General features: G+C 34.5%; 1 protein-coding gene and 1 pseudogene across 2 annotated transcripts; one reads left to right on the top strand and one right to left on the bottom strand.

The window, feature by feature from the left end:
* The first annotated feature begins 49281 nt into the window (after nucleotides 1-49281).
* LOC143573743 (quinolinate phosphoribosyltransferase [decarboxylating] 1a-like) lies at nucleotides 49282-51860 on the top strand. The gene is made up of 10 exons (XM_077058541.1): nucleotides 49282-49367; nucleotides 50130-50290; nucleotides 50377-50510; nucleotides 50607-50670; nucleotides 50774-50856; nucleotides 50928-51011; nucleotides 51118-51270; nucleotides 51339-51515; nucleotides 51586-51653; nucleotides 51764-51860. The coding sequence occupies exons 1-10, from the start codon at nucleotides 49306-49308 to the stop codon at nucleotides 51858-51860; spliced, it is 1083 nt and encodes a 360-aa protein (XP_076914656.1). The 5' UTR covers nucleotides 49282-49305.
* Nucleotides 51861-53468: 1608 nt separating this feature from the next.
* On the bottom strand, nucleotides 53469-56352 carry LOC143573742 (U-box domain-containing protein 11-like; annotated as a pseudogene). The gene is made up of 4 exons (XR_013142486.1): nucleotides 56016-56352; nucleotides 55262-55378; nucleotides 54793-55161; nucleotides 53469-54719 (listed from the first exon to the last, which is right to left on the bottom strand). The product of XR_013142486.1 is annotated as a U-box domain-containing protein 11-like (transcript).
* Between the last annotated feature and the right edge of the window lie 15737 nt (nucleotides 56353-72089).

Raw genomic sequence — 72089 nt, forward strand, 5'->3', positions numbered from 1 at the left:
GTAGAACGTACCAAGCTCCGAAGTTCCGGCAATTTAAACTTTAGTACGCGATAGAAAATAGAAGTTCTACTCGATCAGTCTTAGGCGTCTAAATCCGAATACCCGTGTGAGGTAGGGATTCTGCTTAAGTATTATTTGATTTTTATTATAATGTCTTAGACCATTGTCGGAGGTATAGCCCAAACGTTGATCACAATTAAGCATAATATAACTTTTCATAAGCATTAGTTATGGTTAAAATATTGTTTATTCATGATTTAGAAACATAAGCTTTTACGTACAAATGGTATAGTCAAAATAGTATTTCTTTATGATTAAGAAATATAACATTATATACAAAGGTTATAGTTAAATTAATGCTTCTTCTTGAAGAAGAACCCAGTATAGATGTTTCTTTCTAAAGAAGAAACATAGCATATAATTAATAAATAAACAGAGGGACTAAAGGTCCAAATGTTTTATATAAACAAATGATTTGTCAAGGTTAAAGCTATACAAAACAAACTACATGTCTGAAGCTAGATCATTGATCTAGATATTTATACAAAAGTTATTCTCGTACTATAGGTCTGAGGTAACAATCAAAAGCAAAATTAGTAACAGAAATCAGTATCAAAAACTGATCATAAACAGAAAAAGGTGAATACGCCCTAAATTTTTAGAAAATATTTTAGAGCCAGAATGTTTACATAGGATCTATGAATCCTTAAAACCTTGTGTTACAATAATAAGAAATGGGCACTCTGATTAAAAGTATACATGTGTCTGGATCCATTCATACACGGTGACTCAGCATGTTCCTGAGGCCATGCAAATCATCAACATGTCTCCAAAAGCTTTATGAGAAACGATTTGTATATGTGTTTTAATTGTGCAGGTACTTACGGTAATTTTATCCCAATTGAGTTGGGTGCCTAATAAGTAGTCACAAAGGTATTATTGTTGATTTCGCAATGATATTGAAAAGATTTTATAGCAGAGTCAGCGTCATTCACCGGCTGTGTGCTGACGTATTTTCCCCCCACCTTTCAGGGAAACAATAAAGGTTAGATCAGACAATCAAGACATATTAGAAAATTGGAGATATAGTCATTAGACGTTATCTGGTAGCTCAGATATTTTATCTCAAAATATTATAAAGAATCATATTTTCAAAATACATGTATTTGAATTATCAAATGGGTATATAGATCTCCTAGTTTTCAAAATTTTATTCAAAGACTTCCGCTAAAAAAATGTAACTCTGATATATTTACAAAACAGATACCATATAACCGGTGTCATGCCTAGGCCCTAAGTCGGGGTGTGACATAAGTTCTTGAGAGCATCTTCGGAAACACCTAAAATGGCTCAAATTACCCATCGGTCCGGTCGCTCGGCAATCCAGCGAATCATGCCGGCCGTAACTTCGACAAATCCGAGCACACCTGTCTCTGGCTCCGATGCTCGTAACTTCGACATCGTTGACGAAAACGAGGAAGACAAGGTTAATTCAAGAGACAACGGCGTACAAGAGTTGCCCAACCCCATGGAGATGAAGTAAAAACAGGAGGAAATATGGAGGGTTCGTCGCCGACGCGAGCCAAGGAGGGGACCTACGAAGATGTGGAGCGACTACAAGATATGTTCGGCCATTTTGAGACTGGGAGTCTGGACCGTCACGCTACCATCCGTGCTACCACCGAAGCCAGTGCACGGTTAGCCGATTTATATGCATTGCGGAAAATGGAACGAGATATCCAGTTCCTTCGCTCAATCAGCCAAACCGAACGACTGTAGAATTGAAAGAAAAAGAAACACAAAAAATATACGACGTATACGGCCTACAACATTAGTTTTAGTTTTAGTGTTTATTTTTCTAATTTTTCTTATGTATTTTCTTATTCAAATATTGGTTTTTTAATTTTAATGTATTTTTATTTATTTAATTTAATGAGATTTTATTTGTTTATTTTAATTATAAAAAAAGAAAAAAATACATAAAATGACGTCACAATATGATGGGGCGATTTTGGGCTACAAACCACTATATTCTAAAATAAAAATCATTTTTTTGTATTAACGTGACGTCACGTGTCAAAAATCAACACCCAATGTAGCTTCTCCAATACAGATCGCCTTATTACACACCACTTTCACATTTTTCTTGCAAGTCATATCACGAAATGACCCTTCCAACCATTTTGTTTGTTGTTTTATATATACATTTATTCAACAAAACACCACTACTTTCCCATTTTATATCTTCCATTCTATTACATAAAAAATATTTAAAAAATGTAGCCATGCTCAACACATTCGAATTTTATAATGAATATTTTTAATGTCTTGCCCGCTAAATTGGACCAATAATTTAGAAAACAAAAAAACTAATAATACAATAAATAGAGAAAATACTTTAATTTTCATGGAGGTCAATTTTGAATTTAGACTTTCAGTCATTAATCCTACATGAACATTATGATCAAGAACAATAATATAAAGTAAAAAAATCAATTTATATACAAAGAAAAAAGGATCGGATTTTAGATAGCAAAGGAAAATTAACCCGAATTATGAGTACTTGATCGAATCACCATGAAATTAATATTTGTAATATCAGAAGTTGTACAAACCCTAAATATTAAAATAAGCCATTGTTATGGACAATAGCTTTGACCTTGAGCAGATGCAAACTCTGATTGTCTGTAGAGATTAAGAGCGTTGTGACATAGAGATGGAGCCGAAGGTGGAACTGGGCCTCTTGGTAGTCGATTTTTCAACAATCGTTCGTATTTTTCTAACCAGTCATCTTGTTTGAGTACCCGAGTGGCATCCGTCTTCGTTAAAGATGTACCAAAGATTGATACTAGAATGATCATAAGAGTTAGAAAAAGCTTTAGATGCCTCAAAACCTGCATCCTTGTACTTCTTCTTCTTGTTCGGATGATATCGATCGATTGAAGATCTTGATCATCCCCGCATGTCTATCTCTTGTGAATTATATAGAAACAAAATTTAAGTGGTAGTTGATTGGAGAGCTTCTGTTTCTGTTTATGTGTGTCTCTCCATGGATCCAAATGTGAGAGTGGTTGAACTTAAGTTTTATATATACACACACATAAATATATATAGATAATATTGTGTATATGTATGTGTTGTGTGTACACAATAGTTGAATTTGAACGGCGGCCTAATTTGCATGTGAAAAATATCGTAGTAAGACTGATTTCTTTTTTGAGTTTTAATTAACTTTGAAAATGGCAATTCGCCCTCAGGCATGGGGCTAATAGGTGATGATTAATGTTTGAGATTTTATAATTTTAAGTATGAAATCTGACTTAAGGATGTTTTTCTACAGTGAGGGTTTCCTTCTTGATCAATGGCTTTTTTATGTGAATCAAACCTAAAACGTCAAAACCAATATAAATGGTGATATCCCATTTCAAAATCTAGGCTCGCTCATGTATTGGAGTGTTCTAAAAACTACTAAAAAAATTAACTTTGAAAATGAATTGACAAAAATTTGTTGTGGCAGGCCAAATTGGACAAATAAAATGACGAGATTTAAAACTGATTACGTATTTTAGACAATAAAAAACCTATGGATAAACAACTAGTGTAAAGTTTGATCGCGTACATTCGTTATAATTGTTAGTTAGTAATGAACATTGGAATTAATAGTTTTAGATCACTTGACATTGGGGTTAAACCCATTTAATTTGGTATGCCATCATAGACTTTTTATACCTAAGGAGAAAGGGGTATTTATGGATACTACATATCTACCATTTAATCATTTACTGCCACCTTATTTCTATCTTTAAGTACTCACAAACCACAAAATTACTGTCAACACCTACTTATAAGTACCCTATAACTTTTTGTTTGTTTTTTAATTCTTCAAAGACAATAAATGTAAAAAATAAATCAATATTATGTGACAAACATTTGCCATGAAATGAAGCAATGCACTTTACCCATATTGGTGTCACGTCCTCTTTAAGAAGGAAATTTTCAAAGTATTCAAGAACTTATGGAAAATCAAGCTATTTGAATCAGCGTTTCGAGATAAGTTTTACATAAGTCGACTCGTATTCTTCTTCCGATCAAAAACCCAAAAACATTTGTTTAAAATTTGGAAAAAAAAAACCTAATGACGTTAAGTGTTTTTAAACTGAGGTCCATTGAGACAAAAATAGTTGAACCGTTAGTAGTGATTTTTAAATGTGGAATTATCATCGGCCAAAACACAAAAGATGTGATTATTTATTTCCAAATTGCCTTATATATATGAATCATAAGTTCACAAATGAGTAAATAAACTAATTAGATATATATGCAATAACCAATCTAAAAACTTTGCATATGTGTAAAAACTTATTTCCATAATTTTAATCGTAAATATGAAAAACTACACTTAAATAATACTAGATTATTAATATATATATATATATAATAGTTGGTTGTTAATAGTTCTAAAAGTTCTTCAGTTATTTAAGAGTTCTAAAATGAAACACATCCTATAATATATATATATATATATAGGGGATAGATCATGCAAGAAGTGATATTATAGCGAGAAGTGCGAGAAATGAATCTAAACCATTGATTGTGTTTAATCAATGGTCAATAATATAAATGACATTATCGTAAATAAAGACACATATTTATGGCATATTTTTAATTAAAAAGGGAATACATGTCTTTTGTGGTGTTGGCCTAATTAAACCAGACATTAATTTATCCGCCGGTTATTTTTTCTAGCATAATCAATGCTCATAAGATGATTAATACTAGTTTAATATATATACATGGTACATAAAAACATACACCAACTTGTCTCAAGTGACTACACGACATTAGTTTTACCTACACTACATTAGATATTTCTACACTACATTAGTTATGACAACGCAGCATTTGAAAGTGTCCCTACACTACATTAAATATGTCCAAAAATACATTAGTTATGACTACATAACATTTGAAAAAGTGCCTACACTACACTACATTATTTTTGCCTACACAACACTAGATATATCTACACTACATTAGTTATGACTATACGACACTTGAAAGTGTGCTTACACTACATTAATTTTGTCTACACTACATTTGAAAGTGAGCCTACGTTACATCAGTTTTGCCTACACTGCATATGATATGTCTACACCACATTAGTTATGACTATATAACACTTGAAAAGGTACCTACCCTATATTAGTTTTGCCTACAGTACATTTGATATATCTACACAACAGTAGTTATGACTATACAACATTTGAAAGTAAGTCTATATTACATTAGTTTTTTCAAGACTATATATGACATGTCTACACTACATTAGTTATGACTATACAAAAGTTGAAAGTATGCACACACTAGATTACGTAACTTTATCTACATTACATAAGATAAGCCTACACTACATTAGGTTGATTAAAATCAAACAAAAAAAAAACACTTCACATTAGAGATCAAATAAAAAAATTAATTAGCCATGTGTTAGAATAAAATGATTTTAGATCAAATGGATTTTAATTGTTCAAATAGATGAAATTGATAATAATAATAATAATAATAATAACAACAACAACAACTTATCATTTGGTAGTAACTTAATATTAAGTAAACCATTAAAGAGTATGAGTTACAAAACAAAACATTTTATATTTTACTAATATACCCTTTTATTTAAATAATAAGAAATTAAAAAAGAAATCATGTGATTGGTTATAATCTTTTCTCGCACTTCTCGCACTAAAAACACTTCTGAAATGAACCAAATCCTATATATATATATATATATATATATATATATATATATATATATATATATATATAATTCTCGCCTCAAATGTCATCAAATGTGTTGGGTTTTAGATGAGTTGAGAACTCTACAATTAAATGTATTTGAGTGACAACAATCCAAGATAAGTAAAAAATATATATATGAGATCTTTTTTATATAGCAAAAAATATTGATTGTTGTAAAAAATAGTTACATATTCAATCATGGATATTTATTAACTAACATGATAAGCAGGGTGGTTTGTTAAAGACTAACTAACATGTACACCCTTTAATTACACTATTAAATCCAATCATTGTCCATTACGAGATTTGAATCATCAACCTTATAAGAAATAACACAATATTACATAAATTGATAGCGCTAGGCGTCGTAAGGCCTTTTAATATCAAAGTGATTACACATTGCTTTTCCTAAAGGTGAAAAAAAATGTTAATTTTACTAAATTACTATTTTAAATTAGTTTTGTTCAATAATATAGCCAAAATGAGAGACATGTCAGGGAGATTAGAACTAGAAAGGACACTCTTGTTAAGATAAACTAATTTGAATTCATGCAAGGACAGTTCGCTATAGAGGCGATAGAGTTTTTATAAAGTTAAAACTAGTATCAGTCAACGATTTGTAAATTGATATTTCGAAATAAAGTTTTAAAAAAAACGATGGTAAATTTGGATAGTTTTCTCTGTAATATTTTGATAATTTTGTTAGAGAGACATGATGGAAGATAGTTGTGGCGGTTGCATACGACAAGGGAGATAGAGATTAGATATTAGGCAGCATTTTCAGGATTAATCCACGTGAATCGATCTATGTAAGATTTAATCGAGTACAAAATGTTAACAAAGAGGGGCAAAAAGAAAGAAAGAAGATAAAACCAGTGCTAAAGACTTTAAATATATTATATTTTATTAATAAATTAGTTACTGATAATCAAACATTCAAAATACTTATCAAGGAAAAAAAACTCATTCGTTATTACAGTTGTCGTATAAGAGTATATTAAAAACTCAAAAAAAAATATATATACCTTACTAGTTAAAATTTAAAACAAAAAGGTAACTTAGTTCTCTATCACTATGTCATCATTTGTCGGATTGTTAGAATTTATCTATAAAATTGTACTTGTTTATAGTGAGGGTAATATTTAATAAAGAATGACATATTTTTGTTATATATGATTTCATGTGGGTTTCACGGGACAATATATTAGTCAAGCTTCTAGCAAACCAGGCGTCCGTGCTATTATTCAATTCTGACTTCTGCCTTCGTGCATGTTTTTATGTCTCAACAATGAATTTTATTTTTGCCCAGCATTTCAATCACATATTCAAATTATATATCTATATATATATTAAAGAAATACGGTTTCTCCTATTTATATTGGTTCAAATACTCATTTTCATATAAGGGCATTTGCATATTTCTCTTTCCTAAACTTTGAAATTACATATTTTTCCAAATCATGTTTAAAGAGAATTGTACATTTTGCATTAAAAACTTGTATTTTGGGAAAATATGTAATTTTAAATGTTAGAAAGGAAAAATATGTAAAAATCATTTTCATATATAACAATCATTCTCATAATTTTCTTGTAATTTAATAAATAAAAAATAAAATTAAATATTTATGACCCTTTCTATATGATTCTTTTAACCTTTAATAGTTTCATTATGTGCATTTAATAATACAAGTTAATTGGTTATTTAAGGAAAATTTTGAACTTTCAATCATATTACATATTATAAATTTATACCATTCCTCAATTATATTAAAAAGGTAAAATAAAAATGTTAAATCATTAGTATAAATCTTCTTCTTATAAGTTTCTGTAACTTATTAAAATTCTTAACACGTAATTCTGTCGTTCACACCGTTAATATCAACACATAATTTCAAATTTCATCAAATATACAACATATATATCTTAAATTGACGTCTGATTTCTATAATTATTGAAAGAGTTCATGTTATTTCTCATTCTTTCAATGAAGCCTATTGTTTAAAATTTCTTTTAAACAAGGTGAAAGACACTATATGCTTTGAAAATATTCGTACGATTGATGGTGATGTTTGTGTCACGTTTCAAGATGCATGTTATAAAAGAAGTATCTTCTCTTCTCTTAATCTTGTTGCCGTCTCAAAAAACACATTCAAAAATATCTTATTGTTTAAAGTTGTATATGTATGTACTTGACAATCTCTATGTTTCTGCCCGTGTCGTACACGGGTCAATAACCTAGCTTTTAATATATATAAAAATAAACTTTGGCATTATCAATTTTATTTAATATAATTATTAACCCGTAAATAGATAATTAAGATTAAATTTTAATACTAAAAGATGGATATATATGTGTTTTGAGTATTCAAATTTCATAAATTATAAATTTTCATATATATATTTGCTTAAATGCTTCAAAAAGAGTTATAATTTAGAATGACGAAGAAGAAATAGGAATTGTTGTGTGAAGCCAGGGCCGACCATAAGGTGTCACGACCATATGCTCAACAACCCGGTAGGTCCGAATTTTATTTTTTTAATTATATGTATTTTTATTAAAACAATATGTATATTTAGTGTTTAAACTAAATAAACCACTGCATGGTCTAGTGACAAAGGGGTATTAACTCCAATCAAAAGGTTATGGGTTCTAGTCTCATTTAAGACATGTTTAATCCTATTTTTATATAATAAGACATGTTTAATCCTATTTTTATATAATAATTTTTTACACAACATAAATTATAACCAAGGTCATATCCAAATTAAATTGTTTAAACCTAACAACATACTCTTTTTACTTAAGACCCAAAAAAATTTCGCCTTTGACCCAAAATTTTTTTTGCTTTCTTAGAACCGGCCCTGTGTGAAGCGTAGAGAGAAAACAACACAGTGGTCAGTTGGTAAAGACACAAACAATGTAATTATGCTACCACACACTATATAACTAGCATAAGAAGTTACGTATAGTATTTACGATTAGCATAATCTTGTTAAGCTAATGTTTTAGAAGAATCGTAATTTTTATTACGTTACTTGTAATAGTCTAGCATAATAAATAGTTGTAAATACTAATTACGCTGTATATTGTGTTCTAGCATAATTATGTTTTTTATTAAATTGCCACCGTACCTTTTCTCTTCATTCGTACGGTTAAATGTTAATTCGATACGTAAGTACATTAACTCGAGCTTATATTTGTAATATCATATTCTTTTATGCATTAAAATCTTACAATCCATATCAGAAAGAAAAACATATAGGAATATAAATTTGTGCTTAATTAATATAAAATAAAATACTTCTTCTAGAAGATATAAACATTCTGTTGTCACATCTTCTGAATCCGTTCAACTAGTTAGGCTGAGGGGTGTGGGGGGCTCTAACGGGGGCGCGAGCACCTGGGGGCGCGAGCGGAGGGGCTCTCGCGCCCCCGCTGAAGCCCCACACCCCTCGGCCTTATTCCAATCCAACTTTACAAAACGACACCTTCAATTTTTCACTGTAACTTTGTGGTGCCAAGACCCCTATATCCATCATAAAACTGATGTAAAGCATTTTGTTGCTTCTTGATGTATAAGTCCCCACAAAAGGAAATTTCTTTTTGCCAGTTGTTTAAAGTTATTTTTTATGTTGAAAATACATATACCCTTAAATGGTTATTAGTTTTACTTGTTTTGCATATTAATTGAGCTAAAAAGATATGGTGAAACTCTAATTACTCTTCATCAAATCGATTTAAGGATTATTCGGTCATATATTTTAAAATTTTAAAAGTGACTTCAAATTCAAACTAACTCGAATTACAATTAGAAAAACCAATTCGAATTTGAAAACATGAATTGGGTTGGAAGTTTGGTTGATTGAAATATAAACGAAATATGAAAGTGAAACAATTACAAAATAGGCAAATGATCTCAAGCATACCACTAAAGGTGAATCAAGATCAATTGATACTATACTTTTTTTTTCGAAATTTGTATGTATAGTATTAAAATTTGGCCCCATACTTTTTCAAACATTAAACCCATCTAACCCATCTGTGAAGGTTTTTTTTCCGGACATACAAGATTTGGTTACTGGTTAAATTTACCATATCGGGATACACTTATCTTTTGATTCGGGAAAAACCCTCGCCTAGGCCAACGCCCGTGAACACTCACCCAAAAGCTCGACGGTGAGGTGAGATAAAACTCGTTCACTTCAAAAATCCAAATCCAACTAGTGAAAACCACATACTCGTCTAGTCTCTCATCATCAGCCTAGTTCCTCTTAACAGTGCCAGCCTCGGGAGGGCACGGACCAAGGCCCTGTCTCCCATGGGGCCCTTGTCAGGTTAATTCAGATCCGGGTCAAAAGTCAAACGGGCCAGCAGGTTAAAAGTCAAACGGGTCATGAGTTAGTGGGTCAGCCAAAACAGTTATAATGATTCGTGAAGGGTGGCAACTGGAAGTAGGATTTGCTTATCTTTAGGAGAAACTAATGGCACGTTCATTTTCAATCAATCAATCAATCATTCCCAGTAAAATCCCACCGACAGCAAAGCTATAAGTAGGGTCTGGGGAGGGTGGGATGTAGGCACACCGTACCTCTATCCAAAGGAATAAAGAGATGGCTTCCAGAGAGACCCTCGGCTCTAAGTACATGTGTATGAAGCAAAATAAAGGGAATCAAAGTTTAACAGTTATATAAAAACTACTACTAATTATAATAATATTAATAATAGGATCACAGTTTAACAGCTATATAAAAGCTAATAATAATTATAATAATAATAATAATATATGTAAGGGAAATACCATTATGGTATGTGACCTAAATAAGTTAAGTCTAAGCCCTAAGGTATTCAATTCTCTCTAAAAATCCTTAACTTTAATTCTACTTCTCCACGAATTCCTATCCTCGACCATGTCCTCGGAGAGGTTTAGGTCTATTTTATGCATGTTTATTTCAAGCTTAAATAGTTAGGGTTATTTTCTGTAAGGCCCCGTTCCCGGGAACCCTACATTAGCGTTGGATTTACTCATAAACTTAGTTTGTACAGCGGAAGTCAATACAAATTGCAGCGGAAACTAAAACTTTTACATAACAATCTTATTCTTTAACTAATCTTCAATATGGATAGCCTCGTATGCACCTCAAGCTTGCCACGTCACCAATAATACCTGCATGCATACTAAAAGTCAGCTACACGCTGAGTGAGTTCTAACATTTCTTTCTTTTAATTAAATTTTGATTTATAATTAAATCACATTCTTTATTTATACGCGACGTAACACTCGTCTATAACTAGTCCTGTACGTACTTGCTCATAATTGAGCCTTCTATTCTTACTCGTAATCGACCGTATCAAATTAAAGGGATTTGTCATCCTAACTTGCTGCACGTGCATGAGGCCCGAAGACTCTACGCACGAACATGCAATCATTCATTCACATCAATATACATATTGTCATTCTACGCGGGTATTTGATAGGACTTGTCCCCTACCTTCTTTCTATTCTATCCACCGACTTTTACATGTACAAATAGTATCCATAGCTGGACCATACATTCACACAACGTATATCTATGCATTTAGAATTATCATGCCATTCAATCGTACTACATATGCATACATAATTAATAGCTACTGTACTTAGTATCCATAATTGGACCACCTATTCATTGTATCCATAATTGGACCACCTATTCATTGTATCCATAACTGGACCAGTCATTCATTGTATCCATAACTGGACCACCTATTCGTTGTATCCATAACTGGACCATCTGTTCGTTGTATCCATAACTGGACCACCTGTTCGTTGTATCCATAACTAGACCACCTATTCATTGTATCCATAACTGGATCACCTCACCCTAGTATCCATAACTGGACCATGTTATACATATTATTCTAATCAATCAATTCATTGTATCTATAATTAGACCACATTGCTATCACAACACGTGCCCGAACACAGTATAGGCTTTTAGTCTTTTATTGTGTTCGTGCATGTTCTTTTCCGTCTATACACTCTACACAAGTATTAGTAGGGCTTGCTCCCTAACTCTTTCTATTCTATAAACTACCATTCAAACATTTAAATGCATAATGAATTAATACGTAATCACGTCCTTATAAGATATATATAATTAATTACAATTACATATATCTATTTTTTCACATATGAGTATGCATACAGCCCCAAAAACGTTTAAAGGAAAAAGGGGGCTAGAACTCACCTGGATCCTGTTATGTTCTCCGTTAATAGTAATTCACTTCCTGAGTTGTGCACGGCTAACTGTTTAATAAGGTACACGAATTAATCCTCTATAATCCTTTGTCATTCATTTTTAAGTTAACGGGTGTGAGCACTTAAACGAAACCCGAACCCGAGACCCAACTCATCTAACGACCCGTGAACCGCCACAAATAAAGGGATGTGAGTTGAAGGTGAACCAAACACAAGAGCCACTCGTTGAAGAAATGAAATTATTGATGGAGTTAAGTATAGACCCGACACAACCCGAACCCGCTTAAGGACGTTAACTTAGAAACGCGTGAAGAATATGAATTAATAATGGAACAAGAATAATATATATGTAAATATATAAATGAATATAAAATAATAATAAGAACGTGAATTGAGAATAAGGAAACAAGTATAATAAATGCAAGAATAATATAAATAATAAATTTAGTTAATTATAATAAATTAATAAGATCGGTTTAAGAAGGTTACATGTCGGTTCAGTTAACTCGAAAGTTAACCCCGCTAACTTTATAAGATAAGTAAAGAAGCAAATATAGAGATTAATACGTGTGTATTATTAACAGTTAGTCGGGCCCAGTTGAAGAAAGGAATTACTATTAATTCAGGGAGGAATCGACTTCAAGTGAGTTCTAGCCCCTTTTATGTGTTATGTTTTTCGGGGCTGTGTGCATACTACGATGTGTTTAGATTTATACACTTAACTTAAATGGTAAGTGTATATTAGATATATGTTTGCGTATGAATGTGAATGATACGGATTGTTTAACTATTATGCACGTAAAGTTATATTAGTTATGATTGAAGGAACTAGAAAGGAAATGTAGCGAAGTTAGAATGGTATGGTGTGATAGAGGGCACCGAGCCCTTATAATAACTGAGGTATGTAGGGCACTGGACCCTTATAATATCCAAGGTAAGTAGGGACTGGACTCTGAGGAGATCCAAGGTACGTAGGACACCGGATCCTTATAATTCCGAGGTATGTAGGGTCTGGACCCTTATAATATCCAAGGTAAGTGAGGACCGAATCTTTATAGTATCCGAGGTATGTGATTAATAAGAAGTATGAATGTATGAACGTATGTATGTATGATTGATTAATAAAGGAACAGGTAAGTATTAATACGTATCTTCGGACGCGTATTAGTAAGTAAGTGAATGCAATGTATGTTAATTAACTAGAACTCACTCAGCATAGCTGACTTTTAGTATGCACGCAGGCAAGTAGAATGAGGCAAGTTGCTTGATGAGGACATGTGGCAATAAGAGGAAGACTGGCATCACTATAAAGAAGACACCCGTGTCATTTATGTTTTATGTTTAAGACTCATGTTATGTTATTTTAAGACGAGATGTTTATGTTATGTATGAATGAATGACTTTTATTTCCGCGAAATGTTTTAATTAACTCTGATTTTACGAATTATGTGAATGAGTAAATCCAACCAGCGAGAAAGTAGGGTTCCCAAGTCGGGGGCCTTACATTTTCATAGTTTGTATTCAGAAATTTCAATTTCACTTTCATTCCCTGTAATCGTTTGTTATTTTGCTTAAGAAAATCTGAAGCTTTTGCTCCAAAATTCTTGTGTTGTTCGAGTAATATACAATTGATTATCCATCAATTGGTATCAGAGCAAGGTCTATTGTATGCCCAAATAACCCAAATTCAAGACTATGTCAGTTGTTACCACCGGAGCTCAAAGTGAAGGCAGCAGCGGTATGCCGTTTCAATATCTGATCCTAACGTTCACAAACTACAATTCGTGGGAAATCAAGATGGAAGCTATTATGGATGCCCAAGGTGTTTGGGAGGCTATCAATCCACCAACCGGAGGGGCTGTGGATGATTAGAAGAACAAGATGGCCAGAGCTTTTATCTTTCAGGCGATACCGGAGTTGGTATTGCTACAAGTTGCGAAGAACAAGACTGCGAAGGAGGTTTGGGACTCTCTAAAGAATCGTTATCTGGATGCTGATCAAGTTCAACAGGCTCGAGTCGCTACCCTAAAACGATAAATTGATTCATTACATATGAAGGAAGGAGAGACGGTGGATGAGTTTACTGGGAAACTGAGCGAACTGGTGTCAAAGCTTAACAGCTTAGGAACCATTATGGAAGAATTTGTATTGGTGAGAAAGTTGTTGGATTCGATGCCCGACAATTATCTTAAACTTGTGGCGTCTATCGAGCAACGTATGAACCTCGATACGATGCCATTTGATGAAGCAATTGGGCGTATGAAGGTGTATGAGGAACGCATTCGGCGGAAGAACACAGCTAGAGATACTAAAAGCAAGTTATTGCTCACTCAATCAGAGCCAAAGGGAAAACAGAAGTCCGTAAGCCATGACAGTCACAAAGAAGGGCATGGACGAGGCCGGGGTTGGTCTGGTTCTGATAGTCGTGGGCGGGGCAGAGGAAGAGGCCGTGGGTTCGTCCGTGGTAGAGGTGGTCGAGAAGGGTCCAACCAAAACCAAAAGGGAAGAACCTAGAATATAGACAAGAGCCACATAAAGTGTTTCGAGTGTAGTGAGTTTGGACACTATGCTAGTGAGTGTCCAAAAGAAAAACGGAATGAAATTCAAGCAGCACAAGCTAACCTTGTTCAAGCCCAAGAGGAGGACCCTGCACTCCTCATGGTCAATGGTACCAAACACAAAACAGAAGTGGTTTTGTTAAATGAAGAAAGAGTAATGACAGGCCAATACGAACCAACTAAGGGTGAAAGTGAGTGGTATCTCAACAACGGGGCGAGCAACCATATGACCGGAAGTCGGGATTATTTCTCAGAACTTAATGAGAAGATCACTGGAAAAGTTCATTTTGGGGATGGCTCAACTATTGAAATTAAAGTAAAGGGCTCTATACTGCTTGAGTGCCAAAATGGTGAACAAAGGTTGCTTACTGGTGTGTACTACATCCCAAAACTGTGTAGTAACATCGTAAGTCTTGGCCAAATGACAGAAGTGGGATGCAAAGTAATTATGCACCAGCAACACTTGTGGTTGTATGAAGGAGGAGGGAGCCTTCTCATGAAAGTTGAACGATCAAAAAACCGGCTCTACAAGATAAATGCTAATATAGGTTCACCAAAATGCTTTCTTGCATCATTGAAAGATGAGCCTTGGCTTTGGCATGCTCGCATAGGCCACCTCAACTTTCAATCCTTGAAGGAGAGGTCATGCAAAAGTATGGTAAGGGGTATACCTAAGATCAAGCATCTAAATCAAATTTGTGAAGCATGTCTTATGGGAAAGCAAAGCAGGTCACCATTCCCTACCCACAGTGAGTACAGAGCCACTAAACCATTAGAACTCATACATGTAGATTTGTGTGGCCATATTACACCCCCAACCAAAATAGGTAACCGTTATTTCATGTTATTGGTTGATGATTACAGCAAGTTTATGTGGGTGTATGTGATAAAAACGAAAGATGAAGCTTTATCAGTGGTCAAGAAGTTTGTAGAGGCAATTGAGACTGAAAGTCCACATCGGGTTTGAAACTTGAAGACAGACCGTGGAGGGGAGTTTACTGGTCAAGATTTTGTGAAGTATTGTGAAGAACGAGGCATTAAGAGACTTCTTACGGCTCCCTATAGCCTTCAACAAAATGGGGTAGTAGAGAGACGTAATCGGTCCATACTGAACACAACACGAAGCATAATGAAAGCAATGAAAATGCCTCGTGATTTGTGGGGAGAAGCAGTGAGGCATTCAGTGTACATTCTGAACAGGGTTTCAACTAAGTCACTTGTAGAAAGAACTCCCTATGAAGCTTAGAAGGGGAAGAAGCCAAGCATAGAGCATCTAAATGTATTTGGTTGCCTAGCACACATGAAAATACCATCAACTCAAATTGGGAAGTTGGATGATAAAAGCAAAGTGTTGATCTATTTGGGAACGGAACCGGGAACAAAAGGGTATAGGCTATATGATCCATGTGGAAACAAAGTTTATGTCAGTAGGGATGTGGTTTTTGAAGAAAACAAGGGTTGGAATTGGGATGAATAGTCAGGGGTAGAATCGTCCAATAGCAAAAAGGAATGGGCGAGTTTAATTGTCTACATGGAAGAAAATAAGTATCAACAGCAGAACTCTACATCAACCTCTACATCAAACGAAACTGAACCCATACTCGAAGCCAGTGGGCCCGTATCAGAACCATCAGAACTGATGTCACCAATTGTAAACCTTCAGCAAGATAACACATCCCAAAGGTATGATTGCTCACCAGATTCTGTTCATTATGATCACACTCCAATTTAGGGCTTCAGGTCTCTAGAAGAAATTTACACTAGAACTCCAGCAATTGAAGCTGATGAAGAGAACATGTTGATATTTGATGAGGAACCAACATCCCACAATGAGGCTCTTAAAGATGAAAAATGGCATGAGGCCATGAAGTCAGAAATTGAGTTTATTGAAAAAAATGGAACTTGGGAGTTAACTGATCTCCCTAGTGGCCATAAACCAATAGGACTCAAATGGATATACAAGTTGAAGAGAGACACGGATGGTATAATTACAAAGCACAAGGCCTGCTTGGTGGCAAAGGGCTATGTGCAAAGGCAGGGGTTGATTTTGAAGAGATATTTGCACTGGTAACAAGGCTTGAAACCGTGAGGCTTTTGGTGGCACTAGCAGCTCGAGAGGGATGGCTTATACATCACCTTGATGTGAAGTCAACTTTCTTGAATGGAGAGTTAAAGGAAGAGGTATATGTGGTGCAACCAGAGGGATTTGTGATACCTAGGAAAGAAGAAAAGGTATACCGACTGTCAAAGGCTTTGTATAGCCTTCGACAAGCTCCAAGGGCATGGAACACTAAATTGGATAACACACTCAAAACAGTTAGGATTTCAAATATGTAGCAAGAACCGGCAGTATAAAGGTGAAAGGGGGATTCTTTACTTATTGTGGGAGTGTATGTAGATGATCTGCATGTTACAGGTAACAGCAAAGATGAAGTTGCAAGTTTCAAGTCACCGATGAAAAAACAGTTTGAAATGAGTGACCTTGGGTCACTATCTTACTACCTTGGGATTGAGGTATCTCAAGATGAAATTGCATAACCATGAAACAATCATGATATGCAAGGAAGATACTTAAAACAGCCGGGATGGCAGATTGTAATTCAGCAAAATACCCGATGGAAGCAAAACTGAAGTTAACAAAAGATGAAGATGGTGTGCATGTTGATGCTACAAATTACCGAAAACTAATTGGAAGTTTGAGATACTTGGTCCATACTAGGCCGGATCTCAGTTTTGCAGTGGGTGTAGCCAGCAGATACATGGAAAGTCCAAGTGAAAGTCACCTACAAGCAGTCAAGCACATACTAAGGTATGTAAAGAAGACGATTAATTATGGTATTAAGTATCACAGGAATGGGGAAAAGGCTATAATTGGGTATAGTGATAGCAGCCACATAGGAGACTCAGAAAACGGGAGGATTACAACAAGTATTGTGTTTTATTTTTGTGGGTCACCAATCACATGGAGCTCACAGAAGCAGAAAATTGTGGCCTTATCGTCGTGCGAGGCAGAGTTTATGGCAGCTACAGTGGCGGCTTGCCAAGCTCTGTGGCTCAGGAGTTTGCTACATGAAGTAGCTGGATGGAAAGAGCAAACTGTACGCATTTGGGTTGATAACCGATCTGCCATAGCACTAATGAGAAACCCTGTGTTCCATGGCAGGAGCAAACACATTCACACGAGGTACCATTTCATCCGTGAGTGTATTGAGAGAGGTCAAGTGGATGTAGAACATGTAAGCGGTGAAGAACAAAAGGCTGACATATTGACAAAGGCTCTTCCAAGATTGAAGTTCGCCGAAATGAGGGAAGTACTAGGAGTGGAAGATTTGGGAAGTCCGGATCAGAATCAAAGAGGAGAATGTCAGGTTAATTCAGATCCGGGTCAAAAGTCAAACGGGCCAGTAAATCAAAAGTCAAACGGGTCATGAGTCAGTGGGTCAGCCAAAACAGTTAGAATGATTCGTGAAGAGTGGGGCAACTGGAAGTAGGATTTGCTTATCTCTAGGAGAAAGTAATGGCACGTTAGTTTTATGCACGTTTATTTCAAGCTTAGATAGTTAGAGTTATTTTCATATTTTGTATTCAGAAATTTCAATTTCACTTTCATTCCCTGTAATCATTTGTTATTTTGCTTAAGAAAATCTAAAGCTTTTGCTCCAAAATTCCTGTGTTGTTCGAGTAATATACCATTGATTATCCATCAGCCCTAGATGTTTAAAAAATTTATATATATATACATCAGCCAGGGGTCCTTAAGCAAATAGCAGCCACTATATAATAAGAAAAGCAAAAAAAAATTGTCACCGGAATCAATACTTTTGGAGCTGTGTTGAATTTACAGAAATGGAAATGGTTGTATGAAGTAGACGATGCGAAATAATAGGATGAGTTCTTTTAATTAAGTCTATATACTAGGTAACAAAAGTCTACTATGGTTAAATTAATAATATAACATTTGAATTTTTTTATTTTACTGTCGTCAAAGAGTTTTATTTATTTTAGTAAAAAAACTATTTTACGAGCATCTAATATTTTTTTCATATATAAAATTCTTCCCACTTAATTACGTGTTAATTACCAGACACAACTTATTTTGTATATTTTTCAAACTCTTTCAATATTTGTTCAAATTGATAACGTAAGTAAATAAATTTCACTCTTAAATTTTTTTTTTGAGTAATTTATTATTATTAGTTTATGCCTTTGTTGTTATTTTTTCAAAGATACATTATTGATACTGAATAATTATGCGGAGTTGAAGTTGTTTGAGACGGTTTTACCCAATGATTTAATCAATTCTTTAGATTCTTTAAACAATCTAATACATACTGAATGCATTATTTTTTATAGTAATCATAATTATCTAAATTACATGAGTTATTAGGGTTATATTTTAGGGCCTTTTTTTACATGCCCCAGGCCCAGTTTTTTTTTCACTCTTAGGGACAGCCCTGTCAACAAGAATCAAATCTAGGTCATATGAAACACTAAATCTCTTTCTTATCACTTCATCACCAACTCATTGGCACATCAATAAATATGGAAACATTCACTTTTTCATACATCGGCACATTAATAAACCATCACTAGTCTTTCAAATTAGGTTAGATCAATGGTAGCACTACCAAACTGAAAAAATTGCCATCCGAAAGTGACAGAAGGTGATCAAGTGACAAAAACCTAACATTTTTGTCACAAATGTAAGAAAGCATTAAACACATATTAGCTAAGTATTTGTTTAGAGAAAAACTGATAACCACATTAAAAAAGAGAGATGTATCAAAAGAAAAAATAAAAATTGAAATACTCTATACTATAGAGTATATTGTATTGTACAATTATATGACATGTATGAATAGTCCTCTAAACATATCGACATTATTTGAAAGTTGTTTGAACGTTTTGCACACAGAAAGATGACTAGGGTTAGAAGTGTCGTTTAGGGCCTGTACATCCGCACATTGAGAGACAAACTTATGAAATGGCGTTTAGAGTAAGAGATTTGTTGTTTGGTAGCCTCTTAGTGGTTATTAAGAGGCTACCTCTTAATGGGTCATAACCTCTTAATGGGTAAGAGGTAGCCTTAAGTTTGAGTGGTTAAGTGATAACCATTACGTATCAAATGATAATACGATCGATTATGAGAAGAAGAAGAAGAAGAAGAAGAAGAAGTTTTACTCAAATCATTCTTACTCATCTGATTGTTTAAGTACAATCAGGTTAACCTAATGTCACATAATAGATCCTCGACTATTCAACTATTACAATTCCAATCCCTCTACTATTTAGTATATATAAATAAAGTTATACATAAGCATTTATAATAACGGAAAAATTATTTGAGGCTCTAAGATAGTTCGGTTTAATAAGCATCGTATAAGTATATATATATGTATATAATTATAATTATATATATATATATATATATATAATTACAATTAAAGAGATAAATTACGAAGCAAGGGTCAAAATGAGGGGAAAATAATAAATCCCGGGGTTCGGTTTCGTTAAACTAATATTCCTTGAGAATTATACCATTATTAAGGGTTTTAAAAAAATAAAAGGAATAAAAAAAAGAGACAAAACCGGATTCAGGAGGGATCTTGAAGGTTCGGTTTATCAAAGTAATGTTTATCTAATGTTGCACATATGTAATAATAACAAATTTTGATTAAAAAGAATTAAAAAAAATAAAACTCAAAAACCGGGCCTGGGGGATTTGAACCTGCGCCCCAGGCCGGTTCTCAAAACTTAACGAAATGTGCGTTGGCCATTAGGCCAGCGCTCAGCTTGTTTATAAGATGAAAACGGAAATATATATGTACACTGTTTGTTCATCCCAATTACAAATCAAACCTTTGATTCCCAATTCTGTTTAATTGTTTGTTGTTGATTAAAATTGATACGGGGCTATTGTTAATCGATTAAAAACGACCTGAATGCATAAATTAATTACCAATTAAGGGGTCGTCAAGGTGGAGAACGAAGAACAAGCAAGTACGGCTCAATTCGGTAATCAAAACGGACCTTGATGGCTTCGTATGATACAATTGAGTTAGGTCTTAAATTCGTGAGGTTGTAAGGATGATGTGGTGTGGTTTAACTGTATTATGGGACGTATTAAGGATGATTAGGCCACGGATTTCTTAAAACGAATATTCGAATCATTTAACTGTAAATCGGTATAATTTTCCATGTTTAAGGTGTCGGTATGACGCGTTTATGATCAATTAACATGTAGACGAGATCAATTTCGCGATATTCGGCTTGATTAGTGGATCAAGAAGCAAAGGGGGGGGGGGGTATTATGGCCGACGGTCAAGAGGGAAACAAGAAGAAAAAAAATAATTAAAATAATTTTTTAAAACTTTGCAATTTAGCTCTTGGAGTTAACTTGGTTATTCAAGTTAGGGGCCGTTTGGGATTCCTTATTTTCACCACCTTATAACTTATAAGGAGAAGTCATAAGTTACAAATGTGTAACTTATCAACATTTCCTTTCACATAATAAGAAAACCCAAACACTTTTTTTAACTTATTATAAGTCATAAGTTATAAAGAGGTAAAAATAAGGAATCACAAACACCCCCTTAGTTCAAAACATGGTTAAGAGTTCAGAATTACACCTGCTTAATAGTTATAATGCTTTATAAAATAAACAAACTAGAACCGAGTGACGCGTAATAAAGTGAACAATAATTAACCACATAAAATATTAACTCATCGATCTTATTTAATAACCAATGTTCGAACAATTAATGACACGAAAAAAAATAAATGGGTCAAGTTTCGGGTTTGAAAAATAACGAATGCTACAAAACCTTAACAACAAGCTAATGAAAACTGAGCAAGAGCAGAAAGACAGTTATTATAGTAATCTTAATAGCACCCTAATACTCATTCCTAGAGACTCCCCTTTTCTTTTTTATTACAATCAAGCCAAAGTTCAATATTTCTATCCATGTAATAGCAACCCATTATTAATATGATCATAATGAGAAACATCGTTTCAGCTTTCCGTCTATGCCATGTGTACCCACTTGCTTTCCTTTTCGAACAACCCCCCTCCATGAACATAATGGAAAACAACAGCTTGGATTCCGTTTGTGCCAATAATACACCAGCGACTTCTTTTTTGAAACCACATTTCCCACAGCAAATAATTCTGGTGATAACCCAACATGGTAAGCACTACCAGCAACCTTAATATCTTTTATAAAATCTTCTAATACAATTCCATGGTCTTTGTTCAAACATAGCTGTTGACTTTTTAGGTCTTGCTTTGGAGCCTGTTGTTGTAACTCCAATGAATTTCATGTAACATTCCGGGTTTTTCTTTCATTGTGCATGTAGCCGTTACCTGACCCGTTTCGTACTCGGTTATTTTTGTACAACAAAATCTCGCATTTGTAAGTCTATTTGTATTTCTTTTATTTATTTATTTTTGGAAAATACTATGAGAAATGTGAAAAACACCCCTAAACTAACTCAAACCCACTTTTGCACCCACCACCAAATCCTAGGGACCAAGTTGCAAAATTTAATCAAAAACGCTTTCCCTCCTCTCCCTTCTTCCCGCCACCTACGCAAACCCCACCCCCTTATCTTTCTTGTTACTTAATTCACGTCGAAATCAACATAATTGACATTTCCAAATCAATCCTTGATCATAAGAGTGTCACACCGACACCTTAATCATAGAATGTATTAAACTGACAACTAGTTCCTCAAAATTCAAACCGTAGCTAAAATAGGCTTTGTTTCGCTATATAAACTCGATTAAAACTTAATTAAACGATACCACTCACTCATCTTAACCTCACAACTCTTAAGCCTTAAGCCAATTGATTCAAACGAAGCTGACTAGACCCGTTTTGATTCCGAGTTCAGGATCATGAACCCTAAAATGCCGTTCACTCTCAATTCATCATCTAATCTGGTAATTAAATCATGCAGTTAGTTTGTTTTTACCTAATAATTGATAACCCTAAATCAATTCTGATCAAACATCAATCAATTGGAATATTCTGATTCTAGGTTTATAGTTGAAATTGGGACTGAAGTTCTAACTCTGTATAAGTATTTTTAAATATTATTTCATTCACAGGTTAAAGCACCAGCCTGATGGCTGGTGCGTGTTGTTTAAAACACTTAGAGCCGGCCAGGCGCGGGTTCGAACCCCCTAGAGCCGGTTTTGAGTTTTTGTTTTTTTTTTAATTTATTTTTAATCATTTTCTTGTTAATATAACAATAAATAAACATTATTTTGATGAATCGAACCCCAGGGTTTTGTGTATTTTTATTTTTGTTTTAATTATTTTCACCCTAATTTGTCAATAACTTTTTACTACATTAAAAGTTTATATTTCTACCACCCTTAATGAACCAAACCATATTAAAGGTCCAAAATAAGTTTTTCATTTAACTTTTCCGTTAATACACACACACGCACACGCGCGCGCGCACACACACACACATATATATATATATATTTAGTTAAATAGATTAGATTATGTGGTTAAGATTAAATATAATTAAAAAATTAACTAGGAGAGAGAATAAAAATATGCAGTGATTACACTAATTTACACGTCCGTTACACCTATGTAATAAGTTGACTCGGTGCGTAAAAAATTCGATAATTTTTCTACATACATGTAACCTACATATATTACATATATGTAAAAAAAGTTCAAAAAAAATTGTTACGTTGAGTTCTTAAAACTCAAAGTGGTTCTCAAAAAGAAATCTCTTATATATATATATATATATATATATATATATATATATATATATATATATATATATATATATATATATATATATATATAGTAATAACAATAATAATAATAACAACATTAAAATAATAGTTATCATAATTCCTAAGTACAATTTCTTACTTAAAACCCTACCGAATCCCAACTCGTCATAGTCTTGATTATAATTATTTCATTTATAATAAACAATTCATTAACAATTAGGAACTTTTGTCGGCGTATCCTGAGGAGCTCTACCGTTGCTATCTTAACTTTTACTATCGTCTCATCACTATATCCACTCATTAAGGTGAGTAATTACAACCTCCATTTTTACCGTTTTTACATTTTTGAGGTCATTATGCGTTCACAGATTAAATAGATTATGATTTCCACTACAATTCTACTATATGCGTAGATATGTAATTGCTCGATCAGTTTATATGTGCGAATGTGACTATGTGTTTATTTTGAATTATGGTTGTTGATATCTCATCCTCATTAGTATGATCATACGCCATCGGAGTAACTTGACCCGTTGGGACGAGGGAAATGTAACATTCGTTAAATTTCGGACCCTAAAACCAGACCCATTTTTTTTTCTCGGTCTACTGTTACTAAATCAAATTAATAAATTTATTATCGCTCATTTATCTTATTTCATGATGCCCGAATTAGTTTCGGTTGTTTTTATAAAATATTCTAACTATCAAGATATGCAAAACACCATCCTTAATCATCTTTAAATCCAATTGTGCATCCAACTCTAAAGACCAGAGACTAAACTGCAAATAATTTTCAAAAATTGTTCTTCTTCCTTTTCCTTCTCTTCTCACGGCCGATAACCCTTCCCCCTCCTATGGTAACTCATTTTTCTCACCATGAATCGTGGAATTGACTTAACAAAGACGATTCTCCACCCAATTACGATCACACTGGCACACTAAATTTGGAAAACGATTAAAAATGACAGCTAGTCCGCTAAAACTAAGCCCACGGCTAACCTAGGACTTATACGCTATAAATACTCAATTAAATCATACCACATAATCTCCTCATCACCTCGACAATAACCCCTAACCTAATTTCAGCTTACAAAGCCGTCAGACCCATATCAATCTCCAGTTGAAGTCGTGAAGCGTAATCAAGCTTTTTCCTTTAATCCGTCATCATCATCATCATAACTTGGCTCTAATACCAACTTGTAAGGCCCCCGACCCGGGTGCCCTACTTTCAAGCTGGTTGGATTTACTCATCCACATAATTCATAAAATCAGAGTTAATTAAAACATTTCGCGGAAATAAAATTCATTCATTCATACATAACATAAACATCTTGTCTTAAAATATCATAACATAAGTCTTAAACATAAAACATAAATGACACGGGTGTCTTCTTCATGGCGATGCCAGTCTTCCTTTTATTGCCACGTGTCCTCATCAAGCAACTTGTCTCATTCTACTTGCCTGCGTGCATACTAAAAGTCAGCTACACTGAGTGAGTTCTAGTTAATTAACATATATTACATTCACTTTCTTACCAATACGCGTCTGAAGATACGTATTAATACTTACCTGTCCGTCTATCATTCAATCATACATACATACATTCATGAATTCATACTTCTTACTAACCACATACCTCGGATACTATAAAGATCATGTCCTCACTTACCTTGAATATTATAAGGGTCCAGACCCTACATACCTCGGAATTAATATGCAACGCCCGTAAATTTCGTTAATCGGCTTGATTGTTTATAAATGTTTGTTTAAAAGCCGGGGTGTCATCTTTCTAATTTAGAGTCTTGTAATACGTTTTAAAAGTTCCATCCTTTTCCCAAAACATCACATCTTATAACTTAAAGTGTTATATTAGTATGTAGCACCCGACATTTTCGTTTAGCGGCATGCACGTTGTAGAGTTTGTATTTATATCAGGTTTGATCCGGCATTCCTCGGGGACCTCATTGTCATTCTCGTAAGTTAAATTATTTAAACTTTCATCCAAGTTATCACGTTTTACAAGTTAAAGGGGCCTAAGTGTAACATTATTATAATAAACCCTAATCTCCTTCCTTCTCCCTCCTCACTACCGATCGACAGCAGCTCCAAGCCCCCATCTCGAATTTCGTGCAGCTCTGGCCACTCTCCAGCCCTCCCGATTCCAATTCAAGGTTGGTTCTATCATAATATAACTCTTTTCACCATTAAACCCTTTGTTGAACACATTAGGGTTGAGTTTTGATTATGACAGATTCATAATCGTTTATTATTCGTTCTGTAACTCGGTGAAAATTTATATTTTTTTTGATCGAATATTGTTTCCATGATGTTCTACTTTGAGTCTAGTTTCCAGAAAGGTATAATATGTAATTTTTGGACGAGATTTGAATGGTTTTTATGATTTTATAAGATCGTGTGTCAAAGCTGATGCAGGGTGACGCATTCTGGTCTGTCTTCCCGACATCATAACTCTTTTTTGACAAGTCCAAATTGGTTGATTCTACTTCTGAAAGTTCAAATTTTGAGTTAAGATTACAACCCAATTGGAATCGTTTAATTTTGTTTGGTAATGATTTTTAAACAAATAAAAAACTTTTGCTGCGCACCGAAATAGCTGCAAGTACCTTTCTGTGCTTGAGAAATTTTTATGATTTTTGTATGAACTGGAAAAATATAATAAAAATATTTTAAGATACCCAAGACATTTATACAATTCTTGTAAAAATTTCAAAATTTATTCCTATGATTTTCCAATGTAATAAAATACATCTTCGCATGCTAAAATCTGCATGGTATACTCGTTATTGATCGATAAGTTCGTTTTAGGCTTAACCGGTGGCTGTCCGTTCAAGCATCTTTCGGGGGCTGTTTTGATTGAGGTTCTTGCTCCATAATCTTCCTAGGTATTTCCAATATAACATACTTTAAAATCATGCGCATTGGTGTTCGTTTGATTAGTTAACTAGTGGTAGATTTAAAGCTAGTATTCAGTTGTCTAGAATAGTGAATTGTTGCGTTTAACGCGAGGGTTGAAGTAATTAACGACCAATTCAGTTCGGATAGCTTTGGTTTGATGTATTGGCGGTTGGAAAATTATTTTTTTAAATATTGGGGTTGAATTGGTTGTCGGTTACTCAAACAGGTCGGTACTACGCAAATTCGCGTTTATTGGTAGTTTGTGCGTCGTGCTTACGAATTACCGACCCGTCCAGCTTGTGTAGTGTCGTGTGGATTTGTTGGCTGTGATTTTATTTAATTTGGTCCGCACGAGGCTGAGTTGGTTGCTCGGTGTGTAAACAACTCGCAAACGCGCATATTCGTCTCATCTAGCAACTTCCGGGGGTAATTTGGGAATTCCTTATTTCTGGGTTTATCTAAGGGTGGTTTTGTAAATATAAGGCCCCAGGGGCTGTTGTAATTGAAATTGGTGAGAAAGAGGCTTTGGTAACTCAAAACATGTTAGAACATCTCGTAGGATAAAGGTTTAAGGGAAACCCATAGCTCATGGACCTTAATTAGGCCCATTAGTCCACTAAGTTCATGGTTATTGTTAGGTCCATACCCATTTAAGCCTACCATCCCTCATATTAATTTATGACTTTCAACGGAAATTAAATAACAAAGTTTATTTAAATATTACTTTATTTATTATTTCTAAAAGTCGGACATTACAGTTATATGTTTTTAATTCATTTTTAATCGACAAACAATAACCCTAAATCAATTTAACTAAACAGGGAACGAATCAACTAATTTGAATATCTAGGGTTAATCTTTGAAATTGGGTTTTTATTTTGTTGTCTTTATGTATTTCACAAATCAGTAGCATTCACAATTTAAAGCACCAGCCTGATGGGTGGTGCGTGATGGTTAAAACCTTGGAACGGGCTAGGTCGAGGGTTCGAACCCCCTAGACCCAGTTTTTCTTATTTTTTTAAAGCATTTTAAAACACTTTTGCAATCAATATACATATATAACTCCAAATAAATGATTTTTCTTATAAATCCAAACCCCGGAACTATTATATTTCCCTCATTTCTACCCTTGTTTCAAAAATATTTTTATTTGTAAGTATATATATATATATATATATATATATATATATATATATATATATATATATATATATATGGATGTACCTATATTTATATATTTACACACATATACATTTACGTATATAAATAATATGAAGCAAATATTTTCCTCTGATCCAATCTAGCTTAAAGGGTCAAATAATTCTTCCCATTAATATATATTCATGTGCTAACAAGTATGCTTTTCATTAAATATGTATATGTATATAGATAATATATATATATATATATATAAAGATAATTAATATTGATTGTTTATTTCTAACATTCTTTTACTTGAAAAATAAAAATTAAATAAAATAGTTGGGATTATCAAATAACAGTAGTAATAATAATAATAATAACAACAACAGCAACAATAATAATAATAATAATAACTTAAATCCATAAAGTCTCCAATCTCCTTTTAAACCTATTAGTAATCATTTTATCACGTTGCATTATTTTTTTTATTTGTTTATACTCTCTAGTTATATCCTTATAAATAGTAAATGTAATAATATTATTAAGTAAATAACTAATAAATAAAATAATCTAAACCCTAAAAGGTCCAACTCTTTCAACCTGATTATAAACCGCAATATTGAAAACTAAACTAATAAATTTTCTAATAACAAACTTGTGCTTATAGCCCTATCGAATCCCAAAGTCATTACAAGTCTTGTTAATATTTCATTTCAATTAATCAATATTATGTGTAAACATCTAGGAACTTTTGTCGACATACCCCGAGGAGCTCGACTGTTTATATCTTAATTTTTATCGCCATCTCGTCTCCGTTAATCCATTCATTAAGGTGAGGTTACAAACCCCCTTTTTCCATTTTTTTTGGGGTAGCATGTATACCTTATTAACTTCACTCATGTTAATTTTATTTACTCATCTATTTAAAACGCAATTCAATTTATGTTTATGTGTGATTATTGCATTCCTTATGATTGTGCTCTATGTGCTTAAGTGTTTATTTTATTATTTTATGTTTGGCGGTTGGTATCTCATCCTCATCTATTCCCATCTAGTATGATCATACATTTACCCAAGTACATTGATTTTATATCAATTGGAACGGGTCCACATCTATTTGGTTGTTTACATTTTCATAAGTTTTGTAATGCTCACCATTTACATATGAATTGTGATTTACATATATATATATACAACTAAAACTTATGTATTCTCACCAACATTCGTGTTGACAAACTCTATTTTTATACATGTTATAGGTTCAAGTATTTGATATATTCAAGATCGAAGATAGTTAGTTGACCTTAGGATATTTATTCAAATTACAAGTTATGATATACTTACTTAATGAATTTGTGTACTTGTTTAATGTTAATGAAGTTAAATAATTACTGTCGCTTTATTTAGTGTCTTTTGAGCTACTGTCCAATCAATACGTTACGCCCCAATGTTCCGCCTTTGGTCGGGATGTGACAGATTGGTATCAGAGCCGAAGGCTATAAGATAGATGGTTAGATTTAACGACCTTGTAGCATGCTTAGGGTCTCTATACGTGATATGCTTTTACGTGTTTGCACCCTAATTTATATGATTGATTACGGTAGCTTAAATACTATTTAATGATTTGATATTACTCTTGTACCCAAAGCACACACAATTCCGAGACTATGCTTCACTCTCAAAAATTTTTTCAAAACCCTAGTTATTATTTTAAAATTGGGAAATTCCTTAAGAATTCCCACCATTTTTCCTCCCCTCTCGTTGAGGATGATTCGTGTAACGGATACGTAGTAACTGTAAGGGGGACACACCTGTACACCAATCCCTTGACACCAAGGCTTGGGAGCCTAAGGAAGTGCAATGCGCACAAATCTCGATCAGCCATGTGACCTGGTTATCTTCCTGGAGGGTGAGATGTGAGTTGGAAACTTGTTAAGACAAAGCGTATCACACCAAATGTTCACGAATCTACTACCCTCATTGTATCAATCGTGGTCATGTGATGATCACATCCTTAAATCATAACCGAATTCACGGTGATACGTAGCTAAACTCGGTTCTTCCTTATTATGTTTTAGTTGAAAGAATTGGTGGGAAAAGCCACGGTGATACATGGATACTCCAATCATTCATCTCAACGTCCTTATCTCGATTTCAATCAATTTTAAATAAGTTGTTGGAAAATTAAGCCATGGTGATGATACATGGACATTTCAACAATGAATTTTTTTTTTGTTTTGGTTTAAACTTTTTTTTATTTTGTTATGAATGATTATTTTCATGTACATATCAACTCACTGCTCAAATTTTAACATTTCATTTAATTATCAATTTTATCTGTACTCCAAGTTAAGGCTAATAAAAAAAATTATTTTGTACCCTCACGAATTTTCACAAAAAAGAAAAATAAAAGTAAAAAAAATAAAAATAAAAATTGCATAGTTATAAAAATTTATCCCAAAATCTAATAAATTTTTCAAAATTTCGTCCTTGTAGCATGTCTTCTTCCCGCCCCATCAACCGTAATCGTCGCACTGGCAACTCTGGTCGTAGCATGTCGTCCCGCATTACGAAGGGTGATGTGCTAAAAGTAGTTATTAATTTCTTAACTAAATAAACGCTAATCTAGACACAAAGTAATAATTCTAGACTCTTAACTTAACTAAAACTACTAACCGGCAAGTGAACCGGTCGACTTTAGTACAGTTAAGTAAGTCCGGATATCGAACCCACGAGACTCTTTTAATTACGTTAACTAGCTAAATTAGACTTAACTACAAACACGACTATCTATTTATTATTATTTTGTTTTACTAAAATAAACTAATTTAAACTAATTAATAAAACTAAAGACGACTAAACTTAGAACTTAATTCAAACAATGACAAGCAACCACCTAGGCTAGAATCCCTAATGTATCAATTATCAAATAGTTGAAAATGCTATGCTATGAAACCGGTATCATAAAATAGTCACATAAAGAAAACCCGAACAGGGCCCCTGACCCTTCTAAAGAAGACATCTATGGATTTCTATTAAGTTCTTAAAAACACCAGTTTAATTAGACTCGCTTACGGTCGCTAATTATTTTATGACAAGTACCTTTATAATGAAATCCTACCTTACAGTGCGGGAATCAAAGGTAGTTTAAAGTATTCACTCGACTAGATAAACAAAGCTGAAAAATCAAATCTAGACGGACTCCTTACGAAGAACTAAATCTAGCAGTCTTAATCAACCAACACTTATCATATAATCTATCACCTTACAACTATTTAGATTAGCAACACACTTAGGTCTATTTGATTTATTAATATTGTTCCTATGGTTTTAATGCATATCAACCATAAACTAGTCAAAAACACACAGTTGATGACCTAACAGAATCCTATTATATGAAACAATCATCAAGGAAACTGTAAAACAATAAATTCACCAAACAATCCTAAGCACACATATGCATCGAATGAATAACAATAAACCTTTTACTTAATCATAAACCATAACAAAAATAAAATCCAAACTAAAATCCAACGTCAACAAAAGTTCATCATAACCTAGGCAGTTTGAGGGTTTAGCCAACGACCATACTCAAGAACAAACCAAATAAATAAGGTTCAAATAATGAGTTCATGACGAAAATAAGGATGTTTGTAATAAATTATGACACCCCTTTTTGATATATTGGAAATTGGTAAAAAGCGTTATTCAAAAATAATATAGAAGGCTCCTCTTTATATAACTAAGAGCCAATAATCAAGCCTTTGATAGAGGTGATATGTTTGGAAAGTCATAACTAGAATAACAAAGAATATGGAGAGAATATGCTAAAATAATAATTCCTTCTTTACTCCCCCTTAAGTTGGAGCATGAAGTTCTTGCATGCCCAACTTGTTAAGTAAGCTACGAAGCTGAATCGTTCCCAAGGGTTTTGTTAGGAGGTCGGCAATCTGTGTTTTAGTATCAATCTTCATTGGTCGTATTTCTTTGGATTCTACACGTTCACGGACGAAATAGCAATCCATCTCAACATGCTTGGTCCTTTCGTGAAAAACAGGGTTGTTGGCTATGTGGCGGGCTGTCTGATTATCACAGAATAGAGGTGTCGGACCTTTTGGTGGTATTCCAAGAAACTATAACAACCACCTCATCCATAAAACTTCACTAACCAAATTTGCCATTGCCTGGTACTCGGCCTCGAACGAAGATCGTAAAATAACGGACTTCTTTTTCGATTTCCATGAGACGGGAGCTCCTCCTAAAAGCAGTATGTATCCGATTCTGAACCTTCTTGTGAATGGACACTCGAGCCAGTCAGCGTCACAATAAGTGGTGAGCTCGGTTCCACCTCCTTTAGGTAAAAGGATCCCTTGTCCCGGGGTGGCCTTAAGATACCTTAGTACACGGTTGACGGCCTCCATGTGGCTTTCTCTTGGGTCACTAACAAATTGACTCAAAACGTTTATAGCATAAGTGATGTCGGGTCGTGTGGCTTGCAAATAAAGAAGCTTGCCGACTAGTCTTCTATATTGATGAGGGTTGGTTTAAGGCTCTTCATCAAACTTATCAAGTTTTAAGTTTTGTTCCATTAGGAACAAACTCGGTTTGCAACCCAACATTCCTTTTTCTTCTAGAATATCGAGTGTGTACTTGCGTTGACTTAGTACCATACCTTCTTTTGTTCTAGCCACTTCGATTCCAAGAAAAAACTTCAAGGGACTAAGATCTTTAATGCTAAATTTATTATCGAGAAAGTTCTTGACCTCCTTTATCTTGGTTAAATCATTTCTAACAACGATAACATCATCAACATAAATTAGCGCAGCAATGTAAATATCTTTATCTTTGAGCACACATAAGGAGTGATCAGCCCCTGTTTGTTTGAACCCGATTCCCACCAAGGAGTTGGTAAATTTTTATACCAATTTCTTCACGCTTGTTTTAGACCATATAGGATTTCTTTAGTTTGCATACCCTAACATCTTCTGGTTTGCCAAAGCCTTGGGGTATCTTCATATAAATGTCCTCGTCTAAGTCGCCATGGAGGAAAGCATTATTTATGTCTAGTTGGTGAATATGCCATCCTCGTTTTGTAAGACCCCGAATCCCGGGAATCCTACAGTTGGTAATCATACAAGAAACTTATAAAAATTTAAAACCAAGAAAATTTTTGTTTTATTTAAAACCGATTCAAAGTAAATAACAGCAGAATAATAAGTGCCAAGATTCACAAAACTTAACAAAATTTTCTTTTAAACTCAAGGCAACCCATTTCATTTTAAAAACTAGTTCAGAGTATAAAAGCAGCGAAAATTCACAAGCACTAAAACAAGATCCCAAAAACCGGGAAATATGCCCAAAACAAAATTTAAATGCGTTAAGTAATAACTTAAAAATAAACAGTCTTCATTATTAAATTTTTCCCAACTAGCTATGCCTTCAACCGAATGAGTAGTCTCGAGCACGTCCAAGCGGTAAGCATCCTCCTCTTAACCTGAAACTCACACTAACATACACACAAAGTCAGCTTGAGCTGAGTGAGTTCAAGTTTTAAATATTGACATCTATATAAATCATTCCAAGTGTTTAAAATATTGACATCTATATAAATCATTCCAAGTGTTTAAAATATTGATATCTATATAAATCATTCCAAGTGTTTAAAATATTGACATCTATATAAATCATTCCAAGTGTTTAAAATACTGACATCTATATAAATCATTACAAGTGTTTAAAATATTGTCATCTTTATAAATCATTCCAAGTGTTTAAAATATTGACATCTATATAAATCATTCCAAGTGTTTAAAATATTGACATCTATATAAATCATTCCAAGTGTTTAAAATATTGACATCTATATAAATAATTCCAAGTGTTTAAAATATAATATGGGATATGAACAGTTAGGCCATAATGAACCATAATGAGTCATACTTATATATCTATATAATTATATCCCTATGCTTACCATCCAAGTAATAACATCAAGGTCGAGCACACGTACAACCCAAACATGTAACATCCGAGTAATAACATCAGAGTTGAGCACACGTACAACCCAAACACGTAACATCCGAGTAATAACATCAGGGTCGAGCACACGTACAACCTAAACACGTAACATCCGAGTAATAACATCAGGGTCGAGCACACGTACAACCCAAACAAGTAACATCCGAGTAATAACATCAGGGTCGAGCACACGTACAACCCAAACACGTAACATTCCATCCAACGTATGCTAACACAAAGTGGGCATACACAAACATCCTTAGTCGATAACGACTAATTAACATCGCCAATAACTGGCCATAAAATAACGCATGTATAAACATACGTGTGTATATATATATATATACATACATCATTCCAAAATATACCATACTAAAAGTAATCCTATGGTCATAAAGTAACACATGCGTATACATACATAAATATCATCTCAAGACATGCTATGATACGAGTAAGCCTATATCCTTGAGCCTAGGCCTTAAGTAATATATATAACCTTAAGGAATATATGACCATAAACGAGTCTCAAATATCCTAAGGCATGGAATATAATTCACACATAGTTTCATAAGTCCACAAATACAAATAACCCAAAGAGTTTAAACGAGTAAAATCGGGTAAGATTGCAATACGGTGTGTATGCTAGCCCAAAACTTGAAAAGAGTAAAAAGGGGCATCATGAACTCACCTGACACGAGGCACACAATCACAACGGGCTAGAGGACCCTTAAGTACTTCCACAACTCAAAAGCCTGTCGGATTACGAACAATAATTACTAACGGTACCGAATCGACTCGTTTATCCTACGAGGCGTTCTAATATGGTTTGATGGACCTAAAGCCCCCAACCATACTAATATCGTTTACATCAGCCCCCGAGGCCATGTATTTACCAAACCCACCCTTAGTTAATTCCGGGGACAAAGGATTTCCAACCTACACCCGAAAGTTGTTAATTTTATCGAACACGCGCGTTAACGGGTTGTTTATGCACTTAGCAACCAACTCAGCCCCGTGTGGACCAAATTTAGTAAAATCACATCCAACAAGTCCACACGACGCTACACGAGTTGGATGGGTCGGTAATTCGCAAGCAAGATGCACAAACTACCAATAAACGCGAATTGGCGTTGTACCGACCCGTTTGAGTAACCGACAACCAATTCAAGCCCATTAACATAAAAATTTAGTTTTTCACAGCCCGTATAACATATCGAGGCTACACAATCTGAATTGGTTGTTAATTCCCTCAAACAACGCGCTAAACGCGACAATCAACAAACTAGACAAACGAAATCCTAGTTTTTCAATCTATTGACAATTGATCAATCAAACGAGCTTCGTAGCCCACGATACTAAGGTAAAACACATATGACATACCTAGGAAGATGACGGAGCAACACCTCACTTTAAACATCCTCGACAAGAACACAATTGAACATCCACTGGTTAAGCCTAAAACGAACGTATCGATCAATAACGAGTAAAACATGCAGATTTTAGCATGCGAAGATGCATTTAATTACATAGGATAACCTTTGAAATAAATTATTAAATTTTTACCAGACTTTAATAAATGTCTTAGGTTTATAAAAATATTTTTCTAGTGGACACAAAAATCATAAAAATTCCTCCAACACAGAAAGGTATGAGCAGCTATTTCAGTGCGCAACAAAATGGTTTTATTTTTATAAAAATCATTACCCAACAAAGTTAAACAATTCCAATTGGGTTTGATTCCTAACTCAAAATATTAAGTTCCAGAAGCGGAACCAACCAATTTGGACTTGTCGAAAAAGAGTTATGATGTCGGGAAGACATACCAGAATCCGTCATCCCGCATCAGCTTTGGCACTCGATCTTATAAAATCATAAAAACCATTCAAATCTCGTCCAAAAATTACATATTATACCAACTAGACTCAAAGTAGAACATTATAGAAACAAGAATCGATCAAAAACAATCAATTTTCATCGAGTTACAAACCAAACAATAAACGAGTACGAATCTGTCAAAAACTGTTTTAATCAAAACTCAAACCCTAACATGTTTATGACATCTTTAGGGTTCAATAAAAGGTTTTAATGATGAAAAAAACTTTCAATTACATAATACTAACCTTGAATTGGATAAATATCACTTGAGAACGGTTGGATAGGTGAAAAAAACATGAAGGGGAGGGGGGCTGCAACTACTTATCGGTCATAGGGAGGAAGTGAGTTAGGGTTTTGATATTGTTATAATAAATTAACATTCTAGCCCATCAAGAATTCAAATGGGGTGTTTTGTTCCCAAATTATGAAAATTAGGACTTACATGAATGACAAAGAGGTCCCCCGAAGAATACCGGATCAATCCCGAAAATTTACACGAACTCTACAAATGTCTCATGCCGATAAACGAAAATGTCGGGTGCTACATACAAATCTAACACCTTAAGTTATAAGAGGCGATGTTTTGAGCAAAAGGATGGATAAACGGACTTTTTAAAACGTATTACAAGGCTCTAAATTAGGAAGATGAAACCCCGGCTTTTAAACAAACATTTATAAACGATTGAGCCGATTAACGAAATTTACGGGCGTTACACGTTTTGTGGCAACAGTTAGAAGGGTTCGGACCGTTACTAACTTTGCAACGGCTGCAAAAGTTTCATGAAAGTCTATACCCTCCATTTGAGTATAACCTTTTGCCACAAGACAATCTTTATATCTTTCGATGTCTCCATTCGGTTTGTATTTAATCTTATAAACCCATTTTGAGTCTATTGCTCGTTTTCCTTCCGGAAATTTCCCCAAAGTCCAAGCTTCATTAGCATCAAGAGCTTGGATTTCTTTCTTCATGGCTTCACTCCAGTTTGAGTCTCGTGCGGCCTGTTTAAAGTGTTTTGGCTCACTACGTGAAGTAATGGCCGCCAAAAACGCTTTATGTCTGTTAGTAAATTTATCATTGGAAATGTAATGTACTAAGGGATATACCGTTGAGGACGTTTGATTAGAAGTGGTTTTCTCGTGGTCTATAAATGGTAGAAGCTTGATTTCATAGGCGTCAAAATTCTTGGGACGAAATCTGGTTCTTTTCTCTCTTTGGAAGTTCGAGTTATGTCTGTCTTCGTCTTCATTCACTGATTCAATATTCGGGCCAACATCTGAATTTCAAGATTGGGCTGGCCCAAGGTTTTGCCTATTTCTTGAAGTCCCATTTTTGTGTTAGGCTCAAAAATAGTTTCTTGTGGAGGCCCATTTTCAGACCCAAAAGCATCAGATGATGTAGTTTCTGTGTTGGGCTGCGACCCAACATTAATGTTTTCTGCATTTACCTAAATGTGTTCTAGATTTGTTGGATTTGCTTCTGGTCTAGAATGGACCTCTTCGTTGGGCATGTTATGTGGTTCTAAAACATCCTCCTTATCCTTTTTGTGTCACTATTTGTTCTTCTTCATAACACCACTTTTGAGGCAATATAAAAATTTCTTCTTTTTCTGTTTCATGATTAGCAAATGGAAAAATATTTTCCATGAATTTAACATCTTTTGAAATGATAATTTTGTGGTGTTGGGTATCATAGATCTTGTACCCTTTCGTTCCTTGTGGGTATCCCAAAAACATACCCGGTTTTCCTTTTGCCTCAAATTTATCTCCCTTTGTTTCAGTGCTTTTGTATAATACTTCATAAGGTGTTTTGTTTTCAATTACCTCGGACGGCATTCGATTTATGACATGTGTAGCCGTAAGAACACACTCACCCCAAAATTTTGTCGGTAACTTGGCTTCAAATCTTAATGCTCGTGCCGTTTCCAACAAATGTCGGTGTTTCCGTTCCACCACACCATTTTGTTGTGGTGTATGTGGACAAGTTGTTTCCAAGATTATTCCTTCCTTGGCATAAAACTAGAGCATCTGATTTGAAGTAAATTCCTCACCATTATCACATATTATCCTTTTAATATTTTTCTCAAATTGAGTTTGTATCATTTTATGAAAATTTACAAGACAACTGCTTGCCTCGTGTTTATGTTTGAGAAGAAATAACTTGTTAAAAAAGGTGTTTATGTTTGTGAAGAAATAACTCATTTTATGAAAATTGAGTTTGTATCATTTTATGAAAATTTACAAGACTATACGGCCCTACTATAGTCTTCCACTATTGTTAAAAAATAACTTGCACGTGTGAAAAAAGGTGTACGTTACTTACCCTATACGTCACAATGCAATAAATCAAAACAAGCATGAGTCTTGGTGGTGCTTATAGGGAATGGTAATCTTGTAAACTTAGCCTTAAGACACGAGTCACAAAAATCTTTGGAATTGGAAGAAACATTTTTAAGAAAATCAACATGAGGTAGTTTACCATTTGACGGGTGACCCAATCTCTTGTGCCATGTACTAAGAGTTGTCATCATCACCTGTCTTTTTTCTTGAACCATTTGCATCTTGTATAGACCACTTTCGCAATCACCCACTCCAATCAATGCCCTTGAACTCAAGCCATGCACAACGCAAAAATCCGGAAAAATGTTATGGCACATTGTAGGTCTTGTGATAGTCTACTAGCCGACAATAAATTACACTTGAATTCCGGAACATAAAGGACATCTTTAATTATCATCCCGTTAGGTAGGACAAAATCACCCCTACCTTGGACGGGAATAGCCTCTCCATTAGGTATGGTGACAGGCGATTCATGGTTTCGTTTTGTTTTATTTTTGAGCATAAAATCATCAAAAATTATATGCTCGATTGCACCCAAGTCAATTACCCATTTACCTTCCTTACCAATGTTACTTGCCATATTAGCCATCGGGACACTTTCTTCCTTAACCGCGCCATTCTTGTTTCCAAAGAACTTAATAAATTGTTGGTATTGCACGTCAGTCATTCCCGGTATAGGACTCGTCTCCCCCTCAACACAAGCAGCCTTTGGCTTTGCCCTTTCTGGTTTGCTTAGACCCGACTACCATTCGGGATACCCGCCGCGCTTAAAGCACCCATCACGGTTGCGACCATCTTTCCCGCTGAGAGCCATTTGTTGCTCGTCATCAGAAACCATGTGATATGAACTTACGGGTGAGGAGGTTGGAATCATGTGGGCTTTGCCCACGCAGGTTTGAATCCTTCCATCCACGCCATTCCTGTTTCCAAAGAACTTAATAAATTGTTGGTATTGCACGTTAGTCATTCCCGGTATAGGACTCGTCTCCCCCTCAACACAAGCAGCCTTTGGCTTTGCCCTTTCTGGTTTGCTTTTACCCGACCACCATTCGGGATACCCGCCGCGCTTAAAACACCCATCGCGGTTGCGACCATCTTTCCCGCTAAGAGCCCTTTGTTGCTCGTCATCAGAAACCATGTGATATGCACTTACGAGTGAGGAGGTTGGCTGCATTAGCAAGGTGGATTTTTTTAGAGGATCTTTTGTGAAAGCTATGATACCATAATAAATTATGACACCCCTTTTTGATATATTGGAAATTAGTAAAAAGCGTTATTCAAAATTAATACAGAAGGCTCCTCTTTATATAACTAAGAGCCAATAATCAAGCCTTTGATAAAGGTGATATGTTTGGAAAGTCATAACTAGAATAACAAAGAATATGGAGAGAATATGCTAAAATAATAATTCCTTCTTTAGTTTGGACGAGTAGGTGTCGAACCCGGACACAAAACTATTATTGCTTCTTCTCTTTCTTGTTTTTCGGCTGCTTTGTTCCCAATCAATATATATATATATATATATTGCGGCTTCTTCTTTCCTCCCCTCCCCTCCCCACTAGCAGGTTAAAAGCCTTTATATATTCAATGATAACCGACTCTCTTTCATGGGCCTGTCTTAGAAGATTTACGATCTCAGTAAAACAAATTAATAATGATGCCAACTTACTAGACTATTAGACGTAAACTAATTTTTGAGCCCACTTCATTCTATTTTCTTTTCTTTCTTTTTTTTTCTTTTAGCTTATGTAACATATTAAGATCATCATGATTCATGATTATCTTATTATTTTTTTTAAAATTAAAACAAACAAAACTCTCACGTGACTTTTTATTCTTTTCTTACTTTCTCATTTTTTTTATTTTATTAATTTTTTTCATTCATGACTTATATATTTTAAGTATAAACTAATTTAGAGTAGTTTTTAACAAAAACAATCAAAAGCTTATTCAGAGTGTAGGAAATATTTATATAAAAGCATGTATATTTGTGACCGCGTCAAAGGGAATCGTAGAAGCCCTCTCAATACTCATCTCTCAACTCCAAACTGTGAATGCTTCCGTAAACCCAAACCCAATTGTTTGCTCATTCAAGTAATTTAAGAATGCTAACCCGACCGACTACTTTGGGACCGAGGGTGCTACCACCCTCCTCAAATGGTTTGAGCACATGGAAAGCGTGTTCCTCCATTGTGCATGCCCGGAAGAAAAGAAGAGCACATGCGCTTCAAACGTTTTCAAATTAAGTGTCCTTACTTGGTGGAATAGCAAAAAGAAAGCCCTTGGGGCTGAGGTTGCCATGGCCTTGCCATGGGACGACCTTAAGGAACTCATGCTCAAGGAATTTTGCCCGAAATATGAGCTCCAAAAGTTGGAAGAAGAGTTTGGGAATTTAAAACAAGAAGGTGGTGACAATGTGTCCTACAACAACCGATTCCACAAATTGAGCCTCCTCATCCCGCACATGGCCACTCCCTTGGAGCGTGCCATTGACAAGTACATCACGGGTTTGCCAATGTAAATCCAAGATTCCGTCCTAAGTCGTGACCCGAAGGATCTTCATGATGCCATTACCCTAGCCGGCACCCTCACCGAGAATCACATTAAGGCCAGGACTTTGATGCGGAAGAATTCCAAAAGGCCCAATGATAAGCCTACATCCAAGCCCACCAAAGAGTCCAGGACTGAATCCTATAAGCCCGAATCCTCCAAACACAACAACAACTCACCCCATTACTGCAACAACAAAAGAAAGTCAAATTCCCAAAACTATGTCTTGGCCCAATCGCAAGCCCAACAAGCTCAACCCACCAAGAAGCCCTACACAGGACCTCACCCTTTATGTGATACGTGTAAATTCCACCATTCGCCTAACCTTAAGTGTTATCAATGCACTCATTGCAGTCGTTTTGGTCACCTCTTTACCACATGTCATGAACTCAACCAACCCACGATTCAACCATTTACATCACCTCTTACCCAACCCCAAGTTTTACCTTATGCTCAACCGTTTACCCAAGCACCCTCAACTATTAGAGCTTGTTACAATTGTGGAGATCCTAGCCATTTCTGCAATGCATGCCCAAGACTCGCACACATGAACCAAATTCAATCTTACCCAACCCAAACCACTCAATGTCAAGCTTATCAAGCCCAAGTTTATCCAACCTATACTACTCAAGCACAATTCAACCAAGCCCAAGTGATTCAACCTCAACCAATCCAAGCCTAACCCATTCAAGCCCAACCTATTCCCAATACCCAAGCCAACCGAAACCCACCCAACCAACCTCAAGCTCACCAAGTTGCTCAAGGTACTCAAGGACAAGTGTGTTATATCAATGGTTCCCAAGTCTAAGCCTCACCTTTCAAGAATACATGCTACACAAGAGACATTTATTTTACCAAATTCTTTTTGTTTTAAACTTAGTGTAATGACTTAATCTCAAGTATTGTTATGAATAAAGTTTTGTTATGAATGAGAATCATGGTTATTTATTATTGAATGCAATTTCTCATCTATTCCCATTATGTCGTTTATTGCACTATTTATTGTTACGCAATTTATTATCACAATTCACGTGGTCTATGACCGGTTATTTACCCGGACTAAGTACATGATGATGTGCATGGTTATCTAATAGAACCGTATTTGTATCATGAACTACCTATCACCGATTTTCTACTAACGTTTTGTTTTAGAAATTGGGACTATGAACATGTGTTGTACATAGTTATCTAATAGGAGTCACAGATACAAATTTTATTTCGATATTTTAATACATGACTACCCAAATTCCCCAAAACTCACCTCATTCTCTTATAATCTTGAATTCAAGCCTCACTATTATTATATTCTTTAATCATGTGATTCGTGTGTTGTGAATACATATTCGTGAATATGATTGTCTTCGCAAGTATTCTATACATCGAATGTGTAAATTACTTATCTAATTTCAAAATTTCCTCCATGTAATTTGTTTCCTTTTGTTGTTATTATTTTCAATGGTTAACTTCAACAATTTCGTTATACTTTATATATATATATATATATATATATATATATATATATATATATATATATATATATCAAAGTTTATTTACTCGTTATTCATGGTCATCAAATTTCACGTATTTATTTAGTTTCATTTCTCTTGAGCAATTAATGCTATTTATATTTTAATTTAAAAAAAATTCTCTTACCTTGTTTTCAAACCCACACAACGGGACGAACTATGTGAATCATGCGACAATCTAAATAATTATGAGTGCACACATAATTATCAAAATCCATGCATGAGACTCATTGTGAATACGGTTGTGTGTCATAACCCAGAAACTAGGGTGACTTTGAGAGACGGTACAAATATCGATGTGACAAGGGCATGGTGGATACGCCGCTGGTACATCCTATATATAAGTGTCGTTGTCATATTTTCCGTTTGTACCGTTATCCGAGTCACTTGAAAATCTGTGTTATATATATATATATATATATATATATATATATATATATATATATATATATATATAAGGGGGTTTCCTCTTTACACTTTTTTTCTTTCTTTATTTATGGTTTTTCTTTAATTTCGGGACGAAATTTTCAAAAGTTGTGAATACTGTAACATTCATTAAATTTCGGACCCTAAAACCCGACCCATTTTTTTTCTCGGTCTACTGTTACGAAATCAAATTAATAAATTTATTATCGCTCATTTATCTTATTTCATGACGCCTGAATTAGTTTCGGTTATTTTTATAAAATATTCTAACTATCAAGATATGTAAAACACCCCCTTAATTATCTTTAAATCCAATTGTGCATCCAACTCTAAAGACCAGGGACTAAACTGCAAATAATTTTCAAAAATTGTTCTTCTTCCTTCTCCTTCTCTTCTCACGGCCGATAACCCTTCCCCCTCTTATGGTAACTTGTTTTTCTCGCCATGAATCGCGGAATTGACTTAACAAAGACGATTCTTCACCCAATTACGATCACACCGACACACTAAATTTGGAAAACGATTAAAAATGACAGCTTGTCCGCTAAAACTAAACCCGCGGCTAACCTAGGACTTATACGCTATAAATACTCGATTAAAACTCAATTAAATCATACCACATAATCTCCTCATCACCTCGACAATAACCCCTAACCTAATTTCAGTTTACAAAGCCGCCAGACCCATATCAATCTCGAGTTGAAGCCGTGAAGCGTAATCAAGCGTTTTCCTTTAATCCATCATCATAATTGGTAATTGTTATATGCTTTTAATTTGTTTTTAATCGACAAACAATAACCCTAAATCAATTTAACCAACAAATCAACTAATTTGAATATCTAGGGTTAATCTTTGAAATTGGGTTTCTATTTTGCTATCTCTTTATATATTTCACAAATCAGTATCATTCACAATTTAAAGCACCAGCCTGATGGGTGGTGCGTAACGGTTAAAACCTTGGAACGGGCCAGGTCGCGGGTTCGAACGCCCTAGACCCAGTTTTTCTTATTTTTTTAAAGCATTTTAAAACACTTTTGTAATAAATATTCATATATAACTCCAAATAAACGATTTTTCTTATAAATCCAAACCCCGGAACTATTATTTTTCCCTCATTTCTACCCTTGTATCATATATTTTTTTATTTGTATTTATTTGTAAGTTATATATATATATATATAGGATGGTTCAGGAGAGAAATGAGATTACTATGAGAAATGTGAGAAATGAATATGAACCACTAGTTTTATTTTAGGTTTTAAATGCTTAAAAATAAATTAGGAAAGTATAATACATGCTCTCTCTTCAATTAATATAACTAATAAATATAAAAGCTATCTATTTAATTAATATAACTAATCAAATTATTATAATTGAAAAATATTAAGAATTCATTTATTTTTATAACTTATTTTTTCTCTCTTGAATTTTTATCCTACATAAGTACAATTTATTTATACATTAAAATTTTTTTATCCAAAACCAATTTCTTCCAACTCAATATATTAATATCCATCAACACGTAGTTATAAGGTGATGAATAGTATAAAAAACTATCTTACACGTGTTTGCATTAAATATCAATAAAAAAGTACATGACCTACACAAAAACATATAACATACACTTGTTCTAAGAATAAGAAAACATATAACCTACACACGAAAAACATATAACCGACACACAAAATTCAGCATCAATAAACTACATACGCACACGAAAACGTATAACCTACATACGAAAAACATATAACCTACACACGAAAATTTTATCCTACACAGATACAATTTATTCATACATTAAATTTTTTTCTATCCAAAACCAATTTCTTCCAACTCAATATATCAATATCTATCAACACGTAGGTACGTTGTGATGAATAATACAAAAAACTATCTTACATATGTTAGCATTAAATGTCAATAAAAATATACAAACTACACAAAAACATATAACACACTTGTTCTAAGATTAAGAAAACATATTACCTACACACGAAAAACATATAACCTACACACGTATAGGATATGTGTATCTTTGTCTAGTTTATATAATTGTTGACGTCGAATTATATATGTAAGTTGTATACTTTTTTGTATGTTGTACGCTTTTATTGCTCAAAACAAGTGTAGGTCATATATTTTGTGTAGGTTGTATATTTATTGAACACATTTGTATGATTTTTTTTATTATTTATAAAAATAATTTTTCTAAGTATATCAATTGAAAAAAAAAATATTATGTTATGATATTTATTAATTAGAGAGAATTTATTATGGTTATATTAGTTGTATTAATTGAAAAGAGAGAGATGTATTATGGTTATATTAGTTGCATTAATTGAAGAGAGAGAGTGCATTTATTGTTACATTTATATTTTTCTCATTTATTTTTAAACATTTAAAACATAAAATAAAACTAGTGGCCTTAGGCCCATATTCATTTCTCACAATAATTTAATTTCTCTCCTGAATTTAAACCTATATATATATATATATATATATATATATATATGGGAGGGATATTTTGAGAACCATGTTGAGTTTTAAGAACTTAAGAACTCCATTCTAGGCCACACATTTAATTAAATGGATTGGAATATGTGATTGAGATTAAATCTGGCAAAAAAGTCAAAGTATGAGAGAGAATAAGGATGTAACTGATTACACTAACTTTTACGTCCGTTACATATGTGTAAAAAGTCGACTCGGTGCGTAGTGAATTTTTTACGCACCGAGTCGACTTTTTACACATATGTAACGGACGTAAAAGTTAGTGTAATCAGTTACATCTTTATTCTCTCTCATACTTTGACTTTTTTGCCAGATTTAATCTCAACCACATATTCCAATCCATTTAATTAAATGTGTGGCCTAGAATGGAGTTCTTAAGTTCTTAAAACTCAACATGGTTCTCAAAATATCCCTCCCCTATATATATATACATACATACATATATGGATGTACCTATATTTATATATTTACACACATATACATTTACATATATAACTACTATGAAGCAAATGTTTTCATCTGATTCAATCTAGCTTAAATGGTCAAATAATTCTTCCCATTAATATATATGCATGTGCTAACAAGTATGTTTTTCATTAAACATGTATATAGATAATATATATATATATATAAATAATTAGTATTGATTGTTTATTTCTAACATTCTTTTATTTGAAAAATATAAATTAAATAAAATAGTTGGGATTATCAAATAACAATAGTAATAATAATAATAACAACAACAACAATAATAATAATAATAATTTAAAGCCATAAAGTCTCCAAACTCCTTTTAAACCTATTAGCAACCGTTTTATCACGTTGCATTATTTTTTTTATTTGTTTATACTCTCTAGTTATATCCTTATAAATAGTAAATGTAATAATATTATTAAGTAAATAACTAATAAATAAAATAATCTAAACCCTAGAAGGTCCAAATCTTTCAACCCAATTATAAACCGTAATATTGAAAACTAAACTAATAAATTTTCTAATAACAAACTTGTGCTTACAACCCTATTGAATCCCAAAGTCATTACAAGTCTTATTAATATTTCATTTCAATTAATCGATATTATGTGTAAACAACTAGGAACTTTTGTCGGCGTACCCCGAGGAGCTTGACTATTTATATCTTAATTTTTATCGCCATCTCGTCTCCGTTAATCCATTCATTAAGGTGAGTTTACATACCCCCTTTTTCCATCTTTTATGTTTTGGGGTAGCATGTATACCTTATTAACTTTACTCATGTTTTATTTACTCATATATTCAAAACGCAATTCAATTTATGTTTATGTGTGATTATTGCATTCCTTATGACTATATTCTATGTGCTTAAGTGTTTATGTTATGTTTGGTGGTTGGTATCTCATCCTCATATATTCTCATCTAGTATGATCATGCATTTACCCAAATACATTGATTTTGTATCAATAGGAACGGGTTCACATCTATTTGGTTGTTTACATTTTCATAAGTTTTGTAATGCTCATCATTTACATATGAATTGTGATTTACCTATATATATATATATACATATATATACATACAACTAAAACTTATGTATTATCACCAACATTCGTGTTGACAAACTCTATTTTTATACATGTTATAGGTTCAAGTATTTGATATATTCAAGATCGAAGATAGTTAATTGACCTTAGGATATTTATTCAAATTACAAGTTATGATGTATTTACTTAATGAATTTGTGTACTTGTTTAATGTTAATGAAGTTAAATAATTATTGTCCCTTTAATTAGTGTCTTTTGAGCTACTGTCCAATCAATACGTTACGCCCCAACATGTTCCGCCTTTGGTCGGGGTGTGACAAGAAATGACCATTTTTATATTATTGTTATGCTAGTTGTAGTGATTCACGTTTATCGGAAGGAATTGCCATTTTCAATATTATATATATATATATATATATATATATACAAAAACCGTGATTACATGCTCAACTTTATGTTGACAAAGTGACAAACTATATATTTTCACGCATAGCGCATGTAGCTTTTTGGGATGAAGCAAGTGATGAAGTCTAGATTATACCTTAGGTTGCCATGATAAATAATGAGCAAATTTATTTTTAAGTCTTTGTTTAAAATGTTATTTTCCTTTGCAGAACAATGTCATGTTTTTGTGTACTTGATTGATATATGAAATGAAATAATTTAGATTTTGACACGTGTAATTAAGTTAGTGTCTTTTAAGCTATGATACAAATTATATCGCGCCCCGGCATATTCTGTCGTAGGTTGGGGCGTGACGGTTCCCTATTTGATATATGGAAAGATAAAAATGTTGACCTCCCCATGTTGTAAGCTGATGCAGTCATCGGTTTCTAACAGTACTGATGTATATCAATATTTCCAATAGGTGAAAACGACCAGTGGATCTCAATAATTATGCCTTCCAATTCTTTTTTTTTTCTTCCTTTATAATTGGTGAAGGACATCATTTTCCTTCAAAATTTGTGAAAATGACTAGTGCATTTTCAAATTCACCACCTTTGCATTCCATGTCACAACCCCAATCGGTATATGTTAAAGTCGATAGTTTCTTTCTCTTCCACCTACTTAGTTCTATTCTTAACCCTAAGACTCCCACATATTCATTTAATTCTATCTGATGTTTTAACCTAAGACCCAATTATACCGTCTCGCAAGTTTCCATTAACTTCATCTCTATTTTTTCTTGATTCATAGCTGCTACATCATGGAGACTCACTTCTAATTCAAGTCTTAGTGTCATGATTTAAAGCATCATTTCACATGTATCAATAGAAAGATTAATGTGAAACACATATTTCCTATTAGTTTCATTTGTACTTGAATCATCACCCGAAACTTCCTTTATTTCAGTAATAACATTCCTAAGCATTTCATCAAACACCTAGGATGCACTCTTTATTATCATTTCCATTTTCTCTTAAAACATCACTATCAATTACCCTTCCGTTCTCCAAGAAATCATTAATATCAAATACCTTGAAGGCTTCATATAAAGAAGAATTTGGAGCATACGGGGAAAACGAATCTTTCAATTCATTTGCATCTAATTTCAAAGCCAAAGAAATGACTTCTTTCAATTTGTGAAAACTATATTGATGCCATGTCATAAAAACATCTCTAATACCTTGTTCAAGGCCATTCATAAAGAGGTATATAACATAATATTCACAAATTTCTTCAAAACTTTTAACCTGACTGAAGAAAAATCCGAATTCCTCACAAAAGTTCTTAACAGTACCTTCTTGTCTTGTTGTCATAATCTTTTCAATTGCTAATTCCATGGTTGAATTGTTGTTGTTGTGAAAATCAATGTTGAATTGTTGATTGTTGTATTAAATCTTGCTTGTTTTTGTTGCCCTAATTCTTGAGCAGTTGATTCGTGTTGTCACTGTCGTTGCTAACCCACAAGTCAGAGGAAAGAATGCTCTGATACCACTTGCTAACTCATCTGATTGTTTAAGTACAGTCAGGTTAACCTAATGCCACATAATAGACCCTCAACTGTTTAACCATTACAATTCCATTCCCTCTACTATTTAGTATGTAATAGTAACCATTAAGAGGTAGCCTCTTAACAATTCATATTTAAGGTTATCTCATAACCATTAAGAGGCTATGAAGTATGAACCATTAAAAGGTAGTTTCTTAATGACTATTTAGAGGCTACCAAGCTCAATTGAGGGTCAAAGATGATCGGATTGAGTTGTATTATAGCACATTCACATTCTAGAAAACCTAAATGCATTTTAGTTCGTTTTGTAGATAACAAATTCAAATTGCTAAACAACCTAATTCAAAAGTTCAATTTTTTATTATTTCTAATTAACTAACATTCATACCTTTAATAAATGAAAACATTGTTAGGGTCGTAAATGAGTCGTACTCGAGCTTGACTCGTGACTTACTAGAGCTCGAGTTCAACCAGTTTCAAGCTTTTTTCTTAAAGTTCGAACTCAGCTTGTGAATTGTGTTTTCAAGCTTGGACTCTGCTCGTTTACTAATCATTAATTAAATTATACATGTTTTTCTGTTAACTTTATATATTCTAGAAAAACCTTAAACGAGCCTAATCTTGACTCAAGCTTGTGTGGTGCCTTAAACGAGTCAAATCTCAGCTCAAGATCAACTATGCAGTTTGAAATTTATACATAGAACTTAAAAAAAAAAAGATAAAAACTTAAAAGTACCCCAAGGCTCGACAAGCATAAACAAGCTTCCGATGCAATGCTCGAGCTCGGGCTCGGTAACTAAATAAGAAATATTTCAGGCTCGAGCTTGAAATAGTGCGGCTCACTTCGAGCTTTTTGTTGAGTCAAGTAGCTCGTTACGGCTCGTAGTCAGTCGTAGGGACCATAAGCATAATATTACCACAATAACATGGACTAGATTGTACCTTTTTAGCTTTAAACACCGTGCCTAAAAATTGGTACCCGCAAAGAAGAATAAAAAGGTTCTTCAAATTACTTTGATTTTGAAGGTTCTTCATCATTTATTGAGCTCATCAAAATTGTAAGTTATATTTCTTGTTAATTAGTTGATTTTGGAACATTATTCAATTCAATTTTACTCTTTAAATTGCAGGTTAATTTGCTGCGTATTAATTATTACAGATTCAATAGATGCTGGGAATTTGTAATTCGCAGTTAGTTGCAACTGCTAGTCTACTTGTTGCTTCTTCAAGGTTTCATTGATTGATTTCATTTTATTCAATTACTTGTTTCATTCATCTATTCATATATGTATGTAGTAGATACAATTTGAGGACTGCAGTTCGACTCGTTTATTATTTATTAATTAACTTGTTAACAAAACCCGCACGTTGCCGTAATTTAGTTGGTATTGGTTAACTTTGTTACAATAATGGCAGTAAAGCCTAAAAATAAATTAGTCTATAAACGCGCAACAATATAACATTTTCTTTTCAAAAAAAGCGATGCGGGAAACAAAACAGAACGGAAAAACGCCCAGCACTGATACTAAAAAGAAACGCCAAAAATAGGATCAGCACTCGTATAGTTTATGTGAACCCTAGGGCTGCCCGTCTGCGACGTGAACCAATGAACTTTCTGCGCAGACACCAACATTGGTTTTTAATACTAAGTATAATTTACATACATTTTTTGTTATTTTTATATATTTGGGAGAATCCTTAGCAAGCCTAAGCTCCGCTCAAGCTCGTGTGCAGTGCCTAAATGAGCCAAATCTTTGCTCGAGCTTAATTGCGCAGTGTGAAATTAATACATAGAAGTCCAAATAAATTAAAACTTAAAAAATACTCTATGCTCGTTAAGGCTCAACGAGCCTAAATGATCTTCCCAGAGCTCGATAAGGCTCAAGCTCGTTTCGAGCTTTTTATTGATCCGATCTCTCAAGTAGCTCACGAGCGGATAGGCTCGGCTCTTTATTGTGTCTGAAACTATGTTTTTTTTTTTTGGTGATATAGGTGTTGCTCCAGAAACAGACTGGTTGTTAAAATGACAGCAACTACAAGCATGAACCATGTAAAATCAATTGAGCCAGTTATTGTGAAGCCTCCTGTTCACCCAACTTATGATTTGAAGGGTGTCATTAAGCTAGCCCTTTCTGAAGATGCTGGTGATAAAGGTTTGATTTTTATTGACTTTTTGTTCATTTTTCAATAATTGCCAAGAATATTGTTGCATAGTTTCGTTTAGTGCTTGTTAATGCAGGGGATGTCACCTGTTTGGCCACCATACCGACTGAAATGGAAGTTGAAGCTTATTTTCTAGCAAAGGATAATGGAATTGTTGCAGGGATTGCGCTTGCTGAGATGGTATTTAATGAAGTTGATCCTACCTTAAAGGTATTGATTGGCAAACAGTACACCATACCAAAATATAATAACTTGTGTGAATTTACTGAATATTAGTAGCTCTTTACTGTTGCAAATGGTAATTAGGTGGAATGGTTTAAAAAGGATGGAGATAATGTTGTTAGAGGATTAAAGTTTGGCAAAGTGCATGGTAAGCAATAGACATTATCAAGTTATTCAAACTATATTTGTTATTTGAAAATGAAGTTAAACTGATTAACATTTATCATGTGTTTCGTATATGAATTTAATAGGAAGGGCACACAGTATTGTTGTAGCTGAAAGAGTTGCGCTCAATTTTATGCAGAGGATGAGTGGCATAGCCACACTCACAAAGGTGTGAGTTTTAAGTTGTGTTGACTACTTTTTAATTATTTGTTTTCTTAATTGAGCAATTTTTTGTTACAGGCCATGGCAGACGCTGCACACCCGGCTATCATTTTGGAAACAAGAAAAACTGCTCCGGCTTTGCGTTTGGTGGATAAGTGGGCGGTGTGGTTCACTTATTTCAATTTTATACTATATTTCACATAAACCCTAACTTTTTATAATTTTGTGTAGACCTTTTTCCTAATAATATGCATTTTTACTGAAACAGGTACTCATAGGTGGAGGCCAAAATCACAGGATGGGTTTATTTGATATGGTGATGATAAAAGACAATCATATTTCCATAGCTGGAGGTGTTTCAAATGCCCTAAAATCTGTTGACTTATATTTAAAGAAAAATAATCTTCAGATGGGTGTTGAGGTAACTAACTAACTTAGAAATTTATCTTTCAAATCTCAAAGAATAAACTTCAGTAATTATTTAAACAGGTGGAGACTAGGACATTTGAAGAAATACATGAGGTCCTGAATTATGCTTCCAAAAACGAAACTTTGTTAAGCAGAATAATGCTGGATAATATGGTTGTGCCGCAACTCGATGGAGATGTCGATGTATCCATGCTTAAACAAGCTGTAGAGATTGTTAATGGCAAGTTTGAGACCGAGGTAAAACTCTAAAGCATCATTCTTTTTTAATTAATTATTATATTACTTTTTATAACCAAACGGATTGCAGGCATCTGGAAATGTTACCCTGGAAACGGTACACAAGATTGGGCAAACTGGAGTGACATACATATCCAGGTAAAACCTTTTAAAATTCTTTTGTACCATTTATGTACAAGTTTGATTATAATAAACAAAATTACGTGATTTCTATATAAGGCATTATGATTATTGTGTTATGTATGCAGCGGGGCGCTGACACACTCGGTGAAAGCACTTGACATATCCCTGAAAATTGATACCGAGCTGGCGCTTGAAGTTGGAAGGCGCACAAAACGAGCGTAGAGGGTTGCTTTTTACCCTTCAAGTGTTTCGTTTCATAATTATAATATGATTTTCTCTACTTGGGTTGTAGAACAAATTCAAGGAATAAAGTCATAGAGCATGACCTGTCAAATGAGTTTTGGCTATTTTGAATTTTGAGATACAAATATTTAGTGACCCCTTAATCAATTGTGCAAATGATTAGATAATGTATTAAGATTTAGTTAATGATTAGTTTCTTGAAAGATTTAGCAGATAATTTGAATGTATTTCATATTGGAAGAGAAAAGAAATCAAAACAAAAAAACGTTGTAATAAATAAACATGTTAAACGAGACAATTTGCTAGGTAAACACAAACCCATTTGTCTAAATGTGTTTATAGGCTTGACCAGAAGCTAATCTAAAACCATTTATACTAAGCTCAAACCCAATAATTTGTAAATGCATGCGATCTTCATACACCCCCACGATCGCTTACACGGCTCGTATAGGCCTATACAAGTCATATAGGCTCTGAGCCGTGTCAGTTTGTCTCGTAAGGTGTCAGTTTTTGTTTCTGATGCCTCGTGTAACTCTATACGGGCTATATAGGCCTATACGAGTCGTATAGGCCTATGCGGGCCGTAAAGACATTTTTTTGTTTAATTAAATAAAAGTTGTAAATAAAAAAACATAAAATTTAATAGATAACAACCGAAATTATTATCGATTAAAAATGCATAACTTAAAATTACTAGAGTGTTTCTGGATACCGACCTTCTAAAAGTCGTCATGCAATCTGTTTCGGTAGCCGATTGTAATTCTTCTCATGCTAATTTAGCCTTTTGAAATATAGGTGTTATATATGGGTCGTTAGCCTTTGAATATAGACGTTTTAAGGTTAAATCCCAATATTACATTCAGCCAAACTACTTTCAACATAATCTTAAAAACCATCACACAAATCTTTCATGTCTTAAGTTAGAAATCTGAAAAGTCTGCCTATACGGGTCGTATAGGGCTATACGGCTCGTATAGGATCGTATCGCTACGCATAACAGTCAGTCAAAGTGCATTCTAACGTCATCTGAAAAAGATTCTATACGAGTCTTATAGGGTTTAGGGCTATACGGTTCGTATAGGATTGTATAGACCCTGTACGAGTCTTATAGGTTTTATGTTATGTTAGGCTCTATGCGAGCTATTGAAGCCCTATACGACCCGTATAGGACTATACGAGTCAGTCGCGTGTGCCCTATTGAAGCCCTATACGACCCTGTAAAAAGCTGTTTTCTTGTTCCCTACACTTGTCAATCACGTGTGTCCTATACGACTCATATAGGCCTATACGAGCCGTATAGACCTGCACAGACACCACGGGATTGGTGTATGAAGATGGCATCCCTTTGTAAAACATCACACCCCTAGTTTACTGATATAAACCCCCATGCAATAATTTATTGAAAAGACAGAATAAAAAAGATTGCAATAATCATTATGCAGGCATTACTGCATTAGACAAGCATAGCATACAGGATATAAGAAATGTATAATAACGCCAATCAAGTGCATAAAAATTTGAATATTTGGTATAAATACATCTGTAAAGAAATACAATCGTTATCTCAAATGTAAAACAAACAATAACAAAAAACAAAATCAAATCAAATGAATTTGCAGAAGACTATAAACCAAGAAGAAAACACAAAGAAAGCACAAGAAGTTGCTTCAGCTCTCTGTTTTTCTTCATAAACCAAAAAAAAAATGTGTATAAATAAAAATCAATAATAAAGAATAATGATAAACCAATTACCAGAAAAAGTTAGTCATCACTCATCAACATGTTGAAATTGTTGTTGAGACCTTTGAAGATACCCCAATAACAAATTAGCCTTTCGTTTAGCCCGTTCAGTGCCATTATTAGCAAGCTCCATTAACGGTGCCAAAACCCCAAGCCTGCTTATAAGCCCAAGATTCTCATCATCTCTTTTACACAACGAAAGCAAAATCGAAATAGCATTTTCTTGGTTTCTTGAATTGCCAGCTGCCATATGTTGAACCAAATTAGGAATAATGCAAGCACTTAACATAGCAGCTTTAGCTTCTTGATGACTAGCAAGAATTGAAAGAATAGTCAAAGCTTCGTCAGCCATCAAACCACCCGAATCAGTCAACATGTTGACCAACACAGAAACAATTCCCGCTCGAACCGCCTCCCTTTATTCCCTTGATAAATACACAAGTTAAATAAAGCTGTTGCAGCATCGTTTTTCCCTCTTTTACTTCCATTTTCAAGAAGTTGAACCAATAATGGAATTGCACCCGATGCACCGATTATTATCTTGTTTTCATCAGAAAGTGATAAACTAAAAAGGGTAGCAGCTGCATTTTCTCTTGTTTCCATAGTTCCTGTTTGAAGAACTTGCACAATTGAGGGTACCGCATTTGCAAGCATGATAAGTTCCCGATTGTTTTCATATATCGAGAGGTTGAGAATCGAAGTAACCGCTTGCTGTTGTGTAATATCATCTTCAGAAGATAATAAACCAACAAGAATTGGAATGGCTCCCGCTTCAGCAATGAGTATTCGGTTATCCGTGCTTCTTTTAGATAAACTTCTTATTGCAGCAACGGCTACTCTTTGTTCTTCTATAGATTGGCTTGTGAGATTATGAACAACTGTTTCAATTGCATCAATATATGATTTGTCAATATTTTTCAATATTGACTTTGTTATTAAAGTTGGGTGGTCAACATTGTGAAGGGCACACCACTGAGTGATTAAACTTTTTAAAACATAGTTGGGAGTAAGTGTGAGGTTTTGAAGCTGTTGCTGAGTTTTTGGGCATGTTGTATTCCCACTATTTATCCATCTTTGTATGTATGATCTCTCATAGGTCTGCAAAATAATATAAACATTTCAATACATAGCAGCAATAACAGTAATAATAATGATACTATTACCGACATACCTGTCCTGTGGACACAACAACAGGATCTTTGATAAGCTCTAGTGAAATCGGGCAAAGGAAGTCATCTGGAATCACAGGCTTCTTATTCTCCTCAATGTTGTTTACATCATCAGTAGGTTTTAACAGACATGATGCATCAGATGAAGCAGTTGCAGGCTCATCACTAAGTTCATCTGAATCAATTAAAACACTTTCATTCGAAACATTTCCTTCTTTTGATTCAACTTCATGATGATTATGGTTGATTGGATGACCAGAATCAGACTCTTTCGCCAGTGAATCGGATAAGCTGCTAGATAACATGGTCAAATCTTGTGATCCACCGTATCGTTCTAGGGCTCGCTTTAACTGAATTCTCACTAGATCAACCTATAAAACCAGATGTATCGAAAATAAAACACCTAGACACCTAGTCAACAACTCGATAAGCATATGAATACACAATCATGTTTGTATAACTGTATCTTACTTGTTCTTTCACTTCTTCTGATATGTCAAAATGATCATACGGCAAGCTGGATAATGCCTTTTCCAACTTCAAAGTAACGCACTGGAATTGGAATGCGATTTGCTCGGCTGATCCGTCCTTTAATTAATTAAGACATGAAGAATACTAATGAAAACTCGATGCGATAATAAATAATCTCTTTATTGTAGTACGATAAAGATAATAACAATAATTACATATCACACCTAGGGCTGACAATTTCTAACACGGACCTGTTAAATGACATGAAACGACACGGAGTTAAACAAGTAACGAGTTTGGGGTTTGGCTTAACAGGTTTCGTCTCTTAAACAGGCCGTCACGTTTAAGACCTGTTTAAATTCGTGTCTAAACATATTAAACATCTGTTAATTACCTGTTTATACATTTTAATTTTTCTTAAATAAGTAAATATATGCCCTACTTAGTTATAGTGTCATGTTCGCGTCTAACACCAGGTTCATGCTCGTGTTTGGAAAAAAAATGGCACAATTAGTTATCGTGTTGTGTTTGTATCACACCACATGTAATCATGCCAATTAAATTAAATTATATTTATGGTAATTATATAACAATAAACCCTAGCTAGCTAATATACATATTCCGTCTGACACACTGAATTGCAAAATTCAGTTTGAGTACTTAAATGCAGTGTTATAGATTCAGATTTATTAACCGAAATAACAGATTCACCAACAGCCTAAATCTAAAATCAAAATGCATTTAATTTAATTACCGTAACAATATTGTGAACGAAGCTTCCTGCAAACAGAATCAACCGTTTAGCAGCCTTAAGCGCCTCCGTGAGCTCACACAACGAAGACAAAGACGAAGAAGTCGAAGCCGATAAATCCAACGGCCTCAAATCGCCTTCATAATCTCTAATTTCTTCCAACAAATGCGACAGCAAGGCAACTCTTCTACAGAGGTCCGTACAGTCCTTTTTAAAGGTTCCGGTGAATCCGGTGGCGGATCTCCGAGCTACGTCTCGGACCAGCCGGAGAAGAGACTGAATTCCGGCCACAATGGCGGTGGAGTCGTCGCCGGCCATGGAGTAACAGTAATTATGATGAATTGAGAGCTAGCTAGTTAGGGTTTATTATAATAATAATGAGAAATGTGTTGTGATGAATGATTGAAAGTTGAAGCGTGTTTCTGGTGAAAGGAAAGAGGGGAGAAGACAGTTTTATTATGAACAAGAGAAGAATATAAGTTTGTTGGTTGGCTGGTTGGTAGTGTGATTGCATATAAAACATATATCTTTTAAGTATTAATGCGCCTCTTATTTTTTAAAGATAAGCATCAAAGTTTTCTAAAAATTACTTTTTTTTATAAAATAAAATTTTATAAAGATTTCAGGCTCAGTTTTATAAAAATTATATTCAGCATATAGTAAATATGTAATATGTAGGGTACCGATCAAGGAAAAAAATGGTTTTTGGATGAGACGGAATGCTAGGTTTTCATGTTTTAGAATTGGCGATTACCAAACTATAAGTTAGATGTTGTTGATGGAGTTTCTAGTGATTTTAGAGTTGGTGATGATGAGATTACTTATTGATATGCTGTTGATGGAGTTGCTAGTGATTTTAGAGTTGGTGCTACAGAGATTGCTTATTGATAGTTAAGACTATCATAATTTACTATTGTCGAGTTGCTACTGATATGATAATGAGCCGTTATTGCTTGTCTAGAAAAGGTGACTACATCAAGCTTGAATGATTTTTATTGATGAGAAATGTGAAGTAAAGTTGATATAACAAATTGCTACGGGTGGCAACTTGCTATTACCTAGGTAAAGTTGCAACTTAGCGGGAGATGGTATTAAGCTTGGTTATCAGATACTATTGATGGTTGGTTACTACTAAGGGGATACAATCGATCGAGTATGACAACGAGATCAAGTTATAATTGAGCTTTGGTTCCTACTAAGATCAAGTTAGCGCCGAGCTCAAGTTGCTACTATGGCAACTTGCTAGGAGCATTCTAGTTATCACCTAGGGTGACTTGCCGTTGACCAAAAAGTTCCTACCGATTATAAATTTTCTACCGACAAGGTGGTTTCCATATTTGGTCAACACAGTTACAAGTCCCTTTTGATGAATCAGTAAGTGGCGTCAATAGTGGTATATAAAGAAGGTTTATTAATATAGTTCTAGGAGGATCGTCACAAAGATCCATGCTGAGTGAGATCACTGTGATAGAAAAAGAAACACTCAATTCTTGTTTTCATGATCTTGTAATCAATTTCCAGAACATAATGTAGATTTTATTCTAGGTTGATGTAATTGGTTGCAACATGTAATATTCAAAGAATTCATCGTGTGTTCTTGTGTTTATTTCATTTTTCCTCAACTACATACTACCTACTGAAACCCAAATCATATTTTCGTTGTCTAATTGATTTGATTCGATTAATTTTGTTAGTTTGAATGTGAATTGGTCCTGACACAGAAGGAAGTAACTAGGAGTTAATCTCACTACTTAGATGCTAAAACTGAGGCTATGACAAGATAGTAAGTTAAAAACCAGTGAAACTACAAAATGTGAAACATATGCTGATTTTTTTCTTCTTAAACCCAGGTTCATAAAAAAAACATAAACTCAAATAAATTTGATAAACGTACTTATTTTTTAAGAATTATAACATAATAGTGAGGGTTACATTATCCTTGATTTAAGTATAATATTATTTTTGAAAGTTGAAGTTTTCTATTTTTGATTATATTATGTAGTGTGAGCCTACGGGCCCGTCTTAGGTATTACTAATAGACGGGCCCTTAGGATCATTGTCATGGAACAATCCAATATTCCAATGTTGATGTAATGTGCAACAAGTGGTTGTCTACTAGTTATAGTTGTACATCTATCATAAGGATGGGTTTAAGTTGTCTAGGACTGACATATAAACAGTCTTTTTAACAACAATTGGAATGTTGTGGCTAAACCCAAGATGTAATTTGACTGGCACATATACTTTTACCCTCAAATACATGTGTCGCATTCTGAAAGTTGAAACGCTCCGCCCACTTCAAAAAGAAAAATAAAAACATGCACTCACAATTATTTTTTTTTTGCATATGTGTCTGCATTGTTAATTTGTTATGATGTGAGCATTTCACTTTTAGATCATAATATTATTCTTGCAGAATTATTATTATTATTATTATTATTATTATTAACAAAATATTTTAATTTCCTGTTAATTTCCAGTCGACATATTGATATTGTTGAGCAACTTGATCCTCATCGTTTATGGCAAGTTGCCAACTGCAACATGAAGACGAAATGGTCATTTTCATTTGTTCTCCGGCTTTCGACAATTATCTTCCAAGTATAACTTTATCTATACTTTTCAATATAATATTATAAACTGAATTAAAAAAAAGATAAATCGAATTTTATTCACGCATCTAAATTCTACGCAAAGGGCCAAAAGAGAAACACCAAAATACAAACTTAAGTTGTATATTCACTATATTGTTTAAATAGCTTGTAACCTGAAGTTTGTAGAAAATGAGAAAAACTCGTTTATATTTAGGGTTTGTTTGGTATGGGGTAATAGAATGAGCAATGGAATTGAATGAGCGAGGTAATGGAATAGATCATTCCTGTCACACCCCGACCATTGACGGAAACGTCGGGGCGCAACCGATTGTTTATCGCACACGACACTATTAAGTGACAATATTTAATCAACTCACTTAAATTCATAAAAACACAAAGAGTCACATAACTTGTTCATACAATAACCGAATTCAAATCATAGTAAATAATATATTGTTCGTATTGCTAATATCCTAATAGTCTCGATAACGTTTTTTCTTCAAGTCCTCGAGTCAACCTAAAGTCAAACCTGTAACATTGCATAAATAGAATTTGTCAACACAAAGGTTGGTGAGCAATTTCATATTTTTGAACAATAGATATGTAATATGAAATTCCACAACTTGTATACAAAACAATAAATAATAGCAACAATTTAGATAAATGAAATCGTTAATAAGGATACATTAACGACACCTTTCTATAAGGGGATGCCAAATATACTCGGATTTTGTATGAAATCGTTAATAAGAATACATTAACGACACCTTTCTATAAGGGGATGCCAGATATACTCGGATTTATGAATCAACTATCCAAAAGCGGTAAACACATTAGCACTTAAGCATATAAGCATATAATCAACAAATCGAGCATTTATTTAAGTAAAGTATACAAAAAAGTTTGTGGTTTAAGACTCAAGTATAAATCATTTGGATTTGAATAAGTTTGCAATGTCACCCCCAAAATATAAAAGAGTGAAAACGGGGGATGAAAGTACTTACATTCAAGTAATAAACTTGAAAGATTTGATGATTTGGAGATTAACCGGAACGATGAGTTTAACGAACGAAGCCTAAAGGAGAAGAAGTCTTGTATTAGAAAAGTTGTCTTGGAAGTCTTTAAATGAAAATAAATGATAAGAAATGTAAACAATTTAAAGTTTAAGGTTTAAAATGTAAATATTTAAGAAATTATAATAATAGTCCTTTAAAAATGTAAGTTTGCTCGAAACCGGGTTAAAGTATCTAGCCCTTGATTTTACTCAACCTAGGTTAAGTAATAAGGTGGGTAAAAATGCAAGAAAGCAAGTCCCTTTATAATGTAGATACTAAAACGGGTTTTAACGAGTGTTCGGGTGATCGGTTCGGGTCTTGGTGACTTGACCAAACCCAAAGTCAACTTTCCCAAAATAATAAATGTATGAGATAACTCAATAAATCTTAAAGAGACTTAACCAAGTATGTATTTCTATTGTTTTAGAACTAACAACGTCCGTTAAGCGAGTGTTCGGTTTAATCGGTCCAAACTTTGTTATAAGATCAAGTTGGATTCAACATTCCGAGTACTTTGTGAAAATAATTAAAATCAGTTTATAAAGTATTTTTTTAAAGAAATATATAAGCTTTAATGGTTAAAAACACACTTGTGTGTCTTAAGCGAGTAGACTTGGTTTAGTTCGGTTTTTATCTTGGAATAAGGCCAAGAATGGTTATCACATGTCGAATCATCATAGAACTTGTAAAATAATTTATAAATAATAATATCAAAGTCTTACATACAAAAAGTCAACAACAAAGTCTTTAAACGAAAGTTCGGTTTCCGGTTCGGATCTTGTTTCGGGATAAGACCGAGGTTAGATTCTACAAACCCATAACCATGGAACTAATTAAAATGTTTTTTAGAAACTCAAATATTACATAAAACATGTTTATACAACTATTTAAACAAACTAGTAAACAAGAGTTCGGCTTCCGGTTTGGAGCTATTTACGGAATAACCGAGGCTAGTCTCTACAAACCCATAACCATGGAACTCAAAATGTAAATTAGAACTAAGATGAGCATAAGTTAAACAAGTATAACAAGTTTGATAGTTAGATGCGGAAAACATATAATCAAGGACTACTACGAGTCCTCCATGTAGCTTTGTCTTATGGGCCGGACACTTAACCGACCGAGACCGGAGAAATGCCCACCAAAGGTACAAAGGGTGCTATTATATATATGTTGTATAACAATCTTCAAGTATAAATAAGTGTTAACAAGTTGATTATAATGTAAGACTATGGTCAGTTTGACTTTGGAAAGTCAAACTGCCAAAAAAAATATGAAGAACACCTTTGAATGCTTGAGAATTGAAAGAGAAAGAGATGAATGAGCAAGGATTAATGAAGGGGATAGGGGTGTATATATAGGGTGGGTTGAAAGGGTCAAGCATGGGATGTGATATCAAGGTTTGCATGCAAGAGGGGTCAACACAAGTCACAAAACAACAAAAAAAAAAGATGGGGCTGGTCTACTGCTGGTCAGCACGTCAGTTCACGTTCGAAAGTTCATTTTTGATGTATCTTGAGCGTTTTAAGTCCGTTTTCGAATCCGTAAAAGGGGTTTTTCAAATTAGACAAGCGGGAATGTTTTAGTAACATAAATCCAATATTTTATATATTTGAAATGTTTGAGATATAAATCGGGTCGGTTTACAACATAAAAACAAATACAAAATAAATACAATTTGACCCGAAATCGAGGGATGTCACAGTATCCCCTACTTTAAGAAATTTCGTCCCGAAATTATGATGATGATGATGATGATGATGATGATGATGATGATGAGGCAAATAGATGTGGATACTTCTCTTTCATTGCGTCTTCTCGTTCCCATGTAAACTCTGCGCCACGCCGTGATTCCTATCGAACGTTAACTAACCGGATGCAACTACGTTTGGTTTTCTTTTCGTTTCGGTCCACGATTTCGATAGGTCTTTCAACCATGATCATCGTTTCATCGATATGTACTTTGTCGAGAGGTATATGGAGACTACATTCGGCTAAGCACTTTTTGAGATTCGAAACATGAAAAGTTGGATGAACACCGGTAATTCGAGTCGATAAGCCACCTTTCCAACCCGTTCAAGAATTTTAAAAGGACCAACGAATCGAGGAGCTAGTTTTCCCTTCTTTCCAAAACAAACTACCCCCTTCCAAGGAGATACTTTGAGAAGGACAAGGTCGTCAACATTAAACTCGATAGGTTTCCGTCGTTTGTCGGCGTTACTCTTTTGACGACTTCTAGCGGCCAGAAGATTTTTACGGATTTGATCGATACGGTCAGTGGTTTCTTGAACCAATTCGGGACCAGTGATTTGAGCTTCACCGATCTCGTTCCAACAAATTGGGGAACGGCATTTACAACCTTAGAGGGCTTCGAAGGGAGCCATGCCAATGCTAGAGTGGAAACTATTATTGTAAGAAAACTCAATAAAAGGGATGTGGGAATCTCAATTCCCACCAAAATCAAGAACACACGCTCGTAGCATATCCTCGAGTGTTTAAATCGTACGTTCGGATTGTCCGTCCGTTTGAGGATAATAAGCGGTGCTAAGATCGAGACGTGTTCCCAAGGTTTCTTGAAGAAATCGCCAAAAATGAGAAGTAAAATGAGCATCGCGATCGGAAATGATAGTCAATGGTAAACCGTGTCGGCACACAATTTCCCGAACATAGATTTGAGCAAGCTGCTCGACAGAATGCTTCTCGCGGATCGGAATGAAATGAGCAGATTTGGTTAAACGATCGATAATCACCCAAATGCTATCGTTTCATTTTTGGGTGTTGGGTAGTTTAGTGATAAAGTCCATAGCAATGTCTTCCCATTTCCAAACGGGAATCGGTGGTTGCTCGAGTAGACCAAAAGGTCTTTAATGTTAGGCTTTGACTTTTGAGCAAGTAAGACATTTAGATACATACAAGGCTACGTCCTTTTTCATACCCGGCCACCAAAAGGTAGCACGAAGATCGAAGTACATCTTATCCGCACCGGGATGAACAGAATACCGCGACTTGTGAGCTTCGTCGAGTATACAAGTACGAAGGTTATCGCGATCGGGAACCCACAAACGATTGAGAAAGTACAAAAGACCATCGGGTTTGGTTTCAAGTTGCAGTTCGGCTCCACACGAAATTTCATCATACATGTTGCCTTCTTCAACGGAGTTACGCTGAGCTTGAAAGATACGAATTTGAAGATCGGTTTGAATAATGACGCTAAGGAGCAAAACGGATTTGACATTAACCTTTCGACTAAGGGCATCGGCGACAACATTTGCTTTACCGGGATGGTAGCGAATTTCGCAATCGTATTCACTAAGTAATTCGGCCCAACGTCGTTGTCTCATGTTGAGATCTTTTTGGTCAAAAATATGTTGAAGGCTTTTGTGATCAGTAAACATAACACATTTCGTACCGTAAAGGTAGTGTCTCCAGATTTTGAGAGAAAAAACAACATCACCCAATTAGAGATCATGAGTCGTGTAGTTCTTCTCGTTGACCTTTAGTTGCCTTGATGCGTAAGCGATGACTTAACCTCGTTGCATGAGAACACAACCGAAACCTTGATGAGAAGCATCGCAAAATACAACAAAATCGTCGTTTCCGTCGGGAAGAGTTAGAACGGGAGCATTGCAAAGCATGTCCTTGAGAGTGTGAAAGGCTTCTTCTTATTTGGATCCCCAATCGAATGGTTTTCCTTTATAAGTTAGGCAGGTGAGGGGTAAAGAGATCTTGGAAAAATTCCGAATGAAACGCCGATAATATCCGGCCAAACCGAGGAAGGATCGAATTTCCGTGGTAGTTGATGGAGTCTTCCAATCCTTAACGGCCTCAATTTTAGCGGGATCAACATAAATACCTTTGTCGTTTACGATATGTCCCAAAAATTGAACTTCTTCCAACTAAAATTCACATTTGGAGAATTTGGTATAAAGTTGTTCTTGCCTTATGAGTTCAAGAATGGAACGCAAGTGATGTTCATGCTCGGCTTGGGTTTTAGAGAAGATGAGAATGTCATCAATAAAGACAATAACGAATTTATCTAGAAACGGTTTGCAAACACGGTTCATGAGATCCATAAATACCGCGGGTGCATTGGTTAACCCGAAGGGCATGACCAAAAATTCGAAATGTCCATATCGAGTACGGAATGCGGTTTTTGGAATGTCTTCTTCGCGAACACGCAACTGATGATATCCCGATCGAAGATCGATTTTGGAGAAACACGTTGCGCCTTGGAGTTGATCGAAGAGGTCGTCGATTCGTGGCAAAGGATAACGATTTTTTATAGTAAGTTTACTGAGTTCACGATAATCGATGCACATGCGAAACGAGCCATCTTTCTTTTTCACGAAGAGGACGGGAGCGCCCCAAGGAGAGGAGCTTGGACGAATAAAGCCTTTGTCGGAAAGTTCTTTGAGTTGGTTTGATAACTCTTGCATTTCCGACGGGGCTAAACGGTAAAGAGCCTTGGCCACGGGCATTACGCCGGGCACAAGATCGATTCGAAATTCAACCGGACGAATGGGTGGAAGACCGGTAACATCATCTGGAAAGACGTCGAGGAAATCACAAACAATGGGGATATCTTGGATTTTTCTTTCCTTGTGGTCTTTTACCACCGCTGGGGCTAGGAACGGAACATACTTTTGGCGTAAGTATTTTTGCGATTGAGAACACATGAGATTGAGCCTTTTAGGAAACATTTTGCCGTAGACCTTGAGAGTTTTACCGTTGACAACCGGAATCCGAATGAATTTATCATAACAAACGACTTCGGCACGGTGCAAAGATAACCAATCCATGCCTACTATGACATCGAAACTTCCCATTTGCATCGGAATGAGATCGATGGAGAATTTGCGCTTGCAAAGAGTAAGAGAACAATTACGAAGGACCGAGTTTATGTAACACCCCGGCTTAAGCGGAAACGCCTGAGTGTGACGTACAGATTGCTCAAACACACGTGGCACTATTAAGTGACCATAATAACATTAATTCATTTAATAAGCCAAGTAACACAAGTTCGAAAGTAACAATACAAGTTCAAACCAAAACATAACCATAACAATAGTTCTTTTATTGAAATACCCTAAGTAATCTAAGTGTCTTCAATACTTCAACCTCTAATCACGGTACCTGTAACATATGTATAAAATATGGTCAGCCATAAATATAGCTGGTGAGTTTCCACAGTTTAAATACGTACATTAAAACCATACAATTCATAGACATGTGGTAAAAGAGCAAGTAAGTCCTTTCCAGTTGGTACAACCAACGTACTTGGATAATCGCGCAAGTAAGGTCCTTTCCAATTGGTAACAACCAACGTACTTGGATAATGAGGCCCTTTTCCACTCGATACAAATGGACCAGAGTGCAAAGGGGGGCGTATGATCATACTTAATGAGGCTTCCCAATCGTGCAAGTAATATTCGTGCAAGTAATACAAGTAACACACAGGTCCATATACGAATTGTAGTTTTGTAATAGAAGAAATAATACTTGAATCTTTATAAGGATACATATGCTACCCCAAAACATTAAAACATTAAAAAGGGATGGTGAAAAACTCACCTTAGTAGTTGTAGTGAAAAAGGAATAAGAATAACTTGAAGGCGTCAAAGGAAACCGAAGCGGTCAATCCGTACGAACTATAAATAAGAATAAACACGACTTTAACAGCTATTCTAACGGGATTCTAAAGTTGATTAATTGCACGAAAAATTTTTAGAATTTAGTTATTATTTTATAATTTTATTACGAATCTTATGGCTCTTAGATTATTATATTATTATTTATGTTTTAACGACGACTTGGTTATTAATACAATTTAAGCACTTTAATGGCGAGAAAACAAAGTTTATATGTTCGAAAAGCTTGAACTATTGTTTATAAGTCGAAAATATAATTGTTGCTTTAACAAAACGATTTTTAGAGAATTAAAGTTTACTTTGCTATTATTAAATGATTTTCAATAGCGGCTTATGAAAACGAGAAACTTGGTTTTTAAGGGTGAGATGGTGAGTTATATTTTATAGTTAATTTACGTAATTTTTATTTAATTTAAAAAGACTTTTATGATTTATTTATGATTTTAAATGATAAAAATTATTATATTAATAAAACTGGTTAAAAAAAATAAAGTGTCTGACCCGGGTGGGTTTCGAACCCAGGTCTCTATGCTGCAAGTTCTGAGTGTTAACCAACTGGTCTGGGTCTCATATTCGTTATGAACATGGTTTTAATTATTTTTATATATTATTAGTTTTAAAGGTATATAATAATAATAATAATAATAATAATAATAATGGTAACAGTGTAAAAAACAAAACAAACACGCTTCGCCCGGGTTTCGAACCCGGGTCTGCTATTTACAACACAGTGAAGTTAACCAGTTGGTCTAAGTGTTCATTCAGTTTGAGCTTGAAAAAGATTATATATATATAATTACCAGATTCATCTTCTTCATCTTACAAGAACATAAACCCTAATTTTCCAATTGGGGTTTCTGTTCCATGTTTGTTTCGGTAAGTTTAGGGGTTTTGTTTATTGGTGTAACAGCATTAAAAAACATATATCAATTACCTTTAAATGTTAAGATTTGGCCGAAACCCAGTTGCCGGAAAAGAATTTATAAGAATTCCCAATTACAGATTACTCAGTGTATTAGAGGGGGATTGAGAGGAATGGGCGAGTTGTAATGAAGCTTAGGGTCCTATTTATACTAGTAGGAGGAGCGTGGACGCGGTTATTGCATTAATGGTGAATCCCGTGAAATCCGGCGTCGATTACGGGGTGTTTTACGGCAAAGAATCACAATTAATTAGTTGGTTATTGCTTAATATTGACGGAGAATCATTTTTATAAAAACAAATTCGAGTTAAAAACGCGTTTAAGGGTGTAACGGCTTCCTCCGGCGCCGGATTCCGGCCACCGGAGGTTCGCCGGAAAATCGGGACAGGAGGGAAGGGAGGGGCTGGGTAAGGTTTATTATTTTAATATAATTTGAATTAAAAATGTTACACTATTAGTCCCTGAAGTTTAAAGAACCTTTAAATGATAATATAAATATCTTTTAAGTTAAATAAAGTTTTCAAGTTTACATTTTTAACCCAAACTTTATAATTAAATTATAAAGTTTTCGGTTTTGGATTCTTTACGCGTTTTACTCGCGCGGCTCGATTAACGTTAAGGTTCGGAAATTTATAAACAACGAACAACGAATAATGAACATTAAATGTCGGGAATCACTTTATTAAAATATATTTAATACATCAAAACGACCCAACGGGTCGGGTTTACAAATACACATCCGAATCAAAAATTGACGAATGTCACAGTTTATGGTGATAGAATTTCCATTGGCGACTTTGACAGAAAAGGGTCGAGAAAGCTTAGTGCGAGGTATGGCAAGAGTAGATTCAAACTTTAATGAAATAAAACTTCTATCGGCACCCGTATCAAATAATATAGAAGCCAAATGCTCGTTCACTAAAAACATACCGTTCACAACATCGTTTGCCACTTGAGCTTGATTAGCATTCATCATAAAAGCTCATCCTTGGTTACCGGGATTTCCTTGAGGTGCATGAGGTGGTGGAGGAGGAGGAGGTGCTTGGATGGCTTGCATGGGTTGGATGAGTGGTGCATTGAGTTGGGGAAGTTGAGGTTGGTAAGTTTGGACTTGGTAGGCTTGGGTTTGATAGTAAGGTTTGGTTACGGTTTGGGCTTGGTTTGCAAAAGTGAGTCGTGGACAATTGTTGCGGAAATGATTTGGGCCACCACAGTTAAAGCAAGCTCGGGGTTGTTGAGGAGGGTTTTGTGGGTAAGGTGCAAAGCGGTTTTGGGTGTTTTGTGGAGTGGTTCTTGGTTGGTTGGGTTGAGTACGTTGTGCAGAACGACATGTGTTATTTAGATGGCCAAAACGGTTACAAATGGTGCAATGGCGACAAGGTAAGTGAGATGGGTGATGAAGTTGACAATTGTTGCATAGTGGAAAAGTACCAGTATAGGGTTTTCGATTTTGTGGGGGAGCTTGGGGTTGTTTTTGCGGTTGCGGTTGGGTAATGGCATAGTTTCGGTGGTTTTGTTTGGGTTTCTTTTTTTTGTTGTGGCGGGAAGAGTTTGAGTAGTTGATAGCTTGAGGTGGTGGGTCAACTTTGGCTTGAGGTGCGGGTTCGGTTTTGCTTTTATCACTTTTCTTCTTGATGGTTAGGGTACCCGCCTTAACATGGTTCTCCGATAGCGCACCGGCTAGAGTAATTGCATCCTCAAGGTTCTCGGGTTTGCTACTCATGAGTGAGTCCCGAATTAGCATGGGTAAACCCACGATGTATTTGTCGATTTTACGTTCGAGCGGGGTAACCAAATGAGGTACAAGGGTGTTCAATTCATGAAAACGGAGCGAGTAAGCGGCATTATCACCACTTTTTTGTTTCAATTCCCAAAATTCGGCTTCAAGCTTTTGGAGCTCGTGTTTGGGACAAAACTTCTTCATCATGAGTTCCTTAAGTTCGGTCCATGGAAGCGCCATGGCAATTTCCGCCCCTTGGAGATTCATAACACTACCCCACCATGTAAGAGCAGTTTCCTCAAATGTGCTTGAAGCGAAATTAGTTTTCTTCGCTTCGGGGCATTTGCTGTGTCGAAACACACTCTCCATTTTTACAAACCATTGCAACAATGTAGTTGCACAGTTCGTGCCGACGAATTTGGTTGGGTTAGCACCGGTAAATTGTTTATAAGAATAGGATGCGGGTTTGGGTTCAACGGGTGCAACAACGGAAGGTGCAACGGGAGGAGGTTGGGTAGCTTGAAGTTGGGTTAGTAGTTCGGGAATCACAGTGGCCATTTGCTTGACGACGAAAGATGCCATACGCCGGTTGGAGTTCTTGCGTGGTTGACATCGTAGTGGAGGCATTCTAAAAAAAATTATAAAGAAAATAGAATGAGTTTGAAGTAATTGGAAATAATTATGAGGGTGTATAAAGATAAAATAAAATTTCAAGTTTTGATTGTGAATTCCTAGAGTTAGTGAGGATGAGATGTTAGTAAGAAAAAATTTTTATTTATTTATTTATTTTATTTTTTTTAAGTTTGTACATAAACTAAATGATAAGATGTGTATAAGTATATGTTTCAAAGTTTTGGAGTTTAAAAATTGGGAGGTTTTGAAGTATAGAAATTTACATATAGTCGGGGAAGTCGTACATGAACCACCATGATTTGATATCCCGACAATAAAATTTGTATATAAATGTAATATATATATATATGGAGTTGAACATATGCACGTATCACCGCGTCTTTTATGTCGTTGACTCAAATTGCGATAATAACATATAATAAAACGGAGATACAATGAGATGTCAAAAACACTAGTCCACGTATCACCGTGGTTTTCATGTTTTCAACACCAAAATATGGAGGCAACCGGAACGCTTGCATTCGACTACTTAAAGTTGTCGTCTCATATAACGTAAGTCGTTTGGCCTAGAAAAGAACACTTAAATTCGACCTTCCCATGTAAGTATATCACCTTTGATTCTTGGAATCTTTTTGTCAAAAGGTCGTTTCCAAGTGTTCAGTCCCTACGGTCATCGCAACGAATATTATAGAGCCGATCTTTAAGGAGATTTTAAACAACGGAATCCAAGTTAAGCTTGTGATCCATAAAACATAATAAAAAAAACTAATGTTTTGCGTTTTAAGGTAAGGATACCTTAGAATACTATGAAAGTGTGTGTATGTGTACATTTATGATTTAAAAATGAATTTTAATCAAGTTTATACATAAATAAGTGCATTAAATAATCAAGTAGGGTAAACACGTACAAGCATCACGTATACGGACCCTAAAGCCTAAACTATACTAGGTCGTTACGTCTAACCACCTATCTTATAGTCGATGGGCTCTGATACCAATCTGTCACACCCCGACCATTGACGGAAACGTCGGGGCGCAACCGATTGTTTATCGCACACGACACTATTAAGTGACAATATTTAATCAACTCACTTAAATTCATAAAAACACAAAGAGTCACATAACTTGTTCATACAATAACCGAATTCAAATCATAGTAAATAATATATTGTTCGTATTGCTAATATCCTAATAGTCTCGATAACGTTTTTTCTTCAAGTCCTCGAGTCAACCTAAAGTCAAACCTGTAACATTGCATAAATAGAATTTGTCAACACAAAGGTTGGTGAGCAATTTCATATTTTTGAACAATAGATATGTAATATGAAATTCCACAACTTGTATACAAAACAATAAATAATAGCAACAATTTAGATAAATGAAATCGTTAATAAGGATACATTAACGACACCTTTCTATAAGGGGATGCCAAATATACTCGGATTTTGTATGAAATCGTTAATAAGAATACATTAACGACACCTTTCTATAAGGGGATGCCAGATATACTCGGATTTATGAATCAACTATCCAAAAGCGGTAAACACATTAGCACTTAAGCATATAAGCATATAATCACCAAATCGAGCATTTATTTAAGTAAAGTATACAAAAAAGTTTGTGGTTTAAGACTCAAGTATAAATCATTTGGATTTGAATAAGTTTGTAATGTCACCCCCAAAATATAAAAGAGTGAAAACGGGAGATGAAAGTACTCACATTCAAGTAATAAACTTGAAAGTTTTGATGATTTGGAGATTAACCGGAACGATGAGTTTAACGGACGAAGCCTAAAGGAGAAGAAGTCTTGTATTAGAAAAGTTGTCTTGGAAGTCTTTAAACGAAAATAAATGATAAGAAATGTAAACAATTTAAAGTTTAAGGTTTAAAATGTAAACATTTAAGAAATTATAATAATAGTCCTTTAAAAATGTAAGTTTGCCCGAAACCGGGTTAAAGTATTTAGCCCTTAATTTTACTCAACCTATGTTAAGTAATAAGGTGGGTAAAAATGCAAGAAAGCAAGTCCCTTTATAATATAGATACTAAAACGGGTTTTAACGAGTGTTCGGGTGGTCGGTTCGGGTCTTTAAGACTTGACCAAACCCAAAGTCAACTTTCCCAAAATAATAAATGTATGAGATAACTCAATAAATCTTAAAGAGACTTAACCAAGTATGTAGTTCTATTGTTTTAGAACTAATAACGTCCGTTAAGCGAGTATTCGGTTTAATCGATCCGAACTTTGTTATAAGATCAAGTTGGATTCAACATTCCGAGTACTTTCTGAAAATAATTAAAATCAGTTTATAAAGTATTTTTTTAAAGAAATATATAAGCTTTAATGGTTAAAAACACACTTGTGTGTCTTAAGCGAGTAGACTTGGTTTAGTTCGGTTTTTATCTTGGAATAAGGCCAAGAATGGTTACCACATGTCCAAGCATCATAGAACTTGTAAAATAATTTATAAATAATAATATCAAAGTTTTACATACAAAAAGTCAACAAAGTCTTTAAACGAAATTTCGGTTTCCGGTTCGGATCTTGTTTCGGGATAAGACCGAGGTTAGATTCTACAAACTCATAACCATGGAACTAATTAAAATATTTTTTAGAAACTCAAATCTTACATAAAACATGTTTATACAACTATTTAAACAAACTAGTAAACAAGAGTTCGGCTTCCGGTTTGGAGCTATTTACGGAATAACCGAGGCTAGTCTCTACAAACCCATAACCATGGAACTCAAAATGTAAAATAAAACTAATATGAGCAGAAGTTAAACAAGTATAACAAGTTTGATAGTTTGATAGTTAGAGGCGGAAAATATATATAATCAAGGACTACTACGAGTCCTCCATGTAGCTTTGTCTTATGGGCCGGACACTTAACCGACCGAGACCGGAGAAATGCCCACCTAAGGTACAAAAGGTGCTATTATATATATGTTGTATAACAATCTTCAAGTATAAATAAGTGTTAACAAGTTGATTATAATGTACGACTATAGTCAGTTTGACTTTGGAAAGTCAAACTGCCAAAAAAAATATGAAGAACACCTTTGAATGCTTGAGAATTGAAAGAGAAAGAGATGAATGAGCAAAGATTAATGAAGGGGATAGGGGAGTATATATAGGGTGGGTTGAAAGGGTCAAGAATGGGGTGTGATATCAAGGTTTGCATGCAAGAGGGGTCAACCTAAGTCACAAAACAACAAAAAAAAAAAAGATGGGGCTAGTCTGCTGCTGATCTCTTGCTGGTCAGCACGTCAGTTCGCGTCCGGAAGTTCGTTTTTGATGTATCTTGAGCGTTTTAAGTCCGTTTTCAAATCCGTAAAAGGGGTTTTTCAAATTAGACAAGCGGGAATGTTTTAGTAACATAAAATCCAATATTTTATATATTTTAAATGTTTGGGATATAAATCGGGTCGGTTTACAACATAAAAACAAATACAAAATAAATACAATTTGACCCGAAATCGAGGGATGTCACAGTTCCCACCC

The sequence above is a fragment of the Bidens hawaiensis genome, unplaced genomic scaffold (genome assembly GCF_021521415.1).
Source record: "Bidens hawaiensis isolate Kalapana, Puna unplaced genomic scaffold, B.hawaiensis_p1.1 tig00026619_1, whole genome shotgun sequence".
Taxonomy (NCBI): Eukaryota; Viridiplantae; Streptophyta; class Magnoliopsida; order Asterales; family Asteraceae; genus Bidens; species Bidens hawaiensis.

Coding starts and splice junctions, on each gene's coding strand:
- LOC143573743 (XM_077058541.1), top strand. CDS start 49,306: ATGCTGGGAATTTGTAATTCGCAGTTAGTTGCAACTGCTAGTCTACTT. Junction 50,857..50,927: donor GCATAGCCACACTCACAAAG/GTGTGAGTTTTA, acceptor TTTTTGTTACAG/GCCATGGCAGACGCTGCACA. Junction 51,271..51,338: donor ATCTTCAGATGGGTGTTGAG/GTAACTAACTAA, acceptor TTATTTAAACAG/GTGGAGACTAGGACATTTGA.